Source organism: Apium graveolens, chromosome 3 (assembly GCF_009905375.1).
Source record: "Apium graveolens cultivar Ventura chromosome 3, ASM990537v1, whole genome shotgun sequence".
NCBI classification, from domain to species: Eukaryota; Viridiplantae; Streptophyta; class Magnoliopsida; order Apiales; family Apiaceae; genus Apium; species Apium graveolens.
This window is the reverse complement of record NC_133649.1, coordinates 294,882,829-294,954,917: the sequence shown is the minus strand read 5'-3', so window position 1 is coordinate 294,954,917 and position 72,089 is coordinate 294,882,829. Positions and strand designations below refer to the sequence as shown.

Here is a 72,089-nt window from a genome sequence, read left to right as displayed (position 1 = left end):
TTATAGGTATCCCTTGGAAAGGATTGATGAGGTTCGGAAAGAAAGGAAAGCTAAGTCTACAATTTGTTGGACCCTTGGATATATTAAGACATTTGGGAAGTTAGCATATGAGCTAGCCCTAACCCCGAACATGTAGCAGGTCGTAACGTGTTTCATGTATCAATGTTAAGGAAGTGTAATTCAGATGCCAGATAAATAGAGGCATATGAGCGCATAGATATGCAACCCGACGTAACCTATATGGAGCAACCAGAAAGGGTTAGAGATCGAAAAGGGACAAGTGCTTAGGTGAAGGGTTATCAAACTAGTCAGAGTTTGATGGTAGAACCACAATGTGGGAAAATTGACTTGAGAGTTAGAAAGTGCAATACTAAGAAAGTATCCCTATTCATTTCTATCTGATTCCGGGACGGAATCCTTTTAAGGAGGGGAGACTGTAATAACCCCAATTTTTGGAAAATTTTTGAAACCCTTATGAATAGTGTTTTTGCTGAATGAGAAAACTTTTCATGCCACACTATGTAGGGGTTCTGATATGGATATTCTGAGATTTTATTAGTACTTTATATGGGATATAAGTGTATGTAAAGATCGTCAGAATCCAAATCCGAACACTTTGATTTTTCCCGGAAATCTACTAGATACGGAGAGAATTGAGTATAAGGTAACAGGATAAAAAGGATTTAAATTAAAGGATTATAGGAGAGGATCATAAAAGGAATATAATATATTGAGAAAGGTTAAGGGAACCTAAGTAATAAGATCCCGGGTATGATCCCTCAAACGATAAACGAAAACGAAAGTTAAGCGAACCGTATAACAGATCAGCGGTCATTAGGCAAACAATTAGGAAGTTAAGCAAAGGGATTAGAGGAAGTGATGTCACCCAACCAATGAGAAGAGGACAAGGAAGGGAGGATGACATAGCAATGTGATGTAAGCATGACATAGGGAAGGAGGAGGTGTGGTTGGTTTATAACCACACAAATATAAGGTTATTAAGGTAATTAACCAAAAACAAAACAAAAAAACAACCAAGCTAAGCCAAACAAATCAAAAAACACAAAATCATTTCATTCTCATCATCTTGCTCTCGGCTTTTCATCTTTTTCAAGGGCAAGAATTTCAAAAATCAAGTTCCAAGCATTGTTAAATCACAAGGTAATTATCTAAGCTTCCTTGTACATAGATATGGATATGCTATAAGTTTAAGCTCCTAATTCCTTCACAATCTCTTCCAATAAATCAAGGAAGAAGATGGTGAATAGTAACCTTCAAGAAATAACTTTAGTTTTCTTGAAATTTTATGAAAGATTAAGGTTATACAAGCAAGGATCAAGGTTCTTTTAGGCATTCAAAGCTCTTGGGTTGTGTTAGGAAGCTTCAAGGAGGTATAAACAACTTTCACCTTTAACTTATAGTTTGAACTTTGAGTTTTGATGAGTTTATGGATGGATTAATGTATATATAGAAATATCCATGTATGTATAGCAAGATCCATGTATGTTAGATAGTTTGGTTGGATTTGTGGTGATTTTGGATATGAATCTTGGTTAATGGTTAATGAATCTTAAGTTATGGTTAGTAGATCATGTTTGCGGTTGAATAAGTTGGAAAACCTTGAGATTATGGACTGACTTTGCCTTGATATAAGTTGTGTTTGATGTATTGATGATGGTTGGGTGGTTTGTACTGAATTGGTAAAGAATTGGAGTGGTATAAATATTGGTAATCGCGTAAACATAGCTGTCGTAACGTCCGATTTTCTTTAGACTGTTTTGTGCATAACATTAGGACCCGAGGACCCCCTGCTAGATTATGACCACTGCCATGTTTAGATAGCTCATGTTACGAGCTTCGTTTTGATATGTAGTTCGTTCGATTCCGATGCACGGTTTAGGAGAAACGACCGTTTCAAGTAACGGCGTTTCGCGAATGAAACTTTTCCCCTCGCCTTACTTTGAAACATAGGTTAAAGACCAAAAAGGGTTAATTAATGTATGAAACATTTATGGTAAGTATGTTAGGCAGTTGGTAAGACACTCGCGAAGGAATCGCATTAAAACTCGTAAAGGTTAATTTATTAAAAATGGTGGAGCCGAGGGTATTCGAGTGACTTAAGCGAATCAGTGAGCGCAAAACGAGCGTTAGAGTCTAAGTTAGTTAAAGTATAGATTTACAAGTGACTTTGGTTTAATTCCAACTTACTTGTTGCTTATAGGTTACCAGACTCGTCCCGAGCCATTCGTAACCCCCAGTCGCTCAGGCAAGTTTTCTACCCGTTATACTGTTGCTGTGATGTAAATATATGTATATGCATTATCTTGTGATATTGCATGATTGTTATTAGCAAATTTTGCGATATATTGGAGCATGCTAATATGGTATATATGCATGTCTGTTTCGTAATCTGGTTATCTATCTGTTGATTTCAATGCTTATAGTTGCATAATACCTATGCTAGAAATAAGCAAGTAGTTGCGTATACCCTTAGTATAGGGGATAAAAGGTGAACATATTTCTAAACCGGGAGTCGATGTTCCCGAGTATATTATATATATATATATATATATATTTATTTATATATATATATATGGATATAGTTTTTAAAACTATTAATCGAATAAGGTTTATTCGATAACTTTAACTTTATTTTATTATTGAATATTATTTTGAATATTCATTCGAGGACTTATGACTCCTTTTACTTTATTAATGAATATTATTTTGAATATTATTCGAAGGCGTATGACTCCTTTTATTTATTTATCTGAATATTATTTGAATATTCATTCGAAGGCTTATGACTCAGTTTATATTATTTAATGAATATTATTTGAATATTCATTTGAGGATCTATGACTCCGATTATTTGCTGAAATATATTCTTTATTTTATTAAAGAATAAGGTGTTAATAATCAAACATATTTTCGATTATTCAAATAAAGATAATACTTTCATATAAGTATATCTTTGGTTATTTAATACTCGTTTCAAGTATAAGTTTTAAAACTTCTAGTTCAATTATTTTTATAAAAGATTATTCTTTATGGGAATATTATTTAAATAATAATATTCAGTCATTTTCTAAATATTCTGGGGACTGATTTACTTCATTAAATCAGCTTTACTCCAAACGCTCTTTAAAGTGTTTTCGAGTCTTCAAAATGATTTTTAAAAGTTAGAGCGGATCCCAAAACTCATTTTTATATTTAAGATCTTCCTTTTAAAGGGGATTTAAATACTCGTTCAAAACCTGGGGAATCCGGCTCTGTGGTGTATTTTATATTCGCAACAAGGTTGCAGTTTTGGTAAATGAATTGATTACTTACCCAACGTTTGGGAAGTAAGTCCATCTATTGAGTCGGCATAAGCAACATGGGCTCAGTGGGCGTCCATGATAGTGTAAGTGGCTCAGTGGGAGTCCATCAAATGCATAAGTGGCTGAGTGGCAGTCCAGCATAAGGTCCTAATTATAACCAGGGTGATGACCAGTGGGGAATCCGTCCATCTACTAGTAGAAAAGGTTACTTATGGGTATCTTTGCCTGATCAGCAAGATATCTGGTTTATGCCAAAGGTTTTCTTTTCCTTCCAAATTCATTGGATATTGCAACTCTGTTCATACTTTACATAACAGAGGTTCCAGGAAATGTTTTAGAGATATATATATGTGGATATATATATATCGGGACTAAATAAAGTATCTCATAACTTTTTCATTCAATAATATTTCAAAGATTGAATCTATTCAAATCTTGTCTTGTAGTCTCATCTATGTGATGAACTTTTGAAACTGATTATAACTTGAACGGTGGTAGTTCAAGTAGTATTGGGAAAGATATAAGTATATTGGGGTATTTGGTAACCTCATCTTTTAAACCTATATCTAATTAATAATTGTCGTAGGAATGACAAAGATTTTCAGAAAAACGTTGAAACAAGGTTAGATATATGAGATCACCTTGCAACGATATTTTTTTATACAGTTATACACTGGGACTTTGTGTATATTATGCATGGAAGAGGACTTCCAATATTTTGAAAAGTATATATGTATATATACTGAATATTTTGCGACTTCATCGCATTAAGATATCAAACTTGGTTCATTTCTTTTGACCAAGACTTTCATGAGTAATATGAGTAGGCTCATATATTGTAAATCATTATACATATTATTTTGGTGGGCTTGCTGCTCACCCTTGCTTTATTTCTTCATCACACAACAACAGTTAGGAAAGATGGCCAGACTCCAGCAGACCCAGCGCAAGCGCGTAGGGAAGCGTCCCGCGTCTTCCCGTTGATGTTGTAGCTGCTATAGCTGCAGAGGTAGATCTATTGTAGATCAGACCATCTACTTTTGAGAATCAATTATGTATAATTATAACTTGTGGCAGATAATGGCAATTAACTGTAAATTTATCAAGTAATCATTTTGGGTTGTAATAACTTTTAAATTGTGGATTCAAAGACTTGTACTTATTTCAATTTCATCTCTGAGACTATAACGGGTTGTGGTGTGTGTTAGTATGGGGTCACAGCATGAGGTTATTTATTATTAATTAAGTGAAGTGATATTGTGGAAAGAAAGACCGTGACAACCCGGATCCCCGACCCCGGATCTGGGGGTGTTACAATGGCTCTGTTAGAGCTATAAGAGCTAAAAGAACAACTGGATGAGTTACTTGATAAGGGTTTTATTAGACCCAGTGTTTCGCCTTGGGGAGCACCAGTTCTATTTGTGAAGAAGAGGATGGTTCGATGAGACACTGTATTAATTATCGAGAGTTGAACCAAATCACGGTGAAGAATAGATATCCATTACCGAGGATCGAGGACTTATTTGATCAGCTTCAAGGAGCAAAATACTTTTCGAAGATTGATCTACGGTTAGGTTACCATCAACTAAGAGTGAAGGCAAGTGATATTCCGAAGACAACATTCAGGACTCGTTACAGACACTACGAGTTTCTTGTTATGTCTTTTGGATTGACAAATGCACCTGCAGTTTTCATGGACCTAATGAACAGGGTATTCAAGGATTTTCTGGACAAGTTTGTGATTGTGTTTATTGATGATATATTGGTGTATTCAAAGTCAATGGAGGAACATGAGGAGCATCTTCGAGTTGTGTTGGAAACACTACGGAATAACAAATTGTATGTAAAATACAAGAAGTGTGAATTTTGGCTTGATCAAGTTGCATTTTTGGGACATATTGTATCAGCAGATGGAATCAAGGTGGATCCAGCCAAGGTTGAAGCTATTACCAATTGGTCAAAACCTAGCACTGCGACGGAAGTGAGGAGTTTCTTGGGACTCGCGGGCTACTATCGCCGATTTGTAGAAGGCTTTTTGACAATTGCGATGTCATTGACACAGTTGACTCGAAAAAGCAATAAGTTCATATGGACCGATGAGTGTGAGACTAGTTTTCAAGAATTGAAGAAGAGACTTGTGACATCACTAGTATTGACACTACCATCAGGATTGGGAGGCTATGTGATTTATAGCGATGCTTCGAAGAAGAGACTTGGATGTGTATTGATGCAACATGAAAATGTGATTGCCTACGCTTCAAGACAATTAAAGCCTCACGAGGTGAATTATCTGACACGTGACTTAAAGCTTGCAGCCGCCATTTTTACATTGAAGATATGGAGACACTATTTGTATGTTGATAAGTGTGAGATCTTTACTGACCATAAGAGTTTGAAGTACATATTCACGCGTAAAGAGCTTAATATGAGGCAAAGACGATGGATTGAATTATTGAAAGACTATGATGTGAGCATTCAGTATCATCCTGAAAAGGCTAATAAGGTTGCAGATGCTTTAAGCAGGAAGGATTTTTGGAATTTGGCCACGTTGGTGACACAACAACCTCCTCTTCAACATAAGATTGAGAAATTTGATTTGGAGTTTTATCATCGGGATACAGTTGGTATGGTAGCAAGTTTGCATGTCGAGCCTAGTCTTATCACTAGGATTAAGGCAGCTCAAGATGGAGATGGAGAATTGTGGTCTTTTGTCCAGAATATTGATCCTGAAAAGCAACCAGGATTTCATTTTGATGATCATGGCATTCTATGGATGTATAATCGTCTATGTGTGCCTGCTAACAAGGAACTCAGGGAGGAATTGATGGAAGAGGCTCATAGATCACCGTTTTTTATTCAACCAGGTGATACAAAGATGTATCAAGATTTAAAGGAACACTTTTGATGGAGTGGTATGAAACGAGATATTGCCGATTTTGTTTCAAATTGTTTGACTTGTCAACAGGTGAAGATTGAGCACCAGAGGCCAAGTGGCTTATTACAACTATTAGAGTTACCTACTTAGAAGTGGGAGAATATTTGCATGGATTTTGTCATAGGACTGCCTAAGACTTTTAAGAAACATGATGCGATATGGGTGATTGTAGACAGACTCACTAAATCTGCTCACTTTTTGGCAATCCGTGAGAACATGAACTTGGAGAGCTTAGCGCTATTATACAGGAATGAGATTGTTAGACTACACGAAATTCCAGTTTCGATCGTGTCCAACACAGATCCCAGGTTCACTTCAAGATTTTGGAAAGGATTTCAAAAGGCATGGGGCACCAAGTTGAACTATAGCACAGCTTTTCATCCACAGTTGGATGGGCAGTCAGAGAGGACAATTCAGACCTTGGAGGACATATTGCGAGCATGTGCATTAGAGTGGTATGGAAATTGGGATGACTATTTGCCTTTGGTTGAATATGCTTATAATAACAGTTGGCAGAGCATCATTGGTATGGCTCCTTTTGAGGCACTCTATGGGCGCAAGTGCAGAACACCTATTTGTTGGAATAAAGTAGGAGAGAAGCTTTTAGAGGGTCCCGATCTAGTCCAAGTCACTACAGATAAGGTGGCAGTTGCTCGAGAAAGACTTGAACAAGCTCGATCTAGACAGAAGAGTTATGTTGATAAGGGTAGACGAGAATATGAATCTAAAGCAGGAGACAAGGTCTTCCTTAAGGTATCTCCTCAGAGAGGCATTCAGCGATTCGGTCAGAAGGGCAAGCTAAGTCTGAGGTATATAGGACCTTTTGAGATTCTTGAGAGGGTTGGAGCTGTGGCATATAGAGTCGCTTTACCGCCATAATTGTCACGGGTGCACAATGTGTTTCATGCATCGGTTCTGAGGAAGTATGTATATCATCCTAATCATGTTGTTCAGTATCCCTTAGATGCATTTCGTGAAGATTTATCTTGTGAATAAGAAGCTGAAGCTATATTGGCGAGGGAGGAGAGAGTGTTGTGCAAGAACACGATCCCTTTTGTTAAAGTTCTATGGAAAAATCATGATGTTCGAGAAGCTACTTGGGAAACTGAGGATTCAATTCGCGCAAGATATCCGTACATCTTCAAATCAGGTACTTCACTAGAATTTTGAGGACGAAATTATTTTAAGGAGGGAAGAATATAATACCCCATATTTTATTTGTTACATTGTTGGTGCAATAATTTAGTAAATATTTGATTAATTATTTTTAGAATTCAAAATTATGGAGAATGTTTTATTTAGATAATTGGTTGTTAAAAATTTGAATTTGTAAGCTATCTTTTAGTTGTCTAAAATTTGAAGTCAAACTACTAAGTACGTGATAAGATATTTTTAAACAGCTAATGGGGAGATAATGTGGAAAAATATGGAGAAAATTATGGACAATAGTTTCATAATTTGTTAGAGCTTCTTATTATATAAACAGAGTCATGCTGTTAGTGCTATCACACAAAATTTATCACAGAGTGACAGCTGAAAGCCAACATAAATGAAAACTATTAATAGTAGAATTATATAACTTACTAGCAAGAGAAGTGGTGGTGCATAGGAAAGAAAGTTTTGGCGTACAACCCCTGACAAGGTCAGAAAAGAATTAACTGGTTGGAGTGTCACGGTTAAGTACTGGGTTGTCAAAGATTTAGAGGAGGAGAAAGAGATTCACATGGAAGCTAGGTTAAGCCTTACCAAAAGTTTCAAAGAATTGTACACCTTGTGGAGGTTTAGTTAAAAATTTAATCACCACATAATTTAATGACTATTATTTATGTTGTATACTAATATTAGTCATTTTTATTTTCAGGTTTATAACTATTTGTACACATTTTTTTACATACTTATATCAGGCTCTAAATTCAGGTAAGTTTTATCAAATTATTATATTATTTGTTCATGTGTTTAAATATTGTGTTAGGTTATTATTTAATGCATGTTTAATTGATTTAATTGATTAATTGTTATTTGTACTGACTACAAGATATTTAATTTGTAGTAATCTAATTAGTTAAGTTCCTTGTTGTTTTTGTTTTTAATTTTTATGTCATTGAGTTGGTTTAAGAAATTATATGATTCTCAGGTTTTTACATTTTATTAGTTGGGTGATATGGTACATTTTAATATTGTTAGTGTCTGACTAGTTTTGTTAATTATTATTTACTAGTTATGTGTGTGAGTTGTTTATAATAATTATCATGTTATATTGTGTTAGTTTGTTAATAGGTAAAAATATTTGTAAAATAAAATCTATTTTCATAAGATTTAGTTTATTGAGATTTATTAAAATTGACAAAATATGTATTTGTGGGACTAATGATATATAAAGTATTTTATTTTACATGACATATGTAGTCAAAATATTTTGTTAATTAAATTAAGTAATTAATAATTGATTGTTTGTTTATCTAAAATTATAAATTGTTTACATTTGTTAATCATATTATGTTATTATGTTTTTCTCATAAGATATTTGTTACCTTGGTCTCATTGTTTTTAACCAATCTCTTCTATATATAATAGCACAACAAGGGATAATATTTTGAGATTAAAAAGTCTCATTGAAAAGACTAAACTAACCCTGTTTTTAATATTTAAATAAAAGTTATGTTTTGTGAGAATCGAACTCGACCTCGTACAAAAATACCATACTGTTGTGCTTTTTATCATACACATAATATGTAAGTGTGCTAAAGAGATATTTTATTTTACTTTAAATATACCTACTTGAATTCTGCAAAAAGAAATGATAGTTACTTGAATATTTGTACAATTAATTTTAAAGAACTGAATTCCAGATATAAAGTTAGGCATAATACATAAATGGATTATTATTTTATTTATTATTATTTTTTAGTTTGAAAATATATCTCATATATTTTTAACAATTTTTATTATAAAAAGTAATTAAAATGTATATATACAATTTTTAAAGAAAATATTGAAAATAGAATCGCCTATATATAAATAATCTAGATTGGTATTAAATATTTAGATAAGTTTGAATATAATGAGTCAATGAATTTTAGTTTATTTTGAATTTGAAATCAGAATTTGGTCCATTGTTCAAAAAATACTCGAAATTTGACGACATGACTAGCCGAACAATATTGTCACATTCTACGTTTAGTAAATTTAAATTACAAGTTCGACGAGAATATCTTACCAATAATGTGAAATTTTTTGATATCTTATATTAATATATAAATTAATGTGTTTGATGTATTTACAGGATCAAGTCAATTGATTATTTAAAATTACTAACTTCACTGATAGCGCAATAGTGTTTTGGGACTTGTCCCGATTTTAAAAATATTTGAAATTTGATATGAGATCTCACGAGATTTGTTAAAACTACGATGATATATTAAATCGATTTATTTTTCATTTTTCACTTTAAAAAAACTAGTATTTTAAAAAGAATTATTTTAGATAAACAATATTTATTGATCAAGATAATATTGTACAAATATTTTGAATTATTTTAATATTTTGAATTATTCAAATAAAAGTTATATCTATACTATATTGTAGCATTTGATTCAATACATTTTATACTATTTAAAAAATATATATATATTGTTCAATAATTTGAAGGAATTAACCAATTCAACTAATATTTATAAAAATTTATCGAATTGAAAAATATTTAATTTTAGGAAAATAGTATACAATATTATCAAATTATTATATGAAGAAATATTAGAGTTGTAATGAAAGAAACTTAAAAATAGTTTAAATAACAATATAATTACAATTTTTCCTTCAAATTCTTAAAAAAAATCATGAACATCAATAATAAGTCTTACAATATATAATTTATTTTTATGTTACATGATTGATACTCGGTCGCGTAAAAAACAGATATGGATTGTTTGTTAGTGATAATGTGAATACCATATATAAATTATTGTAATTTATTTATTACATAATTTTAATTTTTGAATAATTATAAATACATGTTATTTAAGTAATCAATTGATTCATTAGATATTAATAATGATTATACATGTACATAAATCAGATATTTAGCATATAAATAATTGAAACCATCGTAATTTTTTAAGAAATGTAATATACGATAATTCACGTGCTAACATAGACACATGTAGCTTAATCTTATTTTGTTAAGAGTAATGTAAAAAAACTAACATTTTTCCAAACATACATACGTTAAATTTCAAAAACTAACATTTTTCATTCAAACCGACTTTTATATTAACAGACTTGTAAATTTTATATTATTCTATATTATGATTACAAGTAATTCTGAATTCAGTTATTCATTTTTTATCTTTTTAAATTGAGTAAGTTAACTGTAAGTTAGTAGAGAACTCAGTAATAATATAGACCAGTTATATAGTTTATTTAAATGAAATTAAAAAATTTTGGTAAACTCTATATTCAACATATATGTTAGTTTTTAATTTTTTATTTGTAAACATACCAATGACATTCTACATATTAAGTTTATTTGTTTCATTTTAAATGTACGCTGACTACCCGTTTCCTTGGAACTTCTTAAAATTCTGTGTTTGGTTGTGTAATTTTTTGATTTTGCTAAGTAACTCAAAGTTCCATGGTAATTCTAGTTCCTACAAAACACTGTAACCTAGTTACTTAGCTGATACGTGATTTTTCTGAGTTACGTAGTTGTTGCATATTCATAATTTTTATAACTTGTTTATATATCAATTACCAAAACTCTTATTTTATAAAATAAATAAAAATTATATATTATGATTAAGTGTTTTAATAAATTAATTTCAATTTAAAATTTATTCATCTTATCATATTTTATATATGTAAGTATAAATTTAAATTATTTTTAGTTTTAATTTAACATTATATATTATTTTATATTAATAATTTCATTATATATCTTTGTTTGTCTTTAAATTATTATATATATCGTATCTTATTTATTATCTTATTTTAAGTTTAGTTGCTACATAAAAATTCATATTCTTTTATTTTACTATTATTATTTATAATTAAATTAATTTGTCATTCAATAAGTAAATTAGTTTTATTATTTTAAATGAATAATAATCAATAATATAGTTTTAGACACTAAGTCACATTAAAAAAATAAAGTAACCATGAATCACGTATTTACAACCAAACACGGGTTTCTACTTTTCATAGTAACTAATACACTGTAACTAGATTACATGAAATTTCAAGTTACCGCGTAAGTATAAAACCTGTGAAACAAACGAACAAACCAGGCCTAAATACAATTATACAACACAAACAAAAATACATATATTTTTCTTAATAAGCTATATTGGAAACGTTATGTACTTTAGTAATGTTTTGTATGAAAATGATACACAGATAAATACGTTAGACATTATACAAAATTTATAAATAAGAATATAACTAAAAATATTATAATTGCATGCATAAAAAACTCTAGAAAATAACCCGTGCCTCGCACGAGTTATTATGCTAGTATGTTATTAATTATAGTCCCAATACTTGGGCGTAACAATTTAAAATTTGTAAGTAATGTTGTAGTATTAATGTGCAGAAGTGAATTTGATAAATCTTGTCAGTATAGTATAATAAACAGAGGGTATGCTATATTTATTTTTATCATTTTCTTAAATTTTTGTTATAATTTAATATGTTAAATGAATGTATAATTTAAGTTTGTCTACTTTTATAAAGTTATATACTTAAAAATTTCTACATTACTTTTATAAATTAATAAAATATCTTTTATATTTTATGAACCCGCTTGTATATTATTCAGATTATTTGTTAGTTATCATTTGTATTAGTTGTGGTTACTGTATAAAATATTATAATTTTGTTAGCTTACTTTTTGGGTTTTAGAGTTTGGCGTTTATAAGTTATATTTGTGTTGATATTACAGATCGGCTTGGAGGTTGATTTGGAGTTATGTAGTGAGTTAATATTTTAGACTCATTTCAGGTACGAGTATCCTCCATTCTCTCTTCATTTAAAATATATTTTCTTTCTCTCTACTTATTATCCTATCATATTTTTATTTTGTTAAGTTGTACATCTTGTATATGTACACTTGTTAATTTTTGTTTAGCCATCTTTGATTCCTCTTGGTGTTTAACTACTTTTGATCCATGTTGCCTACCATTTTATTTGATTTGTCACATGCAGCTTTTATTTTCAATACCATTGGCAACACTTTGTAATCATTTGTTATGGGCTCTTAAACTTATCTGTGTGGGTAAATTACAGACGAGACACATGAAGTTTTTCCAGTCTTTAGTGCTCTCGGCACTAACTCATATCACTATTGTGAGTATACGAGCATGTCTATGGGATATCGGGCATGATTAAGATCATGATCATTTTGTTTGTTTGGGAAATGTTTTATACATTTAATTTTATTTTTTTGTGGATAACCGGAGAATGAACTGTTTGCACTGTGTTTTGCTTGGTGTTTACTAGCGAGCAGAGATTTTATAAGATGCCCTTATTAGTATCCACCTTACTTTCTCAGCCATTTCTTTGATTTTATATTTCTTTAATTTATTTTTATTTTTTTTATTAAAACTTTAAAAATTAAATTTAAAATAGAAAAACAAAAGAGAGTCCTGAACCTCGAGGTCAGACAATCCAAGGAGAAGAAGAGTCCGTTTACCACCACCACCACCCCGATATATACATACAACTACTCTGTACTATACATACAAACAATCCCCAGGATGTTCAGTTTGAAGATACACACAGTAGACAATCCTCAACCTTTGTACACAACTCCAAACTCATCTTCCCAACATAATCCCATCAATGAACTTAAAGGGGTGGCCCATCTCTTTCGTAATCTTCAATCTTTGTCTTCTTCATCTTCTTCTGTAGGCCCCACTTACTCTCTCTCTAACCCCTCTGTTCGTAGCACTCTTGTTTTTGTTGTTGCTGTTCCTACTTATGTTTCTCCTGATGATTTCTTGGTTTTTTGTGATCATCATGTTAATTACTTCTCTCAACTCATCTTTCTCAGGTACCCCTCATCTCTCTCTCTCTCTCTCTCTCTCTCTCTCTCTCCCTCCCTCCCTCTCTCCCAATCTCTCTCTCTCTCCCTCTCTCCCCCAATCTCTCTCCCTCTCCCAATCTCTCCCTCTCTCTCATTTCTCTCTCTCTCTCTCTCTCTCCCTCTCCCTCTCTCATTTCTTATATGAATGTGTTAATGTATAAGTGTGCATTTGTATGTGTAGGAATGATGGGATGGAAGATCGTTATAGTGTGGTAATTAGGCTTATTGATCAAGTGAGTTCTGATGGCTTTTATTGTTTTTATAATGGCAAGCGATTTCAACAATCACAGGTACTGGTTAATAGTACTGTTCTTGTAGTCATGTTTTGCAGTTTTTTGTTATTTGATTTTGATCATTTAGTTCTAATTTAATTTTTAGGGGGAAATTTGTCACATATACTTTATGCAATCAGTTGAGTACACCGAGTTTGCTGAGATTGCGAGTACACCTCCTCCGGGTTATGCTGAATTGCCCACTTGTCCTATTTGTCTAGGTATTTGTTTTTCCTCTACTGCACCTTGATTTTTATGCTCACATGATGCCTCTTTTTTAAAAAAAATGTAAAAATAAAATCTAACATGGACGATTTTCATGTTGCAAGTATTGATGGTTTTGTGTGATTATTGTTTTCGTGTTTATAGAGAGATTGGATCAAGACACAAGTGCAATCCAGACCACTCTTTGTGATCACTCGTTTCGCTGCTCTTGTGTCTCTAAATGGACCTACTTGTCCTGCCAGGTTACTTCAGTTCATTTTATCTTCTTGTTTACATTTCACACTTTCTTCCTAAAAATATATCCTAATGGCTAATGGTAGTGCAAACTAAAAAGTAATTACTTAGTGCATCTTTCAATAAAAGATGCACAAATAGAATTCGTAACGCTGTTTTGCTTCTTACCAAACCAAATCTATCAGTGCATAATGGATCCTGCTTTGGAGATAAAGAGATGAACAAGGACTCAACCTCTAGTCAGTGTTTTGGTGATCTCAACTTTTAAGAATTTTTCCTGATATATATTGAGGATTATAAATATTCCTGATTATATTATATATGTTGTCTTAAAAATGATTTGGAAGTAGTTACTAAAAAGAAGAAAGACAGTGTGTGTAGTAGGATAGTTGTCTCTTTGGATGCTGAAGCTAACATAGGGTAAAAAGACATTAAAAGACAGTATAAAGAAGTTTGCCAGGGACTGTCTATCAGCCACAAACTCCCAACTACGTAGGCATGCAATGTGTCTACCCCTTCTGTTAATCCTAACTACACATCTACACTTAATGCGAAAAACACTGCTATCTGATTTGAGGCTCCTTACCTCCCCATATCCCCCCATCCGACATGACTGTCCATCCCGAGATATAGTAGCTTACTCTAGTCTTGTGCCCCAGATAATTCCTTATAGAGTTCATGTTGTTGGAGAGGTCTAAGATCACCCTGTCCAGCAGCAGCTGCTCTTCCATCCCCCCCCCCCCCCGACGAACCTACTGTCTCCGCCATCCTCACTGGTGCCATCTTTTTTCTCTATTATTTATTATGGAATAGTTAGTGGGATTCCTTTTTCAATTTCTAGCATTGTAGCCTAGTTGATACTTGATACCCTTCTTCTCTTTAGAGGTTGAGGGTTCAAGTAGAGCTGGAAATTCGTATCGTGTCGTGTACTTTTGCGTTTCGTGTACTGAAGGACAAACATATATCCGACACGTTTGGCATTCGTGTATTGAAGGGTAAACACATACCCGTAACGCATCGTTTCATGTGCATTTCGTGTATAAAAATAAGTAAATGAATAAATATATAAAAATATTATATTTTTGGATATAATTTATATATATTAAATATGTATATATATTTATATATCTACATATAATGGTATATTTTGGATATATTTTTATAAATATATGTGAATTATATGTATATATACATATAATATTACAAAAATGTGAATCTATATAAATGAATATATAAATATCTTATATATATATATTTAAATATTTATTAATAAATTTATTTATTTCGTGTACTTTTGTGTTGTGTCGTGTATCCTAGGGTGAACACATATCCGTAACCATTTAATTCCGTGTTCCATCGTGTCCTATACTTTCATGTTCGTATATCGAAAGGCTGAACACATATCCATTTATATCGTGTCGTTCTCGTGTCGTTTGACGTGTCGTATACCAAATTGCTAGCTCTAGGTTCAAGTATCATTTGAGGGTGTGTGAATTAGTTTTTGCAGTTGACCTTAGCTTTGATGTGCAGAATATAATTGGTCCCTTAGCAGCACGCTTTTCTTGTATCCAATTATTTCTTTTCCAACTTTTTGACTATCATCCAGAAGTTTCTCAAAAGTGTTTTTTCTGTAACAACCTGATTTCTTGGTTAGATTTCTTGAGTTTTAGACTCCACATTTCATATAGATTCAGAATTGTGCTCCAATATTAAAGCTTTTGGAAAGGAAACAATTGTCCAAAATGTTCGGGAAGCTTCATTTTTGCCCACATGGAGAGGCATGAGTGTGTCAAATCTCAAATTTCTGCAGAAGCGCAAATGACCAAATATTTTTAAAAAAAAACTGAATATTGGGTGCAAATGACCAGTTTAAAAAAAAAAAATTGTCTTTTGCATGTTTAGAGTTGTGATTTTTTCATGCTACTATATGGGCCTCTGCTATTGAGAGTAGTGTTTCATTTGAGTGGAAGCTCTGTCTAATTAACCAAAATTTTAAATTTTATGTCAAAATGTCTTGTGTATAACTTAATGATACATATTTTAACCATTTATTAGACCCACACAAAATGGCTCGACAGATTAAGGCGATGCCAAAAGTCCCAAAATAAAACCAAATAAATCAGAAGCTATATTACAAGCCTAGTAAAACTGTCCTGTTCTAATCAGTATAATTTTTGAAATAGCACGGAGGCCCTTTGTTAGTAAGAGATATGTGCTTTGCAAGTTTCAACAATTTTTTTACTGTATTCAACACTCTAAAGGTTTTGAGCACATATCGGTCCAATTACTTGGAAGGGTAAAAATGGCTTTCAGTAATGAATCTCATGCAGGAGTTCCTTAATGTTTTTCCTTTACCAACCTGGTTGTCTTGTTAGATTTAAAAAAAACTGTTTGTCTTTTTAATGTTTAGAGTTGTGATATTTCCTTGCTACTTTATGGGGCTCTGCTATGATAGTAGAGATCCACAAAAAGCCCATCGGGCCGGGCTTTATCCGGGCTTTAAAAAACCCGATTTTTTTAAAACGGATCGGGCCGGGCTTTTTTAAAAATCGGGTCGGTCCGGGTCGGGCTTCCTAAGAAATATAAGACCCGTTTTAGGCCCGCGGGCCGGGCCGGACCGGGCTTTATCCGGGCTTTTTATTTATATATTAAAAAATATTTTAATATTTTATAACTCGAATTATGAGTAGTTAAATACCGGAGAAAATAATATCTTCATATATCAGATAGAGTAGTTTAGACACCGAAATAAATAATATTTTTTAATATAATATATAAATAATCATATATACTTTAATTGTTTATAATATTATGATATATTATTTTAAAAATCATAAAAAGTATTGTATATTTTCAAATTTATGTAAAAAAATCGGTTTTTTAATCGGGCTTTTCAAAAAGCCCGGGCTTTTATCCGGGCTTTTTTCGATCTGGGCTTTTATCAATCCGGGCTTTTCGGGCTTCGGGCCGGACCGGTTTTTCGAGAAAAAAGGAGGCCCATTTAAGGCCCGCGGGTCGGGCCGAACCGGGCCGGGCTTTTTTCCGGATCGGGCTTTTCGGGCTTTTTTCCGGATCGGATCGGATTTCGGGCTTCGGATTTTTTGAACATCTCTATATGATTGTATGTAGGGTGTTATTATGTTAAATTAGAGTGAATGCTGAAAAGTCGGGAAAAAAATCAATTTGTGTTTTTTTAAATAAAAAAACTTGTCAGTATATATAACTTTATTCCCGCTCGGTTGATTTTGTGAACTTGTTACTTTTGTTATGTGGTGCCTTGCAAAATCCAAATAGAGTTATGAATGTTGACTATACTGCCCATATGTATTAGGTTTGCCGCCTTTGTCAGCAGGAGGAAGAGAAACCAACATGTGCAGTGTGTGGAACACTAGAAATCCCCTGTGTCTGTCTCATTTGTGGTTTTGTTGGATGTGGAAGGTAAATCAGTATGTTATCCAGTTATTCTCAGTGTAGTAAGAAAATGAACACCTGAATATTTTTGATAAATTTTATCAGAATATTGGGTGACGAAGTGACTTATATTTGCTGTGTATAGGTATGAGAAAGGACATGCTATTATGCATTGGAATGACACCCAACATGGATATTCACTTGAACTAGAGAAGCAGCAGATATGGGATTATGTTGGTGACAAATATGTTCACCGGTTGAATCAGTCAAAAATTGGTAGCAAGCCGGTCATGAGAAGTTATAACAATACATCAGAAGATGGAGGATGTGCTACTTGTGGTTCAAATGAGGAGGAATATTCAGAAATTGGTGGTGCACTTTTTAGCAGCAAAGTTGACGTGGTATATCTTAACTTCTAATATGCTTATATTAAAAGTTCACAAACATGAAATTTAATTGAACATAGGTGCGTATGTATGATGCAGAAAGTCACTCACAGATTGCTGAGAGATTTTGCAGCATCTAGTCCATTACAAAACGGTGTCTACCAACAGTCATTTTGGACTGGTTACTAAACTTCTCATCTATTCATATGTGTATAAATATTGAGCTGTTCTGTTTAATAAAACTAATTGCACTAAAGATAGGCATTTTGGAGCTGCCAATGAGATATGTATAACCAAGAAAATCATATTCAAAAGAGTAATTTGCAGCTTGTATCCTCTAGGAATATGCAATATTGACAATGGTATGTGTAATTTCAATGCTTGTATAATTTCAGAAAAATTAGAGGGAGGGAGGGAGGTGTAAGAATTATAACATAACATTCCTAAAAATATACATTTGTAACTAATATAAATTATCTAAACCAATTTAATTATTATAAACTAATAATTAGTTCGGTTTATGATTTAATAATATTTTTATATATTAAAGGAAATGAGAGCAGCTATTGAAAGGTTAAAGCTATTGAAAGGTTAAAAATAATCATGTTAAGAAAATTTAACAATGCATAAAAAATAAAAAATATTAAACGAAATTATATAGACAGTTTATTTGTTTACTACATCTCTTTCTATAATATTTTTCTGAAATTACATAGATACCCCTGATGTTTAAGACCATTATCTGAAAAATAGGAAAAAATCCTGACAGCGGATGCAAAACTGCGAACTATGATGTTTTTAAATTTTTTTAAACTAAACTGCATGCTTTGAAAGTACAAATACCAATGCCAAGATTGCATATTCCTAGGGGATGCAAACTGCAAATTACTCTATTCGAAATAGCAGCTGGCGATTTGGGAGTCATTAGACAAATATATTATGATCACGTGATTGCCTACACAATCCAATCAGTAGATATAGTATTGCTTGTCTTACACTATTTGACTAATTGGTTCTTGTACTTAATAGATAGTTGATGAGTATAATCATCTTCTTGCAACTCAAATGGAGACCCAAAGACAAGTAAGTTCTTCCTGCCCTAGGTAATGCACAATCTGGACGAAGTTTTTTGAACCTTCTTTATGTTAATATTTCTGCAACCTTGTAAATTTTTATCAGCACTATGAATCTCTACTTAATGAAGCAAAAGTCAGAAGAGAGACTTCTATATCGAAAAGAAAAGAAGAAGCTGATTCTAAGATACGGGAACAACAACAAGAAATAGAGCAGACAGTCAAAGAAACCAAAGTTGTTGCTAGTGTAAGTTTCTCTGAGATTTTAGGCGCCGGAAATTGAATATTTGTAAGTTCTTTGATTTTAATAGCTTTCGTTTTAATATGAGTTTTTGTGGTGTTAGATTAATGAAGAACTTTTGAAAGAGCAAGATAATCTGAGGAAAAAATTGATGGATATCGAAGAGAGGTAGAAGTTTTTCTTTGCATGGGTATCAATTTTTCTATGTAATTATCTCATGGTTAAATGGATGTCAATCTTCTTTCAAGAATGGCGTATTAAATCTTTGTAGAACAATGTCTGTGTCGGGTCTTGGTTGCCTCCTGCTTTACCTTTTTCTATACTTTTTGTTTTACAGTGAAATATTAATACAAAAAATGAAGGATGAGAAGATTCTTGATATCGAAGAACAGGTACGATTCCGACTCCAGGCTTATCTTTACAAATAATCTATTTGTAGTTACATGATACACACAAGAACTTTTAACAATGGATCCAGATAAGAGACCTGAAAATTTACATCGAAGCTCAAAGAACACTTGCTAGCATGGGAGACTCGGATGGCATCAGGGGTGCAACCCTTCTTCCGGTTCAATCCAACCAATCAACTGGAAACAACCCTAAGAGACGAGCAAAGTCAGGTCGAAGACGCAATTAGATTGCATCTCATTTATCCTGGCGTTGAGCAAATACTGGGGGAGGCAGTACCAAATATCATTCATTGCTATCAAACATGGATAAATCCTTCTCTTCCTTTAATCATGCAATTTAAACACAAGTAGATGGTTTTATTTTGAATTAAGTAGATTGTTTTTATTGATACTTGGAATCTTGTAAATTGTACAACCACAAATCTTCGAGGGCTCTGGCTGCTTTTTCCAGCAAACAGTCCATGACTGGGGAAAACCTAATATTTCAGTATACTCTAATTGAATTTTAATTGACAATTACTAGGCATATATCTTTACTGTAATTATATTTTTTTAATCTAAGGCTAGGAAGGTATTGCCAACAAATGATAGTTGCAGTGTTTGAACTCTTGTCCTATTGCTGGAGGTTAAGAGTCAATTCTTGATGTATGCTTATATAACTACAGTTACATTTTTGTCAGATTGTACAGATGAGTGAGACAGATACATTTAACATGTATATAAATATTATGTTAAAAATATATTAAAAAAATAGAGTGCTGAACTTTGTAAATATATTGAAGTAGTTTAAATTGTAATATTATTAAAATCATATGTGAAATATGTGAAAAAAATATATTAAAAAAATGAAAGAAAGAACATAGTGCAAAATTTTATAAATAGAGTGTAGTATTTAACATTATAAAATGTAGTACTTTAAATCTGAATAAAAAATATAATGCAACTTGTAAAATCAAATATTATGTTAAAAATATATTAGAAAAAATATAGTGCAGAACTTAGTGTAGATTTTTTTATAAATAAAATGTAGTACTTTAAAATCTAAATAAAATATATATAATTTAACATACAAAACACATATATGTGAAAAATATATTTAAAAATAGAGTTTTAATGCATAGCTTAGTCTAATAAAAATTATAATGTAATATATTTGATGTGAAGTAAATGACAAAAAAAGTATTTATACATAAATAAAAACTTAGTACTTTTAATCCTAAATAAAAAAATATAATGCAATTTTCAGAATAAAATATTATGTGAAAAAAATTATTAAAAAAATATAATGCAAAACAAATCGTAGAACTTTATGAATAGAGTGTAGTACTTAAAATTATAACATGTAGAACTTTTAAACCTAAATAAAAAAATATAATGCAACTTGCAGAATAAAATATTATGTGAAATATTTAAAAAAAATAGAGTGCGGAACATATTGTAGATTTTTTATATATAAAGTGTAGTACTTTAAATTCTAAATAATAATATAATTTAAAATAAACAAATAATATTTAAAAATTATATTCAAAAATAGAGTTCTAATGCATAACTTAGCCTAATAAAAGTTATAGTGTCATATATTTGATGTAGAGTAAATGACAAAAAAAAAAGTTTTAATGCATAAATAAAAAGTTTTTTATCTATAAAAAAAATTATATTGAGTAAGGAAAAATAAACTACATGATCTATGTAAAGTAATACAGTTAGTTTTAGGTTTTATTTTATACACCTGTAATGTAATGTAATACTGAGTCATCCATTTCATCTAATCTAACGGCCTATAAACAGGACTCCAAGTCTCCAAATAAAACACGGACTCCACTGAACTTTTGTCATACATACAAATATGGCACCACAGATCAAGGCGATGCTGTAAAAATAAAACCAAATAAATTAGGAGTTTACGGAAAAAACCAAATAAATCAAAAACTACAATATGAGCCCAGTAAAACGGCCCGGGGACAATTTTAGCACATTTAAACGAAAAGTTTTGTTTTATGGCACATCCACTCAAAATATTCCAAAAACGGCACAGAATGCCACTACTTTTGGGTTCATCCCAGAGCCCTAGAAGAAGTGGCGTTCTGGGGTTTATTATTTTTTTTTCTTTTTTTCCTTTTCCTCCCGGTTTTCCACTTGTGTGTAATATTAAATTGTAAAAAATGTATTTTGGTTTAAATTTTTTTGTTGGTGAGTCATGCAAACCTATTTTTAGTGTATATTTTTTATTTTAATAAAAAGGTTGTAAATATATGACTTTTGTAACTTCGAAAAGGGTGTCATGTCAGTCGAGTGTGCATTTGTTATGTGAGGGCATGCTTTGTAACGCTCATATTTAATTCCCAAAAAATTATTCTGGTTTAATTATTTTTCTGTTGACTAGTGATGTAAACCTTTTTGTAGTATGTAATTTTTATTTAAATTTTAAATTTTTTTTGTATGGTTTTAGTTGCTTGGAAAAGTGTATCATGGGGAAATATATTTTTTTACGAGACCTCATAATCAAGAATTTTAGAAGTGTAGTGGTACATAATTTATAAAAGTGTTCTTTGTTTGACGTAGACGTACATTTAGTGTGTTGTGAGCATTAAAAGTAAAAGTAATTTCAATAAAGATAGAAAACGTAGCAATTTGTATCGTCTGAAAATTGAACTGCAAGTGTGTGAAATAGTTCATCCATAAATTAAAAATGGAACTATGAAATGGGAAGGACATTCATGAAACTGTTGAAAGTAGTAATACACATGAAAAAGAAGGAAAATATTTAAGTCAAATTTGTTCATCATATATGTAATCATCAGAAATGTAATCCTCATTTTGTAATAGTCTGTGTTGTTCTGCTTCCGTAAGCTCTCTACCAGAAGCACGAACTGAATCTTGTGCTAGTTCAAACATATAATAACGACTCCTACGCAACAACATTCGGAGTTGAACTTCGCTGCTCTTCAACGTCTACACCCATATATCATCACCATTTATGGTTGCAAAATGAACCTTGACATTGATACAGGAGAGACCTGGCTTACCGATGCACCTTCAACCAGGTTTTATATTAATCGTCAGAGTGCGGAAGATAAGTGAGTTACGATGTAGATTTAGAGTTAACAATATACCTCTTGTGTGGACACGAAGTATTGGTGACCCATGATCATGGTGATGTTGAACCTCGATCGCAGCATGTTGACAAGAATTATTGTGTTCTAATTTGATGGCATTATTTTTCTTTTTGGATTTATGCATTCTAGTTCTATATTAGTTGTATCTTTCTTTATTATAATGTTATTATCATTAATAGTTGCGTGCTCATTTCAGTTTTGTTTCGAATTACTGTTTTGTATTAGTAAACAGTTGAAACCACATGCAAGCATTTTCAATAATTTGAGATAAACACTGAAAAAGTTCAAGTGGAAGGACACATGAAAACAGTAATGACAAGTCAAATCATATAAATGAAATACAGAGGAAAAGATAAGTCTTTGATAAAAGTTTTCACTATTTCAGATGAAATGAAATAAAGTCATTGCATGTACTTGTATTGATGTCACTTTACAGCAGCTAATGAATCTATAATTTTGAAAATAATGCAGGTGAGAGCAACAATGACAAGTCACAATTAAGTTTTAAAATATGAACTGTAATTGTATAGTATGTTTAGCACGTGAACTGTCATTCAAAGTAGCTTCACAGTTGTGATAACATATAAAAATAATTTATTCTCTACCAAATCACTTATAAATAGAGAGTTACAACCTCATGAAGTCACACTCGTCAAAAGTAATTATGTCTTCACTCCCAAATTTGGATAATTATTTTTGTGAAAAAATAGATGTTGTAGTGCATTACTGGAAGGGTATTGACGCAGGCAGGCGGTTTATCAAATATCCCGACGGTGTTTGCATTTACAAACGTTGGATCGAATAGCCGCTTGAACCCCGTGCAGCAGTTCTCATTGAAATTCTTATGGAAGAAATTACCACAGAGAATGTAGACCACTATGCAGAAATTCGTGAGTTGCAGCGTGAAAATGAGGAGTCAACGAGGGAATTGCAGAGAATGAAGGCGTTTATCGAGTCCCATACCTGGAACATCAATGAAGATGATGATGACTCCGATGATACAGATGAATGATCCGGTTCATATATTGTTGGTTCTTAATATTTGTATTGTTGCATCATACTCATTTATATTTATGTATCGTGTTATTATTGTGTATCGAAGTAGGCACAGTTTTTCAACTGTGTGTTATTATGTAACTGATGTTATGTGATGGAATTTGTCTTTCAAGTTAAGTATCCATTATCAACAAATGAGTTCAGATCAAATATAAGGCCTCATCAAAAAAAATATATTCCCCCATGATACACTATTTCAAGCAAATAAAACCATACAAAAAAAATAAAAATAAAAATTACATACTATAAATATGTTTACATCACTAGTCAACAAAAAAAGAATTAAACCAGAATAATTTTTTGGGAATTAAATATGAGCGTTGCAAAACATGCCCTCACGTAACATATACACACTCGACTGGAATGACACCCTTTTCGAAGTTACAAAAGTCATATATTTACAATCTTTTTATTAAAATAAAAAATATACACTAAAAATAGGTTTACATGACTCACCAACAAAAAAAAAATTAAACCAAAATATATTTTTTTAATTTAATATTAGAGTTCAAAAAATGACCTCCATAGAATTTTTTAAACTTGAAAAATATTACACACAAGTCAAAACCAGGAGGAAAAGAAAAAAAATAAACCCCAGCACGCCACTTCTTCTGGATCTCTGGAGGTGAACCCCAAAAGAAGTGGCGTTCTGTGCCATTTTTGGAAGTTTTTGAGTGGTTGTGCCATAAAACTGAACTTTTCTTTCAAAAGTGCTAAAATTGTCCCGGAGCCTAGTAAAACTGTACACTGTAATAATTTCCAAAAATTAAAAATGTCTTAGTAGTTAGTCGCCGTCTACTTTTTACCCATGTATTGTTTTTTACGAAAAGCTGGGAAATCTATATTTATACTATATATCGATACTATATATATCAATACTATATTATAATAATCGGAATGGGATATAATTTGGTTCAACGATTATTCCCTATTTTTGATTATTACAAAAATAAATTAATAATGTTATATATTCACTAAACTACTAAATTGTTAAACTACTAAATATAGTCTACTTATCCTACTAAACTACAACCACAACTTATCCTATTATTAAAATATAAATAAATAGTGTTATATATCCGTTAAACTACTAAATTGTTAAACTAATAGATATAATTTACTTATTTTACTAAATTACGAGCACAAATTATCTTATTATTTTTATTATAAATTTATAATTATTATATATTTATATAAATATTTTAAAAATATAATATGATCGGATAAATAAAAAATTTAAATATTAACGGAACACGTGCATCGCACAAGATTTAAGCTAATATACTATAATAACCGGAATGGAGTATAATTTGGTTCAACGGTTATCCCCTAATTTTGGTTATTAAAAAAATAAATAGATAGTGTTATACATCCGCTAAACTACTAAACATAGTCTACTTATCCTGCTAAACTACGATCACAGCTCTTCCTATTATTAAAAATTAAATAAATAGTATTATATATCTGTTAAACTGCTAGATTATTAAACTAAAAATTATGATCATAGGTTATCCTATAACTTTTATTATAAATTAATAATTATTTTATATTTATATAAATATTTTAAAATTATAATATAACAGAATAAATAAAAAATTCAAATATTAACGGGAACCCGTGTATCGCACGAGATTTAAGTTAGTTTTATTAAATCATTAAATACATCTCAGTACAATCTTTAACGACATTAGGAATAGTCCACCTATTGAGACTACGACTTAGGAGAGCATATGATTCCCTAGCAAGATGATGGACAAACATATTTGCATATAGTTTTACAAATAACAACTCCACCTTGTTTAATCGATGCAACAAATCTCGACACTCGAGAACAATTGCGCCAAAATGAGATCTGATTGGAGTCTTGGACAGAAACAAGACAGTAGGAACCATGGGCCATTGCATTCTGTCAATCCAACTCAAAGCTTCTTTAATCGCCTTTGCCTCTGCCAAGACGGGTGAGACAAGCTCATGCACAAGCACTGATTTAGCTTCAATAAGAACACCTTTGGAGTCTCGAGCAACCATACCAAAACCAACTTCTTCTCGAGTTTCAAAAATTGCTGCGTCAACTGATACCTTAACCGTGTTTGGTTGGGGCTTTACCCAGCTAGAAGCTCCATCTCCAGCTGCTTGAGGTTGAAGACGGACAACATAAAATTTATTCTGAGCTACTGTCCATTGTGTAAGGTACTGCATCGCTGCTGCTACAACTTTGTTAACAGTCGAATACTTCTTGTTATCTTCCTCTCCACCTTAAGATTTTAGTGCGACTGGTTATTTAACATGCTCTGATACCATGTTAAGTAACCAATCCGTCTAAAATCTTAAGGTTTCTGTGTGACTATTTACTTAACATGATATCAGAGCTCGGTTTAGGGAGGGATTCGGGTTCGAGTCCTCCCACCCCTATTCATTTAATTTAAATATTTGTTTTTGGTATTAGTTGTATTTGTCGTTATCAATCGTAGCGAAAAGTATTGTACAATTGCGATGGAGTGTTAAAGAGTATAAGATCATTTTCGGGACTTACTCTGTCACCTTAAGATTTTAATGTGACCGGTTACTTAACCGTTTTGCTAGATTTGTAAGAAAAAATATCGGACCAATTATTTGTAAATGAAAGCACAAGGTTTAACAAACTCGGTCTTTGGAAATAAAAGCACTAGGTCTTTGTAAATGAAAGCACTAGCTTTAACAAACACAGAAATGAACTCAAAAAACTACAAACAACATAAATCCATTTTGAGCTTAGTGACATTTAGACTGATACCAAAACCATTTACACAGCGTGAATACATGGTCATCAGAAAATAGAAAGCTACATTATTATCTCCCTTGACAAGAGCAACTGCTTACAGAATCTTGGTAAGGTAAAGAAGAGCCGTCCTCAATAGGCAATGAAGGCGGGTTCCGGGAGGTATGAAAGCCGCTCCATTCTCACCTGCAACAATGCACAAAGCCAAGGCACTTTGAACAAGTTAATTATGCCAGACGACAGTCTCGGCCTTTTAAAGAAAAACATAAAAGATTCACACCTTTATTCAAGAAGATGTGCAATGATAAATTGCATCAGTGAAACAAAACACCAAAATGCTTCTGATTCATCTGGCATAATAAACAGAATTGGGGACAGAAGAACATGCATGCCCTACGAGAGACAGGAGTACATGTTTAGCAAATAACACAGTTGCAAAACATTATCGCCTCAATAGCACAATCCAAAAAAGGAAGGAAAGAGTGACAGTAATACCTATTGTAATGGTTGATTCAAGACTTTGGTGCTACTTTAACATGTACTTGATACAAAACTAGCAGCTAGAGATCTGTTTCACAGCATCAAACTCAACCATTAGACAGTTGTATTGCTCAAATGATATAGGAGACTACTACCTTAAATACTTAAATATGCCCTTATGCAGTCCATAATGATATAGGAAACTACTACCTGACAATAACCAAGATCAAAATTGTAGAATGAATATGTTACAAGTATATCGCGAAGACCATTCACATTCAGATTGTCATCCTCTCATAGAATAATACTCTGTAGGGGAACATGAAGAAATACAAAATAATTTCTTGAATAGAGTACATTTTTCTGCTCCTCACTCAAATCACTTTCAAATTTGAAGTCAGCTTTCAGAGGTTAAAATTATTGGTATTACTTGCACTTACTGAATCATGGCTGTTGGGCTTAATATCAATAAGTATGTGTTTTGAATAAGGCCTGAAGTTTAGCAAAATACCTGCCACTGCTTCTTAATGGTCTCCTACTCTTGAGTTTTCTTGACTGTCATCATATACTCCCTTTCCGCATAAGTGGAAGCATGTCCATTATATCCCAGCAATAATGTCCAGACCTGCAAACATAAAATAAGAACCTTGAGATAATGTAGTTAGGCTCAATGTACCTCACCCCCAAAACGAAATATCATAACACACACACACACACACAGTTGTACAGATACCTGCAAAATTATAACATAAACCTCTTTCCGCAGAGAACTCTCCCCCTGCAAATACTCAGTTCAAGAACATACAAAATGATATTGGTCTTACATATGTTCAATTTGCATCTATGAATAATGCACATAGGTGAAATACGGAGATACGACTGCAAAAAATATTACAACAAAACAAATAGTACAGCTGCAGTTCGATTATTACAATCCCATGTAACACACTTCATGGGACAATCAAGCAGGCAAATGTCAATAACGGAGATACGACTGCAAAAAATATTACAAACAAAACAAATTGCAGTTCGATTATTACAATCCCATCAGGCACACTTCATGGGACAATCAAGTTTAAGGTATCATAAAGTCAAACAAAGATGGAGACTTTTTAAACAAAAAAAAAACAAACATCCAGTGATAAGTCATCACTCATCATCATCCCCTCTGTAGGGTGAACTTGATTTGCACACGAACGCTGAACACAAAGCTCATTTCATTTTCATCTGCAGACCAGCTGTCAGACAAAACAAAGAACGTCGTCAACTCTCCTCATCTTGTACCATTGCGGAATCAGTAGGGTGGCAACCTAGGCTGAAGCCCCGGGCTAAGCAAAAACTTTTAAGAGATTTTTTTTGTGAAATCTTATTTTTTTTTGTTAAAAAACAGTAGAAGTTCTTTGTTAGTTAAGTTGCATCAAAATAATAGCGATATTTATTTTAGCCCGGACTGTTTTGCGATCCTGTTCCGGGTACCAACATACGTACATGTAAAAAATGTTTAAAATCTTTACTTACATCCTTCCATTCCCATCAGCAGCACCACCAACAGTAATAGAACTCATAGCAGGGCTCTGAACGCTGCGAAATTAAACATAAATATTTCAAACTTAAACATAATTAATAATATCATGAAAAAAATTAAGACATGCTAATAAAACACTGCATGTAAGGTAATTATGATAAACTAACTACCCTTCAATCGCATTGCTGTCTTCTCTAGCCATTTTTGAGTATGCAAGATTTGTTGTAATGAGTTTGGTTTACAAGTGCTCTATTTATATTTTATATTACAATGGTCACGCAACGCTGAGTTGCGCGTTGTTATCGAAGTCTTGTACAACAAAGTCTTGTTGACGCTGAGTTGCGAGTTGTTATCGAAGTCTTGTACAACAAAGTCTTGTACAACAAATAATCAAATGTTCACACTTACATCCTTCCATTCCCATTCCCATCAGCAGCACCACCAACTAGGGGTGCACGGATCGGGTTGGGCGGGTTGGGAGAATTTAGCAACCCAACCCAATTAGTTCGGGTTTTCAAAATTTCAACCCAACCCAAACCGTTTAAATTTATAACCCAAACCAATTTGTATACTTCGGTTTGGTTCGGTTTGGATCGGTTTGATCGGTTATTAAATATACAAAATTAATATAAAAAATTATAATAAAATATAAGGTTTAAAACACTTGAAAATAGTTCAAAACAATATTACAATCCTCTATATTGAATAGTCTTAAACATCTAATTTTCGACATCAAAAGTACTAATAATATTACTTACGCTTTAAATATTGGAATGAATCATTAATGCAAAAAATATAACACTAATCAAACATCTATTGTTGTTACGAAATGAACTATGAACACGGAGGTTATAAGTTACATTTAGAGTTAGAGATATATGGATCTATGTAAATGGCCTAAACATAATTTTGGATTAACTTATTAGCATGTATATATATATTTTAATCGGGTTGGGTTGGATTGGTTTAAAATTATCGAAAACCATATCCAACCCAATTAAATCGGGTTGACATTTTTTCAACCCAACTATATATCGGGTTGAAAAAAATCGGTTTGATTCGGCCGAAATAGGGTCGGTTCGGTTTGGATTGGTCGGGTTGGCCAAACTGTGTACACCCCTACCACCAACAGCAGCACCCCCACTAGCCTTATTATAATCCCGGATTTCTAACATTAAAAAAATTATCATGTGCCGGCAATTACAATGCTACTAACCGGAGAAGAGCCTGTGTCGGTTCGGATAAAACCGGAATTGCAATCATATATATTCAATTTTCAACCTAACGAGTAGTACTAACAAGTAACAACCTTAAAAATTAAAATTGTTTATTTTCTTGTCCTAGTTGAAAAATAATACTATCTCCGTCTCTCTCATTTCTTTACAGTTTTCTTTACATGCTTGACATGCATTTTAAGGCAACTGTAAAGTATATTTCCTTAATTTATTTTTAAAATTTTCTTTTTTTATAAAAGTTTGAACATTATATTTTAATTTAGAAGAAAAAAAAATTTTAAAAAATTATGCAACTACATTTAATAAGAGCATTAAAGTGCGTGCCGAATCCCCGTCCCCCAATGTAAAGAATTGAGGGGGACGGAGGGAGTAATATTTTTCTTCCATCTCTTTGACTCATTTCTAACGACCTATGTTTTAAATTCACTCCACTCGTAAACGACTTCTACAAAGTTGGTGGCATGCATACTTTTATTATTATATTTTAAAAAGGAAGGAAATGTTATTAAATTCATTTAAAATTTTTAAAAAAAAAGTGTGTTCAAGGTAGACAACGTTAGTCAAGCCCAATTAAAAATAGAGAAGCAGTTTACCTTCGTTATTCTCTAGAAAAATGAGAATGGTAGATTGTCTCGTGAAACGATGACAAAAATATTTTTTACTAAGATAAAAGAAAAGTGGCACCACTTATAAGTTTGAAGAAAAGCTATTAGGGGTGAGCAAACTAAAACCGAAAAACCGAAATCGAGCTGAAAAATTGAAAAACCGTACCGAAAAAAATCGAAACCGATAAAAATCGAAAAAACCATAACCGAACGAACCGATATAACGGTTAGGTTACGGTTTCGGTTTCACCCTCAAAACCGAACCGAAAAACCGAACCGCTTTTAATATTTATTAATTTATTAGAATTATTTATGTATGATATATTATTAAATATTCATAATAAATTATTTACTATACATAATCTTAGTAGTCGAAATAAACCAGTACATTGCTTGCTGCTTGCTATATTGACTCTTCTCTTGCCATGTCCTTATTCATTTATATGTTTATTCTCTCACTATCAACAGCCTTTCCAGAATGTTGTTCAGTTTCATTATATATTATGTAATTAATTTAATTTCTTAATTTCTAGACTATAAAGTTGATGGACTAAATACAATGGTAAAATGACGATAATTCTTTCTTATAATTATAATAAAATTTTAGTTTTTGAAATTAAAAATCGAAAAAAACCGAAATCAACGTACGGTTAATCGAACCGAAAAAACCGTTCCGCACGGTTCGGTTACGGTTATTAGGTAGAAACCGAACCAAACCGACATATATGATTTGGTAACGGTTTTCGGTAAAAACCGAACTGAACCAATCTGTGCACACCCCTAAAAGGTATCGTGTGAGATGGCATTTAAATCCAATCTGATCCGATATAAATTTAAATTTAAATTTAATTTAATTAGTTCGGGTCGATTGGAAGTAGGGCCGGGTTACCCTACCCATTCACATCCTTACTTTCTACTAATTTATTACGTTTAAATACCCTAAAATCATTGTTCCAATCAAATCATCTCTTCATTATTAATTCTAGAAATTATAATATTTTATTTCATATTTGTTTTAAAATAAAAAATTATAATGTTGGATTATAATTTTTAAAATTTTATTTCATATTTGTTTTGATTTATTAGAGATGATCATGAGATTGAATTATAACTCTTTAATTTTTAAGTCTCATATTTTTTTATGTAGATAAAATTAAAAAATAAGTCCTAAACAACATGATTTGTCTTATCCCGTATCCCAACAAAACAAACTAGAAATGAGATAATTTAGCTAATCGCAAATTTTAAAATGCTTACTTAACTCGATCTTTCTCATAACCGGTGGAAAGCCCCAAATTCTTACTAGTTTGATTTGTTTTTTTTTATAATAATTTTCTTCTTATAGGAAGAATATCTATCATTTTGATTAGGTTTGGTTTGTTTTTCTATATCTACATCATCAGGCCTTTCAGTTGGCTTTTTTCTTCGATTCAAACAGGACTTATTGGAGTCGAGAGTTAAACGACGTTCTGGTTCCGACTGTCAGATTTAAGTTTTTTTAATTTCAGTTATTTTGGTTTGTTTTTATTCGATTTTTTGCTTGTATTTTCATATTGTTTCCTTACTTGATTAGAGGTTTATTTTTCGCTTTTTCATTGTAAGCGGGATCTTTATTTGGTGATCAAATTTTGTATAAAACTTAAGCGATAACTCAAACAATAACTCCAACAGGACATGATGAAAAGGATACCAGACATGATGAAAAGAATACCAGTAATTTAACGAGAATGCATAAATTGGATACTTGTATTTGTATATACATTATCTTCAAAATATCGTTTAACCGTTTATTCATAAGAACAGACTCTACAATTTACTGTATGTTCGACCGCATCATTGATATAGATGTCGTATGTCTTTTTATTATTGAATTAACACCTTTGTTATTTAAAAAAAAAAGAAATAAAATAATTTAAAGAATTATAATCTTTAATTTAATCTTAAATAAATTTTAATATCACAAACATAGGATTAGAAAATATAAAAGAATATAGTAATATCCTATCGTTAATACCATGGAACAAATATGACCCAAAGGTTTAGATTTAAGACAAAATATCGGACCAATTACTTGTAATTAGAAGAACAAGGTTTAACAGACCTTAAAATAAACTCAAAAAACTACTCAAAAAACTACAAACAGAAATCCATTTTGAGCTTAGTGGCATTTAGATGATACCAAAAACCAATTTACAAAGCGTGAATACATAGTCATAAGAAAATAGAAAGCTACATTATTATCTCCCTTGACAAGAGCAACTGCTTACAGAACATCATCATCTTGGTAAGGTAAAAATGAACCGTCCTCAATAGGTAATGAAGGTGGAGTCCCGGGAGGGATGGAAGCCGCTCCATTTTCACCTGCTACAATGCACAAAGCCTCTGCATCTCGCAGGATTGGATCAAGCTCTATTTGACTACTTAGTTCATTAATAAATTTCAACAATGTATCGAAATCCATTTGTTCTCCCATTATCTTGCTTCGATATTTCTTTAGAATTGCCACACACACATACAAGTGCAGATGCTCACTCAAATAATGTGTCCACAAAACTTCCCATAGTCGCAGTATTTGCTCATATTCAAATTCTCTGCAAACATAATAATAATATTGGAGTTGGTACATATTTTAAGAATTTAAAAGAAAAATAAAAGGATTGTGTTCTACTATAAAGAATCTAGAAACACAAATGTGATGCCAGACGACAGTCTCAACATTTAAGAAAAACATAAAACAATTTGCGAGGCAGCCCTCTTCAAAGGCGTGGAAAACATAAAAGCCACCTGCGGAAATCGACTTCCCAACTACTGACTGGCTAAAACACATATTTATTATTCCTCTTGCTAATAACAAAGAGGGACCTAGTTCTGATCAGAAGGAAGCTTAGGTTAAACACAATAATTTCCTGTTCAGTTAAGGCCTTTTATTACAAATTAAAAGTCTAACATTCTTAATGCTAAACCTCCAACACTTTTTCATAAAAGATATTTAACCTATAACTAATTTTATCTAGTGTAAGCTTAGATATTTTCTTCAAGCAAAACCAAACACACCTAGCTTATCCTGTTCGGGATAGTTTCTCAAGTGAAAACATAACATTAGTGCTGAGAACTGAACCCAGATTTTCAATTTTTATATACAAATTAAAGCCAACAGACACTCGTTGAAACTGAAATATGAGAGATGAAGTGACCTACAAAAAACCATATAAAACTGTAATGATAATCTCACTTGCCTTTTAAATTGTATAAGGACCCAACGGAAACAGAAGAAATAGTTCAAGCAGTCCTTTTGCTTGAAGTAGTTGTGCAAAGGGCTGTCTAACAATTCAACAAGCTGCCACCATAAACACAATTACATTAGCATTTCTTTTATACCTCTTTTGAAATCATTAAGACTTTACCAATATGTTAAATCTAAAAAACATTTACAGATAACACATCAAAACATTCTCACCATTATCCAAGAAGTTTTACAAAGGCAATGATATAAACTTCGATGGATTTCAGTATGGAAGTCGAGTATATTTGCAACAGCTTGTGTTATTTAGAAGGTAATTATTTTTTAAGTAATTTTTGTCCGCCGTTATCTGTAAAGCTAGCTTACAATTCTTCGATGAGAAAAATATAGAAATACATTATTTCAGGTGTCTATTGGGCTGAGTTGAGATATGAAACTATTGAATCATCTCTCAATTATTATTTATCTTGATATCCAAAGTTTTTCCTCTATATCACTAGATATTTCGCCTAAGCTTGCAATGAATCATATATGCTAAAATGTTAAAGATAAAAGGGATAAATTCATAATATAAGAATAAAGCAATCAGTAAAATTTGAAACAATTATGACCAAAAGATAGATGAGGAAAGACCTTTGACAAAGCAAATAATTGAGAATGCATGCCATTTTGATCGCGATTAAAATTGGGCCCAAGTCTTTCCATCAGTGAAACAAAACACCAAAATGCTTCTGATTCATCTTGCATAATAAACAGAATTGGGGATAGAAGATCACTCATGCCCTACAAGAATGATTATCAAGTTACATAAAAAATTAGTAACAACAACTTCATACGTGTATAACAAAGGACACAATTGCAAAACATTATCGCCTGAATAGCACAATACTGATATCTTTCAAAAGAGGAAGGAAAGAGTGACAGTAATACTTATTGAAATGGTTGAATCCCACAACTTATGGCTTAAAGATTTTTATGCTACTGTAAGATGTACATGTTACAAAAATAGCAGCTATAAAGAAAAAAAGCATATACATCGAACTGTTTCAGAGCATCAAACTCAACCATTACACAGTTGTAGTGCTCAAGTGTAAGATGGTGCAAGTATCAAACATGTTTCATCACATGAATCAGGAAGTACATAATTAATGCATTAATGTGTTAAAAGATTTACAAAATTTCCGCTCTATCTTATATCATCATTTCATTAAAATTGTTCCATTTCCTTATAAAGGGTTACAGTTTAGACTGGCTCAATTGGTCATTTTTGGATTTCAAAAGCATTTGAGTTGGGAAATTGGCCATTTTTGCATATTTCTTCCTTAGGAAGAAAGAGATGGAGAAGATGGCCACAACAGTCAACAACAGTATATAGAATTTGGAAGTTTTGTTTCAGGGAGCATCAATCAGGTTAGACACATCACTATACACTTAAATCCTTTTTAATATAGCATATCCAGTCTATAATGATATAAAGTACTACCTGACAATAACCAAGATCAAAATTGTAGAATGAATATGTCAGAAGTATATCACGTAGAACATTCACATTTGGATTGTCATCCCCTTCGTAGAACGATAGCGACCTGTCGGTTCTTACCTTGAAGCAATACACAAACATAACCATGTCACAAACAGAAATTCAAGTACAAAAAAAACAAATTTAATGAACTTCATTTTAATCGATAAGGCCTATCTTTAGGTACCACATCTTTATCGATAAGACCTTTCCTTTCTCTGAATTTGGTAAATCTTTTTGCCTGCTCTGCAGAGATGCTCTGTAGGGGAACATGAAAAAATAAAATATAATTCCTTGAATCTTGACTTTGATGGTCCTTACATGATCAGAAAGTCATTTCACAATAACAGAAAGTAATATAGGACAGGATGTTACAGTCAGAATATATTCATTTATTGTCACAAGTTCTGCAAATCGAACATTCCAAAATAATTAATTTCATGTGCCCATTAAATACAATGGTCAGTTCCCACATTGAAAGAGGTCCGAGCACTATTTACCAAAATTCTTTGCAATATCATGAGCTCTCTATTTTATGAACATATAGCCGACATCATAGGAAAAAATATCACGGACTCGGACTAAGAACCCATGGTCATTTCTGTGTTACAAATGGTTGATTTCAGGCCAACTCACAAACAAACCACTTTAAAAATGTCAAAAAGGCAACCACAAAAGGAAGAATCAACTCGTTACCAATAAGTTGTCAATACATTGTCCTACTATCCATTCTGAGTATAAGATGTAGGCAATGTAACTACATGTCCTGGTAGCTCTCCCTCTATTTGCTATTTAACAAGCACAAAACTAGCTAACTCCCAAGAAACGGTCCTTAATTCAATCATTGCTACTCTAAACCGGATGGATTTATCTAATTCCAACCTTGGTTTCTATTATTTATTGAAAACATTACTCATTCCATTAAATTAGCCTGCATAATGTTCATCAGCACAAAAAAACTGTATCTTCAATTAAGCTTTCAGTCTCAATGAAGACGCGCATAAACACTTCAATATGATGTATGAGGTCAAGATTTACTATGATGAAGAAATCTTAAGATCTTAATTTAAAAAGAAGAGTCACAAAACGAAGGCTTATATAAATGTTTGTGTTCAAAGACAATCCCTTGGCAGGTGTAGATTTAGTGCTCTTCACGAACATCACTTTCAAAATCAAAGTCAGCTTTCAGCGGTTAAAGAACATGTTTCTAAGTGTTAAATTTCCATATACTAAAAGATATGAGACCATATGTTGAAGCCAAATCATACTTTCGAATTTTAATAAGGATGAAAGAGAAACTTAATGCTATCAGATTACCCTCGTCCCTCAACAAGTACACATATGAAAAGAAACTGTACATGTGATGTGGAAGGAAGTAAAAAGGAAACCCTATATTTGCTAGTGAATGTTTAATTAAATTTAATCTTAGTTTTAAGTTAATAGTGTGTATCCTATTTATTATAATGTGACTTTGTACTATGCACTTGCACTTGGTAGTAAGGCAGATGGTAGACGGATGTTGTAGTTAAAGTTATTATTATTAGTTGCACTTAGTGTACCCTAGCTGTCGGGCTTAATATCACTAATTCGATCCCTTACAAAAATATGCTTGTTTCATAAATTCTGATATGATATCAATATTAATTGAGCTTCTTCCTTCTGCAGTTGGAAATCGATTGAAATCTATTGGAGTAAAGATTGTTATTCGCTTCAATCTCCCAATATTGTTACTTTGGGTTTTGTGCAGTAATTCCATCCACGCTATCTTTTTATTGTTTTTTCATAGTCACTTCTTTATTAAATCTGTCCTACATCAACATGCATGACCATTGATTCTGTATTTTTATTTTTGCTTATGGGTAAATAAATTTAAACACACGCATAATGCCCATGAATTCACGGAGCATGAACAAAAGCTGATCACCGAAGGCCTAAAGTTTAGCTAAATACCTGCCACTGCTTCTTAATGGTCTCATACTCTGTTTTCTTGACTGCCATCATATACTCCCTTTCCACATAAGTGGAATCATGTCCATAATAACCCAACAATAATGTCCAGACCTGCATACATAAAATTAGAACCTTGAGAAAATATAATTGGGCTCGATATACCTCACCCACAAAAGGAAATATTATAACACAATACACACACTGTTGACTATTGTATATATAGACTGCAAGTATCACAGACAAACCTCTTTCCGTAGTGGATGCTCCACTCCCCCATAAAAAATTCTCTTTCTTAACGATTTTTCATCTAGTACCCGTCCTTCAGGATCCAAGAAACACTCCCACTGCAAATACTCAGTTCAGGAAATAGTGAAAAAAGGTTACACCAATGACTAACAAAAAGGTGCAAAGAAAATATTTCAAGAACATTTTGATGTGAGGAACACAACTTTGAACAAACAATACGATCTTGGTGTTTAATCATCAACATTTTTATTGTTATCCATAGGAAAACTACTTAATGTTATTCCTATTCTAGATAATAGTGGGAATTCCAGAATACTGATCAATTAATATGTAAGCATAATAGATTCAGGTCTTATTACATGATCTCCACATATTACGGAGACAATCAGTCCCCAATAATCTAGAGTACTTCACCTATTTTGATCAATTTTTCTGCAAGGGACTGGAGTTGCAGTACTTGAGAAATCTAAAGTTTTGTATATGTACAAAGAATTAGAGATAAACCACAGAGAAGTAAAGAGCTTTGAGTTAGATTTAGGTAGAATCGGATAGATATAGTTTGAGATCAGAAAGAAGTTGAGACAAGCTAGGGATTTCAATAAGAGGTTCGCAATCAACTACTTAAAGAGAAAGGTAAAAAAGATAGAGAGATGAGAGATACCAGTAGAACTAGCCCGTTTCATTTTTTAGCCTCCAGTAAATGATGTATATTATTACATCTTGACTGATTTACTTTTATTAACTAGGTAGTACTCTACTGTTAGATCCAGGGATAACAAAATAACTAATTAAGATCTATTACGCCTCCCAACTATTTTCTTCTCTTCCATGCTAAAAGAAAAATAACAATTTTCCTGTTCGATGATTATCATTTTTCAAATTGATTGTTTGAAATTCAGTTATATCCTGTATGTTCATTTCAATTAATATTTTTAATTCCACAATTTGAATTATTTAGGGGTAGTGATTATTATGCAGTTCAATCACCAAGATTGTTAAACATTAATGTCTGATTGTTTTTGTTAGTTGTCCTACATCGGTTTGTAGATCCCATGAATAGATATAAGAAAGTCAATCCTCAGGAAAAAATTAAGTACTTGAATGGATCACCTTTCTGAATCAGTTTAATTTAAACATATAATATAGGTATACTTCACATGCATTTCACTTAATAGAGATGAAACGAGTCCAGGACAATGTGGTCATAACGGGGACCTTGCAGAGTGTTCACCAAACTGAATCTTAATATAGTTGAAGGCAAAGAAAACTGATGCAGGACAGGTATTAAAAACATGATAGATATTCGTGGATCAACCACAGAAAATCCACACCCAAGGTGATCCAACCGAAGAAAAATCACTACCCCTAGGATTTCTCAACCGCGGAAGAGAGGTTTGTTAGGATCGCAACCCATAACAAGAGAGAAGCAATTCTCAATTTAATAATCAATCGATTCTATTCTATAATGAAAGATTACATGAGATTATAAAGATAACGATTACTTGGAAGCCAAGTAATTTCCTGAAACCTAGAATACTTATACTTATATATAAACTACCATAACTAATTAAAGGAAACAAATCCTTTATTTTTTTTTCTACTACTATAATCTATAATCTAGAATGTTCCTAATAGATTATATAATTATTAATTACAAAACACACTTATATCTAAATAATAATATAAAATAAAAAACAAGCTAATATTCTAATTCTCTGTTTGGCATCAAAAACCTTTAAAAAATCTCTGAAGAATTTAAAATAACAAACCATAATGCCTATAGCAAAAAAGACATGCAAGATAAACTTACTTGCTTTACACACATGATTCATAATTCTGAGCAATTAAATACAACATCATATTTGCCCAAAAATGAACTAAAAACATAGACCTTACCTCTTCAGGACCCATGGGGGGTTGCCGTGGTTTTCCCCACACTAGTGTTAATTTGTCAACCTGCACTTAAGCAAAAGGTCAGTCGAACCTACAAAATAAAAAAAGTATAGCTACGACACTGGATAAAACACTGTGTAGAGTTCTGTAGATTTTGTTTGTCTAATAGAATTGCGATTTTGTAAATAACAGTCGTTCAAAAAGTGGTCTGGAAGTGGAAGCTACAAAAAAATGGTAGCTGCTTTACTTAGCTCAAGCTTAAATTGGTACACATAGGAACAAGAACATTGTAAATTAAAGAAAGTGAAGAAAACATCTAGTTTACACAGCACCACAGATTTTAAATTTCTATATTTAGACAAGGCCCACGCAGCGCCTTTCCTATGTTGGGATGATCCTGTTAGTACCAACCATATGATACTCCAAAAACCAGAATGGGAAGTACTTCATGTTGATGAGCATTTTACTCTGTCCAATAAAACAGGAGCCCCTGGGATGGGAAAGACCACATTCAAAATTGGAAAGCACAGGGAAGCCTAGTTTGTTAGAGTGGAGATAAGTACAGAAGCATGGTGGCTACTTCTTAGTTCTGATCCAGTACTAGACTACTAGCCTAGCTTAAAGGGTCTAATCCCATATTGCTTGGATAAAGGATTAAATAGCTCTTCCTGCCTGAATATAGGTTTTAGGGATGAGCGCTTTAGAAATCATAGCACAGGCAATAATAAGTGGAAATATATGAAGCAGATTTAGCTACAGATAAACTATCTTAGACTTAGTCATACTAATGAAGATATCACCAGATGTGATACAGATCTACATAAAAGCTGTCAGGACGTTAATATATATGTATAACTGTACTAATCAACAAAATACATATTACATAGATTATACAAATCAAATTTTAGTGTTGAGATCTGATATTCTCACTACTTTTTCTGTCACAGGTCACAGTATAGCTCCCTTAAAAGAACATCTTGCAAAGTAAAGGAAAAAAGAGTTTACCTCCAAAGGATCTGGGACAACAGGAATTTCAGCAGGAACCTTGACATCATCTGCAGTTGTAGCATGAGAGTAATTATGTGAAGACTGGTTATGGTTCCTCTTCTCACTAATACCAAAGCCATCGCTATTTTCGCGAAAGAGCTGTGAAGTTGTTTCCCTAGCAAATCTTGTCACAAGAGAGAATTTTTCTAACACTTGAATTGAAAGATCCCGAGCAGGATCATTGTTCTTCTGCCTCTGCCGACCACTTTGGTAAATACTACTCAAACTGCCATCAAAAGTACTTTCACTGGTTTTCTCGTGGTTTCTACTTGAGGGGGATGAACTTGTCGAATTAGATTGTGATTGTCCACTTGCAATGGAAACAGCCCTCGGAAGCTCTAATGAAGACAACGTTCTCTAAACAAATATCACAATATGAATTAAGGACTGTTTGGCTTACCTTAAAAGGTTTGTTGTTACTTAAAGTTGTATTTGATATAATTCTTACAAATTATTATCTGTTTGGATACTTCAATTAATAAAATATAGCTTACAGACTGTACAAGAATAACAATTCAGAGATATGCTATAAGTTACATGTGAGGAGTTAAATATTAATTTTTGCAAGTCAAATTACAAATTTTATTTGAATCACTAGAACAAATACATAGTTTCTTCTTTTCGAGAATCAACTTACAAGTCAATTCTAAAAGATAGGTAAAAATTTAACAAACAAAAGAGTATTACTTTAAAGCTCAAACTTATTTCAAGTAACAATTTACTTGGGATCTAAAACAAACAACCCCGATATCAAGGCCAAACATTAGGGTGGTAAATACATTTTAGAGAGAAGGAAACATCTTTTAAGCAACGAAAAACATAGTTTTGAGCATCTACAAGAACGTTTACGAAGTTTTTTTTGGCTAAACGAATATGTACAATGTTCAAGAGCAGCTAGATAAATTAAAAATTATATTGACAAATAGAAGCATAAGCAATCTACTTCAACAGCTTCAAAAATGAGATTAGATAAATTTCCAACAAATATCACTGGGAAAATTATTTGGTAGTTGATTACAAGGCACATTAAATTATTTGATACTCCATAAAACAAAAGACGACATAGTTGATTGGTATATCTCTATGTATGTATACAATACGTTGTAGGTCAAAAAGGGTTTTGGTCAGTACAAGCCATAAAATTTGCTGAGGTTTAAAAATAAATAAAAAATGAGTCAAATTAGATGCGCACCTGGAGAGGGTCTTGAAAATCATTGACAAGAAATACATTTGCATCTTCTGCTGACCTAGAAACAAGAAATTGACAACTATTAAGCATGCATTTTTAATAAGATTTTTGCAAAACTTCACCTGTTAATTACAATCAAATGTGGACTTCTTATTAATAGATGTAGACTAGCAGTATGTATTACTGAACCAATAAACTTTATTTATTTTAGCCCATATGTCTTGGGTCTTTGTCTATAAGGATTTGTCTCCTCTTTATACATGTGATTTTGAATTATAACCTTCTTTTTTTCACATGTGATTTTATATATTCACCTTATCTACAATACTAGTTAAAATCAATGCCTGCAGTTGGAAACCTCAAAAGGTAGTGTTTGTTCCACGGTTAAATCACCCATAATTGTTACTCTATCTACTCGTAACTGCCGTCCCACATCAAATGGCATATGGGGTACAATTCAAGTTGTCCATCCTTTCTAGCATCAATATCAAATGTCAAACCACCATGACATGATGATTTAGTCATACACAAACATACTACTGGCGTCACAAATATACTACTCTTACTTCCTTTCCCCTTGTATCTACCTATACTACTCTAACTTCCTTTCTCCTTGCATCTTCCAATAGTAGCTTTAAAATATATTTTACATTCCAGAGGTACCCGGATGGTGTAGAGTGGATACTTTCAATATGATTACATTACATGGAGTGACTGCTTAAACACAATTTTTATTAAACCTTTAGTTTAGGAAGGGGTGAAAGGCAACTTGAAGAAAAATTATTACTACTATTGACTTATGATTGAAATCAAAACTTAAAAGTTAATATAGTAGTGGATCCATGAAAAATTAAGATACATTCGCTTTTGACTTTAGTTTATCTTACTCCGTCTAATTCTTTTACATTATCTAAACATTAACCTACTACTTGTGGTTAATCAAACTTGTACCTTACAAGAGAAACATGTTGCTTTACAGTACCCAAAAATTCACGGACTCCGCCATTGTAAAAATAGAGGGGAGGAAATGCAAGACCTGCAAACAACAAAAAAGGAAGTTATTTCATTAACCATGAAAAAAATAACATATATGCTAAAGTAGACACAACTGATAGTCAGACCAAGATAAATGTCATACTCCAAACTCTGAGCGGGATATACTGGGTGTATTTTTGGTTTAGTTGGTTGCTTGGTTACCAAAATACATGTCATATCTCCTATAATCAGATCATTTGCATGAAGAAAGAGACTTGTAATGAGTATATTACCTAATAACAGTTCCTAAGGAGGCATCAAGATGTTTATGCCTTGGACAACTTGCTATAAAATTAGTATTTAAAAAAATTGCATAGGATTTCTGTCAAAAAAAAAGTTCATGGAGAAAAAAAAATTTAGGAGAACTACATATGAATGTTTAAATAAAAATGATTACGGGAGGGAAGATGACTTTTAGTATCTACTAATTTCATAGTAAAACAAAATGGCATTCACAAACAAATAGAGCATGTAGCAGCAACACAATTAGTTTTCGAGTATAATTATAAGATTGATGTCATAAGTCACAACTCTTAAAAAAATGCAGTAGACATCATTTAGTAGCTACCAAAGCTTATTGGCAATCACAACTCTTAAAAAAATGCAGTAGACATCATTTAGTAGCTACCAAAGCTTATTGGCAATATAATTATCATAATAATAATCAAAAAATCATTCTGTAGAATTGCACCTGATGATAAAACAACAATAATGTATTGCCAGCCAAGAGTAGGTGTGTGCCTCCGAATCGATCTGATCTCCGTAAAAGGCACCGCCCTTATTGTATACAGGTTCTTGTCTGCATTACATTATATCACACACTTATTCACTAATCCATGGCCCTAGATACATTATATTCAACAGTTCAGCATTATCAGAGTCTAACCTCTCTCAGAAATCTTAGCATTTGAGCTATGCCCTTTATACGGAAACCACGACTTGCAAAATTTGGAATTGTTAGTTCCTTATCACATTACATGAAGCAAATAAGAGAGAGAGGGAGAGAGGTAGAGAGAGAGAGAGAGAGAGAGAGAGAGAGAGAGAGAGAGAGAGAGAGAGAGTAATATACCACATTACATGAAGCAAATACGAGAGGGAGGGAGACGGAGAGAGAGAGAGAGAGAGAGAGAGTAATATACCACATTACATGAAGCAAATACGAGAGAGAGGGAGAGGGAGAGAGGGAAGCAAATACGAGAGAGAGGGAGGGGGGAGAGGGAGGGGGAGAGAGAGAGAGAGAGAGACCACATTACATGAAGCAAATACGAGATATATATATATAAAGAGAGAGAGAGAGAGAGTAATATACCACATTACATGAAGCAAATACGAGAGAGAGGGAGAGGGAGGGAGAGGGAGAGGGAGAGAGAGAGAGACCACATTACATGAAGCAAATACGAGATATATATATACAGAGAGAGAGAGAGAGTAATATACCACATTACATGAAGCAAATACGAGAGGGAGAGAGAGAGAGTAATATACCACATTACATGAAGCAAATACGAGAGTGTCACGATTTAGGCCGAGTGATACTAATGGGCCTGATATTATTGTTGGGCCATGCGTAGAAATGGGTTATAAGTTCTGGCCCATAGTGTTTAGAACAGTATTATGCTTATATATTGTACTCTTCCATTCATTTGAGAACAGGAAATGAAATGAATTGAATGTTTAGTTTTTATCTTTACTTTCTGCAATTTTTCTTCATGCTCTTACTTTGTTTTCTTAGTTTAATTTTAACAAAAAACTCAAAAAATAGTCAAGATCATGACAAATGGTATCAGAGCTAGCGGTTTCTCGGACATAACAAGCACGGTTACTGTTTGTTATCCAGCCAGTTCTTATATTTCAAATCCATTTCAGAACCCTAATTTCTATCGGTCGTACACATCATTTCCAACACCTCCGCCGCCTCAGTACACACCACCTCCGACGTCTCATCTTTTTCACTATGTCGAACCACCACCAAATCTATCATATAACACAACTTACGCAGCTTACATTCCTCCAGCTCAGACGCTAATTTGTGATGTTACAAAAGATTATTTACAACACTTGGATGATAAATTCACCCAGTTGGATAACAAACTCGCTGAAATCGGAATGTTAATCGAGAAGAAAAGGAGATATATTGATCTACCAATTTTGTTGGAAGGAAGCGTTGAAGCTTGTCAGGAGCCAAATTTCAGCCTCACGCATAATATTTGGCACAAGATGGAAGACAAATTTGCGGAAATAATTGAAACACTTGAGAATATGGGGAAGAGTTGTGCAAATTCTTCAAAGCTGTTTAATAAAAACATATTGGGAAGAGAGGTTGAAGCTGATTTGTCCAAGCTAGTTAAGGAAGATGTGTTGGATAATGTTGATGATTATGAAGAAAGCAACCTACAGAAGCAGTCAAAGGAGACGTGCTAAAATGAGTTGAAATTACTACCTGCAATACCAGCACACAAGGTGTTCGATCATTACTCTGAGAGAGTATTTTCCCGAAAAGCTCCAGTGTTGATTCCCCGAGGTACAAATCCAATTATTTACTCTCCCACACTCTATTGGAATGTTTTGAAAATAGATTATGACAGGATTGTGGCTTATAAGCTCCATGAGAACGAATATGGTAAAGTTTTTGAAAATTTTGGTATTAAATTTAAAAGCGATGTAAATGCAACACAAGTGTTTGATGAATTGTTTGGTAATGAAATGATCAATTGGAAGATGAATTTATTTGGGTTGGTTAATAGTTCGTGTAACATGAGAGGATGTAACATGTTTGGAAATATGCTTCAGAGGAAATCAGTGGCTCAGGATAGTAGACATGGAATTAGTACTTACCGCAAGCAAATTGTCAAAGGGGGGATTAATGATAATTTCCCCGAGAAATATATATGTGATTTGCATCAGAATTTTGTTGTAACTAGGAGGAAAGTTCATGTTAAGAAGTGCTTTCAGTGTTGGGACAAAGTTGGTGAACTAAAATGTTATAAGCTTCATGAGAATGAGCGTGGTAAGGTTGAGGTTCTAGGTAAAAGTAGTAAAAACCTATGTGATTTGAAGTTGCTCGACGAAGGTAATGGTTTGGTGAATGTTGACGAGGTAAGTGTGATATGGAGCTATTCTTTAGAGTGTGATAACAATTTATGGGAACTGATTAAGGTGTTCTCTGGAGTAAAAGTCAGGAATAGAATTGTTAGTTGTCTAGCGATATCATGTTCTATCGACTATGATTGTGGAGGAAAATGTTGTAATAATTATGTTGTTTTTGGTCAGTTAACTCGTCCAATAATTTTGGAATGGTACTTGATAAATCTAATTCATGATCAAAATCTCGATGATGAAGTGTCTTTTGAATTCTCAGAACTTTTGTTTGCTTATTATCAAACCCAGTTATTACATAAGAACGTCGAGGGGACTTTATTGAGTATCAATTTAATTGTCAAAGATGGCTTCAATGATAGTACTGAGTCACTTGCTAGAGGAAATAAGAGTAACTCTCTTGCTGACCGAGTCAGGATTATTAAACAGCTCTTTCATGAGGCTAAACCTGAAGATAAAGGTGATGTAGAGGAAATCGACGAGGACAGAGAAAAGAAAAATTCTAAAGAAAAGAAGACCATTGAGGTTTTTCATGAATGGCAGGTTATTAACAAGCAGAAGCATATCTGGTTGCGTAAGCCTAAAGAAATCTCGAAGAATGAGTATGTACTCTTCTACAAGCGCTTAACAAATAGTTGGGAAGAATATTTTGTAGTCGAGCATTTTTCTATGGAGAGTCTTGAATCCCAACTCAAAACATCTCTGCAACTATATGTAAAGCTTTGTTTTTTGGAGCATGATCGTATAGTGAAGATTCAAGCATATAAAAAGGTAAAGCCTGATATAGCCGAGAAGTGTGCAAGGATACTGCTTGATCAAATACCTGAAGTGAATGTAGCTATCTCGGAACTTATGATCATTAGGGAACTCAGGACGACTGTGACAATTTTGATGATCAATTTGGTAATGATGGATTATTTAGAGAAGGAACTTATGGAAGCACTGCATGTTGGGACTGATTTTAAGGTAATTGGGCTAAGCGACCTTGGGTTTTACTATTCTCTTGTTGTGGGTAAAGTTTTTGTATGCACTAGACTTGCCGATGATGAGCATTGCATGTGGGAGTCAGCAATAAGGCATGTAATTGCAGCTTTACGAAACATTAATAGAGTGCAAATTAAGAGTAAATCTTGTAGTGTGTTCTACGATGATGCTATTATCGCGGATACTGGCCAAGCTATATCAATTTGTGGAACATTTAAATGTGCTTTGCGACTTGATGTGGAACACCATATTTTGGAGCCTGCATGTTTGAAAATTAAAGTACCAGAACAAGCTGTTGATGAGAAGTTGCAACTAAAGTTTGGTGTTAGTAGTGCACAAAAGAATCTTTATACAAAGCCTCCCAAGCTGGTGTTTACTAACAATGTCTTCTCAGAGAAAGCGAGTATTAATATGTTCCATTATCCATCTAATGATGACACTGCAGAGGTTAATTGTTCTCAAGTCTTGCTGGATGAAGTTGGCTCTTCTAAAGACGATATATTTTCTCTTGATTGGGCACTGGCACATGATGTCATTGTAAAGAAAAAGGTTAGTGCGGGCAATAAATTGGTTCAGCCAGTAAGCGATATCGCGATGAATTCTCTCAAAAATCCCGAGGACAATATATTTGAATGGGCTGGTCTTGAAATTTACATGTTTTTGACTCCAGCAACTTTTAGTCACCCTTTTATATTCTCTCCTACACGGATGGGTGAGGATAAATATATACCGGCTGAATTGGCTACAAATGTTGAAGTTATAGGTGCACCGAAAACCAAGAAACTTGAGGCAACCAGAGAATGGTACATGTGCATCAGCTATATTGTACAAGCATTGGTGAAAGATAAGCACAAGATTTATTCACATTACATCCTTGAGGACAAGGATGTTTTGAAGGAGTGGAAAATGTCACGATTTAGGCCGAGTGATACTAATGGGCTTGATATTATTGTTGGGCCATGCGTAGAAATGGGTTATAAGTTCTGGTCCATAGTGTTTAGAACAGTATTATGCTTATATACTGTACTCTTCCATTCATTTGAGAACAGGAAATGAAATGAATTGAATGTTTAGTTTTTATCTTTACTTTCAGCAATTTTCCTTCATGCTCTTACTTTGTTTTCTTAGTTTAATTTTAACAAAAAACTCAAAAAAATAGTCAAGATCATGACAGAGAGAGGGAGAGGGAGAGGGAGAGGGAGAGATACCACATTACATGAAGCAAATACGAGATATATATATATATATATATATATATAGAGAGAGAGAGAGAGAGAGAGAGAGAGAGAGAGAGAGAGAGAGAGAGAGGAGCAGGGGGAGAGAGAGTACCATAAACAGAGAAGATCCTTGTTTAATCAACTTCAATCTTCCACTGATCCTCTCCGACGCATACTGTGTGGGATGAATCGTAACATTATCCTTCAAATAAACCAATTCAGCACCTTCTGGATCACTCGCTGAACTATGTTTACTACTATCACTTCGAGTCATGCTCGCCGAACCCTAAAACTCAAAATCACCCTCAATTACTCCCACAAATTTCCGATCCACGACATTCAATCATTAAAATACCAATATCTAATCGATTTTCACAATATAAATGAATCAATTGAGTAATTGTAGTTAAGCTATACACAGAAACATGTATGTATATATGTATGTAATTGATGCTTACTTGTTGCAGAGAAGCAGCGTAATCAGCATCATCGGATAAATCGTGCAAATCGGTTTCGTGCATCTTCTCCGGTGAATTTGAATCGGCGACGGTTAGATATTTGGGATGCCGTTATGAGTTGCAGTGATTTGTATCTATCTGTGTGTATATGTTTATATTTACGATGTCAATCAAAAAAATTATTTTAATTTATGCTTAAGAATATTTTATTTTTGTGTGATAATAATTTAATTTTTTTTATAAAAGTTTTCTATTTATTTTAATCCTATATAATATATTATTGAAAATTCGATAAATTTTCAAATTACTTGTATTTATTTACAAATATCAGAAAAATAAATATAATATAGACGAGTATTCCCCTGTGTTGGATTTAATTGATTAGTACATTATATTAGTACTAATCATTGTACAAAGAAAAGATAGTATTCAATTGTGGAATATGATTAATAATTGTGGCCAACTTTTTTTGATTAAAAAAAAGTAATATCAGATTCACAAAAAATTGTACAAAAAATTGTTACAAAATGACATGTCACGGGTAGTGCTGTACAGGTAATAATCGCACCCTCCTTGCGGATAATTGCAAAATGCAGATCGAATGCGAATTTAAATTACAGAAACCGCATATTCGTGGATTGATTGCGAATTTAATTTTTAAATAATCACAAAAGTCGAACCACAACCGCAAAACGCTATATATATAATATAATATATAATATATAATAATATATAATATATAATATATATCATCAAACGCATAAATAACCATATATAAGAATTAAAAGATAAAGAGTTTGGGGTTTTGGGATATAATATATATTATCAAACACTGAAACAACCATATATAATTTGTATTAACCACTTGTACTCTTTTAGTACATTTTATTTTTACAAATTTCTAAGATTTGATAAGTATATTTATAATGAACTATTTTTATTTGTCATTTATCATACAAGTCGATAGTTGAACCGCAAGTCGATCTGCACCAACTGCAACCGCGTGGTTGAAAAAGTCACGATTGATTTAAGAAAACCGCTATATGTGATTTGGTGAGATTTTGACCTCTCAACCGCACCAAACATAACCGCATACACCCCTAGTCACGGGTGATTTGACGATATGTAATGATTTTATTGGTGATTTTGATATAAATACAGATGTCTATTTTCATTTAATTAATAAAATTTTGATATGTGTCATTTTGTAACAAAATTGTGCGCTCATTACTTGAGAGACTTCTGATTTTTTAGACAGTTTTTATGCCTGATCACATTCTGCACTCTTGTTCCCAGCATTCCTTTTCTTTTTCATATCTTATATATATAGTACCGATTTAGTTATTTTGTTGTTTGTATAATTATATATGGATTAAATTTTGTAGCTAGGCATACATGGTTTTTACAACTGCATATCCTAATTCATTGTTGAAATATTTCAATTCAGTACTTTCAGTGAACCTATATATAGTTGCTTAAGGTCTCTTTCTCCTTAAGATGTTTTCATTTTCGTACAATTCCTAGTTGAATAAACTCAAAAGAACACGATCTTGAAGTTGCTAATCCACACACAAGTCATTGCATTTACAAGTAGTAATTGATTTAAGTACTCACATTGTTTCAACCTTAATTTGCTATATATATTACTTTACATAGCAGTTTCGGAACTAATTCAGATATCTGGTTGCACTGGGAAAATATGAAAAGTTACATGAACTTAGGTTTGATGTTGAGTAACCTCGAAAACCCCTTTATGGGTCGAAGAGTGGAACGGTTCGAACCTTAGTCCCCTCGCCAGCCTAAACTCCGATACCAAGTTGAGTAATCAGCTCATCTAAAATCTTAAAGTGCTAGAGGAAGGTCCCTATAGGATCATATAGTTAACATTCGAGTCAAGTATATTTTATTTTGGCACACTAAAATAGTGATCATTGGCCTTATTATTGCCCAACATAGTATGTGCATTGACATCAGGACATGAAATCTGTAGGTTTCATCTGATGAACCTGTATCTGGGACGAACTGATAAAGCTGATATGTGATGATTATGGGTTCAAGTTCAACTGTTGGTCTGATGAAGATGCATTTTGCATGTGAACCGAGATTATTATTATTATTGAATGATCTTTGCATTCAGGGTGCCCTTTCGGGTCTTGCTGGAGGCTCTACAACTATTTTCAGAAATGTAATATTTCGATATTGCTTTTCTAGTTATTTCACAAAACCTGCCGGTCCTATAAAAAGGGAATTTTCTCCACTACTAGGAGTTAAAAAACTCACATGTAGGTGAAAAACTCACATATTTTTTCCTCAAGGTAAATATGGTCTCATGCGTTCACACCAAAAACCCTACTTTACACTACGGTGCAAAAAGATCCTATTTTACATTACCGAATAAATAAACAAAACTTAAAAGTATTGACACTAAACTGTAATAATTTCAGTGATATTGCAAGCAGAGGAAAGAACATCAAGATTCTGAAACAATGCAGATGGAAGGTTAATCTCAGCACTATTTGATGAACTTAACCTTGTTGCATCATCCTCTTTGGAATCTAAGGTTTCAAACACCCAAAATAGTACAATAAAATTGAATTAATTGTCTTCAGACAATGTATTAGTTCCGCTTCTTGATCCTTTGGTTCCGAGAGAAGAATAAGATCCAGCTATAGACTAGATTCCGGTAACATTTCATTTTAAGTGCTGTTGCTTGCTAGCATTCCAAGGAGAACTTCTCATGCTCCTAGTTTGGTTATAATTATATTGGTGAGGTCCATCAGGTTTCTTCTTGCGCCTGCCTTGTTGAGATAGTCGAGTGTGATATGACAGTATAGCAAGATCATTGAGGCCTTGTAACGGAGTAAGAACCTTGACAACTTCATCCATGGAAGGACGTGATTTCGGATCTCTGCTTAAGCAGTTGTAAGCTAGCTGAGATACTTTTTGCACTCCTTTTACAGAGTAATTCATTTCCAACCGAGGATCAACTAGTTGATAAAACTTGCGTTTATCAGCTAAATAAGGCCGAGCCCATGCCACAAGATTTTGTTCTCCACTAGGCCGTTTCTTGTCCATTGACCTCCTACCGGTTAATATCTCCAATAGCACAACCCCAAAGCTAAACACATCACTCTTAGAAGTCAAATGTCCTGACAAATATTATGATTATCAGCTTTCTGGCTAATTACATATGTCAAATGAAAGTGAATACTATGTTGTCTATCACTACTTGTGACAGATGACAAGCAACAGAAACAGATATGTAAGAAAACATTTTGCTAAGCTCAAACAAGCTGAACAAATATTTGCACAGACCTGTCATCACATACTCTGGAGCAGCATAACCATATGTCCCAACAACCCGCGTGGAGACATGAGTTTTATCCCCCTGCGGACCTGCTTTTGCTAGACCAAAGTCTGAAAGCTTTGCATTATATTCCTACAGGAAGAAGTTATTGTCAGGGGAATGCATTACTTCAGGAAGAGTAATACTGATAAGTTACTACATACCGAATCAAGCAAAATGTTGGATGTCTTAAAATCTCTGTAGATGACAGGTTCAGAGCCTGCGTGTAGAAATGCTAAACCTTTCGCTGCCCCTAGTGCTATTTTAATCCTGTTGGACCATGGAAGAGGTACGGTTCCTTCAAGAATTTAAATTATTAGGATATGTTTGATAAATATTTATCACAACAGTCAACATTGATGTAATGCTAGTTGTAATATTGCATCCATGTTCCATGAATCATAACATGCATTATGCAACACTCACTTCTAAAAAGGTGATTCTCAAGGCTTCCGCGAGTCATGAATTCATAAACAAGTAGCCTCTGGTCATCTTCAATACAGTAACCAATTAGCTTGACAAGGTTATGATGATGAAGCTGCCCGAGAAAGTCTACTTCAGCCTGAAAAAAACAATGTCATATGTTATGTATACCATTTATATCATAACAACAATCTTCTTTGACATTAACCTTCTAACCACAACCAGATAATCTACTAACCACCCATTCTCTATGGCCTTGAAGACCATCCGGCTTTAGACTCTTAACTGCAACCGTGATTCCAGATCCAGGTTTCGCTGGAGCTGTGCCATTTTCTTCAATCCATCCTTTAAATACGAAACCAAAACCACCCTCACCGAGTATACTATCTGGTCTAAAATTCCCAGTAGCTGATTTTAGCTCCTGGAAAGTAAACTGAAGCAACTGGCGCATCATTTTGCTTTCTGAATTAGGAATGTCCAAAGAGTTTTGAGCATCATTTGGAGCACACATTTCTCGATTACTGGCATTAAGGTACCGCGTCTCTGTAACTGCATTTACATAATCTTGGTAGCTTAATATTCAGAAACAGCAGTTGAACCTCGATGAAGTAATAATCAATAAAGTAATAACCTAGCTAAAATAATATTTTTCTCCAGTCCATGGACACAATGTATATTTACTCCGGATAAAGTAATAAACTCGCTAAAGTAATATTTTTTCTTGCTCCCAACCATATTATTTTAAAGAGGTTTAACTGAGTTTACATAGTCAATTTTTAAATTAAGTTTCATGGTATTACCATAAACAGAAGTAGCCTAGTTAACCAAATCTATCACAGTACTTGAATTACAGAGGTGCAGAGGACAACAAATACTTGTTGCATTAAATAATAAAGACAAGAAAAAAACAAAAGAAAGATTCCAAATCCGAATATAAACAAATTTGATCTTTCAAGAAAACTACAAATTGCAGACATGGACAAATTGTGTATTTCAAAAAATATCAAGAAACAACATCAAACAGAGAAAAAAAAAGCATATTAAAAAGATAACTTTATCTGCATCAAGAACATGGCTAAAAGATGATAACTTTGTGTAAAACACAGACCTCTACCATACATGAATGTTGATATCAGATTAATTATGATGTCTCGTCCACGACGAAAATTATACGTAGAAATGAAGTACCTGCATCATAAACAAGACTAGGTCGAGGAATAGAGTTGGGAGAGGTTCTGAAATCAGAGGATTTACAGTTGCCACTACTAACACTGCGCCGCAGAATTGCCCAGCAACCACACTTGTTCTCCATACTCGCGTAATCAGTTCGATTTCCTACCAAACAGCGATTAATCGCCGACTTTTGGAACACTGACTATAAAGTATAACAACTGGTATTTTAAAATACCAAGATTCTTGACTATCTTCTTGATTTCCCCTTCATTGTAGTTTTAAATAATGTAATAACAAGTTAACAAGCCTGTTGAAAGAAACAACAGAGATGGAATCATGGACATGGATGAGTGAAAAAGAAACAGAGAATTAGAAAAAAGAGAGAAAATTTGATGGTTGTGGGATTATAGTAGGCACCATCTATGATAATAATCATAACAAATGTTCAGCATTATGATAACAGTGTGTACAAAAAGAATTTTTTCACCACCTTTTTTGTGGGCACTAGACAGCAATTAGGCACCCCACTCCTCCTTTGTTAACGGTTAAAGTGAATTTACCAAAAGATCCTGCTTGATGTGACACCAACTCACTTTTTTTCCAAGCATTTGACACCAATTTTCTGATATAGGGCTCTTACATTTTACATACATTTTGCTTTATTTTCTTTCTTCGATAGCTAATGAGCTTACGCGCATATCTACTAATCATGGAGGTACATATAAACTAATATTTTAGAGAACTAGCACAACATATCATCGTCATGACTCATTACTTAGCGAATTTTCACTTATAATTGAACCTAAAACCTCGAGATGGTAATTCCGTAAAATACAAAGTGTTAACTAGCTGGTACTCCGCGTACTCTTCCTATTTTCCTTAAAAAAGGAAAATGTTAAATTTAGAGTGACTTTTTAATTTCAAGAGCAAAAGGCATGCGTAAAGACTAAAATGCCCTCTCTAGCTGGATGTACATCAATAATCCTAGTAAAAATTAATTTGAGAGTAATTCAGTTTTTTCAGAGTTCTTTTGCTCTGAAAATTAAAGCTTTGCTCTGAATTTAACATTTTTCTACGAAAAATGTATTTTGGTAAAATGAGATTAATAAATACTATTATAAATTAGGATTATCTCATTCATTTGCACACCATACTCATATAGTAATATAAATTCCAAATTACGTATCAATGACATTTTAAAATTTAATAACTATTATTTACCGTACCAAAACGACAACTAACCAAATATTTCTCTCATATTTAAATTTTAATAATTAAGACGTAAAGAGGAATTGAAAATTAGAGTAAAACAAACCAATAGTTGGCAGCATCATTGTGTCGTCAAAGGTAATGGGAGAGATGGTCAATAGCATATTTGAGTGCACCCCAATCCCATCAATCTTTATATGCCGTAAGTATCGTTGGATTTAGAAACCAAATATTCCGGGTCAACTTGGCTAAGATACACCAGCCGCTATATTTTATTACGGAGCAGCCGTAACTATTTCAGCGGTAGGTGAGCTCCATTGCATTGCTTCATAACGACAGCTGTATCATATTCAACGATAGCTGGGAACCGCTCCCAAATGGGAATTGATTGTGTTTAAATGGAATGTAATGCATGAATATTATAGAGTAGAGTAGAAGATATGAAAGGATACCAGACTGACTAGTGACTATTGTATGTATGTATTCTCTTCTTGGCTATGGTAAATGAGATTCTGATCCTTTTCTACGCGTAATCTTACTACTTGGCCATGAATTGTTGGGAATCCGCCTTTATACCAAGCTTAGTGGGAATGTGTGATATATGATCATGTCTCACGCAAGATATTTTTACCTACAACTATCTCGCAAATTGTTATTGGTAGAATCTGGTAATAGGTATCGGGAAATAAGTGTTTATCCTAAATTTAAATTTTATATTTTTTAAAGAGAATTTATGCAATTATCGTTATAAGATTCAAAATTATAAGAATATTTTTTCTCAAAATTTGTCCGGCGTCCTCCTATAATTAAATTCTTGAATCCGTCCCTTTCTGGACGTAACGGTATCTTTTTGTTGCTTTCGGTATTAAATATCCTAACTTTGTTAAAGATAACAGGTTATGTATTCAAAATGGTTCCAAAAATATTTTAAAATGACACATGATTATTTGTGAAATTTAATATATGTACGAGGGGTCTATAACTTTATATCATTAACGAGGGAACAATTAATAATATATCGACAATTAAACATTTTGAAACAATTTTACGACTTTTCGGAGCCTATCATGTCTCGAGATAATGTGAGCATGTTTAACCTCACAGTGAACCTAAACATTACTATTGGATCCGGGTAGTGAGATATTGCTTGATTTTTACTCTCTTTTCTTCTTTTACGTAAAAAAAACTAATTTTATTATACACCAAAAGTACCGGTGATAACTTGTAAGTCATATGTCTTAGGTCTATTTGTATATTCGAGGATTTAACTCAACTCAGTTAAGAATGTAATAAGTAAATAGTGGATCTACCGTCAAAGAGATCTCGCAAAGTAATATATGTCAAAGGATTCAGAAACAGGGTTCATCTACAGACTTGAGGAATTTATTCACTGGAAGAAATTCAAGAAATTGATCATGCCTCAGTGATATAAATCAAGATTGTGGATTTAATCAAGTGACAGAGATCTCGTCAGGGTATCAATTAATTACAAGGATTTAATCTGAAGAAAATCAATTATCAAAGTCAAGACATGAAGAAACGTCACGGAAGTTAGTCACTCATGAACCAGACAGTACATCGAGTGTCAACATTGAAGTGGTGGAATTGATTCATAATTCTCAGTGATTTTCAGAAGATTTTCAGAAGAATGGTTGCTGCTCAGGATTAGTATTAATTCTCTATTAATTAATTAAGTCATATAATTTAATTAAGAAAATAAATTATATCTGCAAAGATTAATTTATTTGATTAATTGAATTAATTGATTAATTAATTCTGAATTAATATTAAGAATTTTTAGAATTTAAATTGGTTTAAAAATCTGTTTTAATTCAACAAGACAACTGATTGTATTAGTATGACAATCGGTATGACAATCAATAGTCATACAGAAAGTCATGCTAATTCAAAAGGATTGTCTTACTAGAATTATTATAGGATTTAAATCTATTTATTTTCAGCAAAAACAATCTGTTTGAACTACTATGACAATCGGTATGACAATTGATTGTCATACCGAAAGTCTTGCTAGTTCATTCTGATTGTCTTGCTAGTTCTAAACAATAGTCCTACCGAAAGTTCTACTGGAATTTGATAGTCCTACCGATAGTCTTACTGAGCCAAAGAGATTGTCATTCTAGTTCATTTCAGTTCGGCTGTTGATTAAAAAGAAGCAGACAAGCAGCAGTTCATATTATTCAATTAACAATACAGAACCTTTGAGAACAAAAGAAAAAGAAGCAGAACAATATTTCATCTTCTCTGCAAAACTTCAAGATCAATTTCTAGTTTGTAAAGTTAAATCCAATCAACTAGAAATCTTTATCTTGTTCTTGTGTAACAATCTAGCGGATCAAAATCCCTGAAACTTAATCTCAAATCGCGTTTAGCATTTGATTCTAATTATTGCAAAAATAGAAAAAGTTCATGTTGAATTTATTCTAAATTTGTGATAATTAATTAGAGATTAATTTCTTGTAATCGATACAGTTGTTGTAACACCTTTCAAGTTTAATAATATTCTTATTTAACTTGAATTTTGTTTCACATTTTTTATTCCGCATTTAATTCGATTATTCGGTACCGTTTGTATTCAACCCTCCCTTCTACAAACGCATTGGGACCTAACAATAACTCCGGTGAGCGGGGCGGCTCCTTCCGGCGCCGTGCTTGGACCTTCCTTCTGAGAGCGAGGTGTAGTTATTGTTGGGCGCCTACAAAATAACACCGGAGGGGGGCTTTGTCACCGCGGCGCCTCCGGTGTAAGAATAAGTGTTTGACTGGGGAAGATGAAGATAGAGAGAAAAAAGGTGGTTGTGTGTGTATAGGCTGTTTATATGAGAGTGTGTGTAATGAGATGTGTCTAACCCCTAAACTCTTCATCTTTGGGGGTATATATAGCCCAAAGGTAGGGTTTAGGGGTTGATACCTCTAGATCAGGGTCGTTGGTTGCTGGAGGCGGAAGACGCCTGACTTGGGTGGATTGCATACACGTGTTTAGGCGAGGACCACCTTCAGGGGTGTCCTAACGGTACTCTGACACGCATCGTGTCCGTCTGATATGTTAGTTGTTGACAGTTGTCATCGTCACGTGCCCACGTATCCTTCCTTGGCGGGTTGTGGAGTGTGCATGTGCTTACTGAGACCCCCCTCGAGTCTGCCCTATCTGGGTGATCCTGGTTTCGGATTGGATCCTGGTGGGAGATGACCCAGGTCCTAGGTTGGCCCTGAGCCTGGGTCTTTCCACTTGATTGTACTGGACGAGGGGGGTCTTGGTCCATCAATTGAGCATGTTACCCCTTAGATCCAGGTTGGGCCCTATCCAGGTTGCTTATACCCTATCAACCGGAGATTATGTGATAATTTTGACTAATTATCTCATTAAATCAAATTGTATTGAGGAACCAGGAATGACGAAAAGAATAAACCAGAATATATGTTTTTGCTCAAATGAGAACCCCTACTAATGTGAGAACTGAGATATAATCTAAGTCACTCATTTTTTTTCACTATATTCAAACACAACCATACATTTTAATTTGATACTTCATCTCTTTCAACCACCCCTCTGCATATTCGTACCACCCATCACCATCACTACCCACCACCACCACGCCCGTCATCGCTCCGCCCACCACCACTGGTAAGTCCGGATCTCAAATATGCTCTCTCTTTCTCTCTCTCCTTACTTTTCTCCACTCTCTAATATACATATACATACAACATATACACACACCCATCTTCATCATCCCCCATACCTCTGTCTTTCTAATCGTTTTCCTGCAACCCCTCGCTCAGCCGCCCCTGTATAATACCGCACAGTCGTCGATGTCGGAATCTACAGTGAGATTTTTATCGAACCGGATTATGTTCCATTTTTTATCAATTTTTCAGCGATTAGCGTAGATTCATTTTCGGCTTCTTCCCCTGATATTTTTCTTTTCATAAATTTGGTGTTTTCCCTCAATTTTTATTGATTTATGTTCAATTTCAGGTGATTTTGGGTTGTAGTAAATGATTCGTCAAATACTGAGATTTGTATATGGTGGTGGTGATGCGATGGGTTATAGTTTAGATGTAGTGTTTTATAATTAAATATGGTGATTATTATTATAATGTTGTTGATCAGAGTTGATAAATTAAGCTGGTGGTTGGATCTGGTAGGCAAAAATAGTGGTTGGATGTGGTGATTTTCATTTTCTGACGGTGATTTTTGGGTTTTCGATGGTGCTTTTTGATTTTCCGGTGGTGATATTTTATTTGACGGTGGTGATTTTATGTTTGATGGTGGTGATTTTCTGGTGGTTGCCGGAGGCGGTGGTGGCCGGAAATGGAGGTCGTTGGTGGTTGGTGGTGGCAGGTGGTGGAATCAGAAAGAAGATGGTGATAAAATATTTAAATATAAAATTAATGTGTGGTGAGAGATTAATATATGATATAAAAATGAGTGGTTATGATTGGATCTCATATCTCACAATAACAAGGTTCTCATTTGAGCGCGACCCCCATAATATATATATATATATATATATATCATGTTATCTTGATAATATAATTAACATTTTGCAATTCTTTATTTTAATATTACAAATTAATTTGTATATTTTTCTTACACGTTGTTCATGTCTTTTCTGGGCCAGAGGGCCTCGAGTCACCTATTTCATCATGCAGTTAAAAAATGGGCCGTTTTGGATTAGATTGGGTACCACGCAGATCTTTTAGATGGACAAGCAAACTAGCTTACAAAGTAAACTGGATAACTCGGCTGAAAGGCCCAATTCAAGTGATTGTTCAATGCTGGTGAAATAATATATATTTATTGTAAGGGAAATTATCAATTATATTAACTTTCTAATTTTTTTTTGCGATTTTACTATATTCTGAATAATTTTGCAAAAATACAGTGTAATCAAAGTAAACCAAATATTCAACTTAAATCAAGTTTTTTTGTTACATTTAAAATTGCATGAAGTTGCACAAACTCGTTGAGATTGCATCGAGTTGCAGAAAAACGTATTTTTTAAAACACAAATTGAAAATAATATTTTGCAAATAAAAATATAATTTTGCAATTTTTTTTAAAGAGTGCTAGTGTTTTTTTAAAATATTTTTAAATTTGGATATTTTTAAGAAAAGTTCCTAACATTTTTTAAAATTATACATAAATTTTTACTAATTTTACTTGGTCTTACTACTTTACCCTCTTTTATCTCTTTTTCGCTCTTTTAAAATTCCGTATCAGACCCCAATTTTAATATTCAAATGAAATGGAGGGAGTTTTCTTAAAATATCTTACCAGAAAACTGAACCTGAGCATGAAATAACAAAGTTACTTGAGGTCAGTGTTACAGATTTCGGAAATCGGAACTATTCAGTCGAGGTACCGATTTACGATTTATCGGATGATTTTTAAAAAATTGGATGATTAATCGGCGATTTATCGCACAAATATTTTTAAAAATCGGCCGATTTTTATAACAGAGCTTGAGGTTCGATTAAAATCTCGTACAGAACGAGAGGGTTTATTTTAAAAAAATGAAGAGGTGGGACCTGGGGGTGATACGAACACTGAACAGGCTGTTGGATGTGGGTCAAGAACAGTGAGAGTGGTTAGTACACTTACAGTTGCAGCATATTATTTGCTTCCTGTTTTTTCTTTCTTCCTTCGTATTGCTGATTTCTGGTAGGCACATGTACATGGGGTCCGTAGACTCTACGTGATTCCAAGGTTATAAAAATCGGGAATCGGTTTGACTCAGTTTTATTTCGAAAACTACTCAGAATGAGTATTTGGGTTGCTAATCGAGTATCATTATTTTATTATTTTATCTCTTGTATATTAAATTTATTTAATTCTAATATTTGTGTAGGTATATTAAACTTATATATATTTATTTGTTAAATTATATAGAGTTATACGTAGTATTAATAAAAAATAAAATTATCTAATTATAATAATAATTTAATATCATATTGGAAATAATAGAGTTCAAGTAGAATTTGCTTGTTTGATATTTTTGATAAAATAATAAAAAATAAATTTTAATAAAATTTCATGTATCATTCTAATAAATATCAAATTTTTATAAAAAAAAATAATTGTATATAATTTCACATTTTATCTCTTTTGGGAGAGTTTTGAAAAAAATTGAGAAAGTCAAACTCGGACTTGACCAAAGTGCTGGGAGTCAAAACCGATTTATGATTATGCCTCCTGAGACTCCTGAGACAGAGTCTGTCGTTTAAATGCGGTTTACCTTGGTTCACGTGTTTTGCATGCTATTGCGTGAGCCCCGTAGGGTTTACCCAGTACGCACCCGAAGGGTAACCGCTGCGAGTTATCTACGATAAAAAAAACGATTTTTGACAGATTCTTAATAAAATCGGTTTTGTTTCATTTATTCTTCTCTCCTTAATATTACTTGCACAAAATTTGTACTTAAAATAATATGAAAGTGATAAAGTTTTTGTTAAATATATAAATGTGAAAATAAATTATAAGTTTTATGAAGTATATGATAAATTTTGAATATATATTTTATTATATTATTATTATATCACCCGCTCAGGAATCCCATCATCCAAACGAACACTCTCAATTTTTTTGCCATCTTTTTGGCTAAATAGATTTTTTACGGTTCGTAATGACCCGATACCAACATCTCAATTTTTTTGCCATCTTTTTGGCTAAATAGATTCTTTGCGGTTCGCAATGACCGGATACCACCATCTCAATATTTTTACCATCTTTTTAGCTAAATAGATTCTTTACGGTTCGTAATGAACTTTACCAACCGATACCAACATATATGTGCAGTAAAAGAAAAGGAATCTATAATGAATTTCCCAATCATCGATCTATTTACACAAGTACACATATTTAGTTAACTAAACACGATACGTCCTGCTCCGGCCCACTGCATGCGCACTTGCAAAAGGAAATGTAAGCTGCAGGTGATGGTAAAATGGTGTACGTGAAACCAAGACAAGCAAATGTAAATTTGTAAGTAAGATACATGTATGTAAATGCTCTGATCTCTCCCTTCATGGCCCTCATACTCAGGCTAAAGCATGCAACTAGTACATAGACAAAAACTAAGCCAGTTGTACAAGCTTCACCTGCATCTATCTTTCTATCTCATGTGGTCCAAGCTATGTCTTCTTCCATACCCCCTTCCTTCCCCCTTCTCTAGCTACTCCTTCCCCAAACCTTCAATCATTCACATGCGAAGATAAATACTCACGCACTCGTGACTCTAGTGTCTTCGGTTTTAAGATTATTGCTCTCTGTCTCTCCCTCGGCCTTGCTTTTTCAACCCACCCACCTTACCGTAATGAGATGATTTTCACTACAAGAAACATGGGTTTTTCCGACCTCCTTGCATATGACAAACATTACTACATTAAGAATTTAATATGGTTTTCACTACAAAAAATATGGGCTTTTTCGACCTCCTCACGGATGACTTTTATTTGTCATTTGGTGAGCCCTTCCACGTCAGTTGGGGCCTTTCTTGTTTTACTGACATGAGACTAAGTTTTTTGTCGGTCAACATGAATTGTGACCGGAAAAAACAAACGAACAGACTAAACACGATTAATGTTTATCGGTCGTTATTATTAATCAATAGATACCGATTTTTACATTAGCATTACCGATCTTAAATAAATCTCATTAAACGAACAGACTAAACACGATTAATGTTTATCGGTCGTTATTATTAATCAATAGATACCGATTTTTATCTTATAATGATCGGCTTACGATCAATAAAGTCCTTATTTGTTTCCGTAGTGTTGTTACTTTTAATGAGATTTATTGAAGATCGGTAATGCTAATGTACATTTAAAACCTTAAATTGGTAGGAGAAGATTCGAATATAATCTTATATTCTTTAACAATACTGACACGTGAATTAAGTTTTTTGTCCGTTAACATGAATTGTGACCAGAAAAAGTAAACGATCATAGTATACACAATTAATGTTTGTCGGTCGTTATTAATCAATAGCTACCTATTATTTTCGTATAATGACCGATCTTACAATCAATAAAGACTCTGTTTCTTTAATGTTTGTATTAACTTTTAATGAGATTTATGTTAAGAATTTAAGATGGGTAATGCTAATGTACATTGGTGGTGAATTACATACAAAGTATACAACCAATTACACCTATTACTATATCATAGTACAAAAATAAAGAAACACAGAGTACAGAAAAATATCTGTCTTAACATTTTTCTGTTTCTTTACTGCAACACGTTTTGAGACAAACATGACTAACATATAGTACAGTTTGCACAGGAGAATTTTCAGCCCAGATGGGAATGTAAATAAAGGGAAAAGAGAGGTATCATTTATCTTTACTATATACCTTCTTGATTAACAGTAAACAAAATCTTACGGTTAATATATATTAGATTAGAAGAGTGCCAATTCCTAATAATAGTGTGTTATTTAAGTCATATTTAACACACCGCTTTAGAATTTTTAGATCATTATTTCAAGAGCCTAGTTTAAAAAAAAAATTACCTTTCCGCGGATATTTTTTGCGGAAGGTTAATTTTATTTTTTAAATATGTACCCTTGAAATATAAATCTGACGCTCTTGAGTAGTATATTAGATAAAGTTTAACTGACACCTGATTATCGGGGAACATGACCCTTATTAGAATACTGATATCAAATCCTGAAAATGGCATTATTTATTTTTCTAACATTTTAAAAATTTAGATGAGTTGGTTTTTAACATGGTATCAGAGCAGGTAGTAAGATGCATAAAGACCGGATCAGACCGAGATTTACAAAATCCAGATTTTTGAAACCGGGCCGGGCATGGTTTTTTTTTTAAATCGGCCGAACTGGGTCAGATTTCGTTCAAAATAACCAGATCCGTTTAGACCAGCGGATCAGCTAAATTACCAGAGTCCGGATTTTCCTTATATATTTCACCTCCGGCATGGCTTAGAAATCATGCCATCGAGTTAATTCGAACATATCAAAGATAAAATTGCCTTATAGATCGTGTGTATTTGTATGTTGCAGAAAAAAGATTCCCTGCTTCGATCCAGCTTTATTTGATCAATAATTGATAGTTCAAGTTATTGCTTTGGGTTTCTTACTTTTTAACCTGATCTCATACATACGTTTCCTCGAAAAGGTTAAGTTTTGTCTGAGCTTGATAGATCGGGAATCTATTTACCGTTTTACATCGCACCGTCTCATTTCTCAATTCTTTGACATGTTTCTTCTAGTACGGTGGATCCAGAATTTGACTTCTCTCGAGCTACCAAGTACTTAAAAGAGTATGTTATAAGTCGGTGATTCAAATTTAAATTTAAATTTTTTATCACCTTGACTAGGCTTTCAATTTTTTTTTTCATATTTAAGTGCTATAAAGTAGAATTTCAACCATTTAATTTTTAATTTATAACGTAAATATAAATAAAAATAAATTTCAGTCAAATTATGAAAGATTTAGTAGATTATACAGGCACTTGACCTTTTTTAGTGGGGGCGCTTATAAATATACAAATTTATATCTTAATATTTTATTGAAAAACCGCTAATTTTATTTTTGTGGATGAACGTGTTCTTGTTGACCCCTTACACGAATACGTCATTGAATTAGTAAATTCGAGTTTATAAATGTACATCACTGAAGTTAAACTGAAATTAGTATAAATTTAATCTGTCTCGTCCAATTATTTACATTGAATCGAGAAACTGAGTTTAAGAAAAAATTTAAATTATTAGTAAAAAGTTAAAAAAAAAAGTAAAATGGTGGATGTACTTAATTTTTGTATTATAAAGGTTTACTATCTTAGGAAAATTTTTGAATGTAAATAAATGACACAGACGTCTCAAAAAGAAACCGTTGAGAAATTAGTGGGACGTAGGGAATATTAATTTTGTCATTAATTGGTTTATGAGAAATATCGATGCTACTTCAAATCTCCATCTCTAATATCTCTGAAATCTTACTATATATATCCTAAAAAATCTCGGGGGTGAGCGAGAATCGAACCAAGAATCTGGGACAACAAGGGATAAGCCCTTAACCACTTGAGTTATCTCATCGCGCTCATCTCTGAAATACTTAGTCACAAACATCGGTTTACTTGAACAAGTACATGTGTAAATATTGGAAAATCGGAAGTCAGCCCGATACAGAGTAGTCAAAAGCTGGAAAATCGGTCGATTACTCTGATTTTAAAAATGTGATCGAATAGAACCGATTTTTGAGTTTTAGAATGTTGGTTGCACAAAGGTTGATTGACCTAAATTTCTATGAAGACAAATTTACATAATTATTAAAATTTCTATATCTAATCTTAGTGAAAAACAAAAATTTCAAATTCTAGACAGAAAATCATGTTTTGCGTAAAATAATCCTGCATGCTTAATAAACTCAACCTCGTAACTCACGATACATATGGACTTCTAAAACGACATGAGACAACAAAAAAAGATAAAAAAATGTAAAAACTGGCAAAATGTTGTTAAATACGCCAATATATACTCCGTGTTTAACACCATTTGTTTTACTTCAAACCAACAGCATCACTGAAAATAAGGAGCCTGACCCTCTTACAGAAGCACTGTTAGAAAGTAATAACCACAAACTTCACAAAAAATAAGATGAAAACTTTACTGTAGTTAGTGTAAAATTTAATTTCATCTTAAAACCAAGCAACAAATCTTACTGCAAAACATGAGCCAAGAAAGTTTGGTCCTCACTGGGGTACTGCTGCTCTGAAGTGATGGCTAATTTTGGTTCGTGTGCGTTTATAAATGCAGTTGAGGTCTTATGTTATTATTAATAAGATTGCTAATTATTCATGTGATATATCAAATTTGTAAAATTTTATGGGGAAAATTAGGATTTTTATCATTTTCTGTAATAAAATATATTCTAGAAAAAAGTTCGCAATTGAATTTAACATGAAAAATTACATGATTATAATTTATAAGGGTCTAGTCACTCATTCGACAGTGATTTATTCGGTAAACGAATGCGGCACTAAAATATATATCTGGATATTCATACAATTTAATAATTGAGAAGTATTGATTTAAATTTTGAATAGTATTCATAATAATTCAATATATAAAATATTAATTTTTTAAATATTTTTTCGAGCCGAGCCGAACTCTATCCGAATATGTCAAAAACTCGGTTCAAACTCGTTTTCTTAACCAACACAATTTTGTGTTCGAGCTCGATATCAAGTCCTTGAAAAATCGAGACGAACAGAGCTCTTAATAAGCTGAATTTGAGTTTGTTCGCGAATAGTTGAGTTGGAGGTACATTATTAAAAAAAACCAAACGGTGGGAGTTGGTGTTTGTTAGGTACATTACATAATTAGCTACTGTGCATATTTGGTGTGTAAATTAATCATGCAAAAAGAGTGGCTAGGCTAAGAGCCTAGTATCTGAATCTAGGCATGACAGCCAAAGGCACACAGTGTAATGTACAACTGTTTTGTTTGTTGCCACATGACAACTTCAATTCTCTTCACCAATTTGATGGGGGCAAGGTGAAATCAATTCAATCAAAATATTATGCTATTTATATGTAGAGGTGGCCAAACGAGCGGTTCGAACGAACCGTGCCGAATTTTAGGCGGGCCGATTCAGCTAATATAGGACTCGTGAACGGCACGCTTAACTAGACGAGCTGTGCCGGGCTCGTGTCGATTCAAGAAATGAGAGCCCGTGAACGGCTCGCGGTTTAGACGAGTTATAGAATTGTACTAGTTGCATGCTGCGATTTATTAAAACAGGAGCCCGGGCCGTGCCGAGTTGGCGAGCCGAGGCGAGCTGCATCATTATTTTATATTTACCAATTTCCATTTCCTGTCCATCAGCCACCAATTCAATATAATAATATTTATAATTAATTATTTTAATAAAAAGCACAATAAATCATGTGATGATTTACACTGTTGCTGTCTTGCTGATATTCAAGGAGTGATGATTTAATTTAGTTAGTTGATTACTAACACGGGCCAGGCGGTTCACAGGCCGAATAACGATTAAGTCAGACTCTTATTCGTTTACGAATTACACTGGCTGGTTCGCGTGCCGTGCCGGTCCGTTCGCAGTTTTAACAATCCTGATTCGTGTTCGGTTCGCCTCTACAGGCGGTTAATGCCGAATAATTAACCGGCACGCAACGCGCCGAGTCAAGCGAGTTTTAGGTGAGCCGGTTCACGTGCGTGCCGAGCCAAACCGGCCGTCTGGCCACCTCTATTTATATGAGATAAAATTTTCTTATTTAATTTATTTTATTGTAGACATAAATTATTGTTATGTAAATTAAGATGTTAGATGGGCATCCGTAATTCATTTTTCAAACTAACTTTATCAGGTTCGAACAAATTATTATTTCCGCTTTCATCATCCACTCTTCGACTTGGACCCAAAATGACACGTGACACCTTAAGCTTTTTTTCTAAGATTTCATATTATTAAAAAGTATAAAATTATATTGTGACCTTACTCTACTATTTTAAGATTTTAGTGCATCTGCTTACTTCACATGATATCAGAGCTCGGTTTAGGCAATTCGGGTTCGAATTCCCGTTACTTAACACAGAACTTACAAGTTGGTTGCTCTTCATAATGAAGCTCCTTTAGTTTCCCCTAAGGAACTAATTTCTTGTGTAAACTGTGTGTGTAATTTTTGGAGTAAAATAATGTTGTAGTTATACTCCCTCTATCCCATTTAATTTCTAGACGTTACTTTTCAGTACGCTTTTTAATACTCATTTAAAACAGAATTCCACAATATTTTTTTAATTTTTTTTCTGAATAAAAGTTTCATGTTTAAACTTTTATTCAAAAAAAATAATTTGAAGAAAACATTATCAAACTACTCCCTCCGTCCCGTTCGATTCTATACATTTACATAAACCTCGAAATACGTGCAAATAGTAAACATATAGAATCGAACGGGACGGAGGCAAAATTAGCCTTCTAAATTACTACTCCCTCCGTCCCGTTCGATTCTATACGTTTACAATTTGGTGGTACCGCTAGCTATAGCCTATTAGTAAGGCATGGTCAGAGCTACTTGTACGAACCGTAGCTGCAATTCTGCAGGGAAGGATCTTTTGGTTTTAGTTCATTATTAGTAGTAGTAGTAGTTAGTTCAGAGTAAAAAAAAACCGGTGCTGTTAAAAGGAAATAAATGGCTCGGTTATTAATACATAGGCAACTGCAATGTATTTGAATTTGGTTTCAATTTGGATGTATTTGATGAAATTATTTTGTTTGTTGTAACAGGTTTTTGTTTCCCGAGAGATCCTCTTTCTTAAACACAATAATTTTCTTATTGGTGAAAAATTTATATCCTTTTGATTAGGTTTGATTTATTTGTCTGGATCTACATTATCGGTGTTTTGGACCGGCTTTTTCTTCGATTCAAATGGAGCTTATTGGAGTGAGAATTTACGACCGACCTTGTGATTCTGATTGTAAAGATCTAAGTTTTTTTTTAAAATTTTCATTTATTTCTGTTTGTTATATTTAGATTTTTAACTTGTATTTTCAGGTTGTTTTCTTTTCTCGGTAAAAGATTTGTTTTTTGCTTCTTAATTATAAGCGGGGGTGTTCATTCAGTGATGAAATTTTGTATGGAATCACAATTCTGGTAGATAGCTCAAACAATAGCTTATTCAACGAGAATGCATGAAGTGAGTACTTGTATTTGTATATACATCATCTTCAAAATATCAGTTAATTTTCTCTTCATGAGAACCGTCGATTACAATATACTGTTTATTTGACTCGATTATTGGTATAGATGTCGTATGGCTTTTTATCAGTGAATTAACATATTTGTTCTTAAAAAAAATTATACTAATATTTATTAGATTCGGTAATTCAATGATTATATAATTTAATTGTTGGGAATTTATGTAGATTTTATACATTTATTTATGATTATAACTGAAAATAAGTTAATTACCACAAAATCTTAGGATACAATATATCATTTAAAATTACTAAGAGCAACTTCGATACTCGTTGACTAAAATAATTGACTAAATAGTGTAAAATATTGATTATTTAAAATTTATCGAACTTATAAAAGATATATTTTAAAACTAGTATGTTATCATTATTTTAAGATGTTATAAATGAACTATTTTATTTTGATATGGTAACAAATTATGTGACATTTGGCTACATATTTCACATTCAACAAATATGGCTAAAATCAAGAGTTTGACTAAATTTTTAACTAAGAGCATTTGCAATGGTGTTTGATAAAACTGTTAGTTAAAAAAATATAAAATAATGATTATCTAAAATTTGTTGAGCTTTTCAACTGGGTTACCTATAATTGTTGGTTATATTTTAAAAATTATATATTATTATTATTTTAAATTGTTATAAATAAAATATATAATTTTAATATGATATTAAATGATGTGGAGTTTTGTTATAAGTCTCATGAAATATAACCAATATTATGATATTGACTAAAATTTTAGCTAACATTAATGTCTCATTGAACTGGAGTGTAACTTTTTTTTACATCACATTATATTTCTATTTTTTTATTTATGACATGTTACATAAATTTTTAGATAAGAATTTTCTCACATTGGAGATGTTTGGTGTGTCCCTGTGGAGTGCATTCTTTTTTTATAAAATCCCAATAATGTTATTTATAATATTTCATCTAGATTTTTAGCCAAGAATTTTTTTAGCATTGTAGATGCTCTAAAATTAACTAATTTAAAAAATTACCTAAAGTTAAGTCAGTTTTTAATACAAAATCATGATTATTTGTGTAAAATGCAGGAAGTTAATTTAATTATTACAAAAATATCATTCAACTTTTATATATATTTTATAGACGAAACTGTATAATCACTTTAGATAATTGTGTCTTAAGTTAACTTTAGAAACTTCTTTCTCAATATATTATCATATATTTACTAATTAGTGTCCAAAAACAAGTAAAAATGGTATCACCTGCTATTAAGCATATATTTTCAATCTTGTCTTGATTAATTACTCTGCATGTGCGTGAGTGAAACTGCAAGACCTGGCTTCTCTGCTAGATGTAATCCAATCAGGCAAACAAATGATTAACCACAACTCTGCAATCATACAACTCTACGTATTCACAGTATAATATGACATATGTATTTTAAATAATTTTAATATGTAAAAAGAGGTGTTTGTATATTTTCTACTGAATCAGGTAAGAAGTTGTTTTCAGCCTGACGTTTGGGGAGAAAGAGATATATACAGTGGTAAATTACACCTGATAGAGAAATAAATAATTAAATAAATAATCAAGACTGAAAACCCCAAATAAGAATACTCCAAATCAGGTATGTGTAAAGTGTAATATATTCAGAAACTAATTTATTATACTAATAACAGTTGTCACCAAACAACCAAGCAAAGTACAGATCCAATATTAGTCAGAAATTGAATCAGATAAATGAAAGCAAAATCAACAGCAACTTAGGTAACAGCTTATCTCTTGTTTGGTTCTGAGTTCGATTCTGAATTCTTGCTCATCTCGATATTTGTTATAACAGATATTGAAAAGCCTGATTATTGAAAATGAAAAGAATTAACAAGAACAAACTGGTGAGAATATTACAGATCTGAAAACTGTGTGAAACATAACCTAGAAACAAAATTTAAACAGATCAAGTAAATTATAAACCAGACATGCAGCAGATAATTGGTTTGAATCTGTTAAAGAAAATAGATGTATGTTGATTCTCTCTGTGTCTTCCCACAGCTATATTGAACTGCTGTAAAGGCCATCAAATTGTAGATCCAGATGAATTTATTTAAGATGAGGAGAAGCAGTTCAAGAAAGCTGTGGAAGAACACTTAGACAACCATTTCAGGACCTAGTTGCTTCAGTAATTCTACTCCATATCTCTAACCCTAATACATGTTATAAAATACAGGGTTGTGTGCACAAATTCATGTGCATACAATATGTAAATTTGGAGGGACTGTATGTAGGTTTAAGTGGAAGGAGGGATGATGAAGGGGGAGAGTACGTATTTATAGAATTAAAAGGAGAATAGAGGGTCTTTTACCACCAATCCCAAGAAGAATATTGGGCCAAGTTGTAGTATAGTATAATAGTGTAGTAGTAGTCCTCTTGAACTGAAACCCCACCTTTTCCTACCCTAGCTGGCTGTCTTTGTTTTAAAAGCTGTCTACACTTCTGTTTCATCCCCCGTTCCTCGAATGATCAAAATTTGTTAAGAAATGCTAAAATACTCGAAAGCGTCCATGATTCCATAATATCGAATTGTTATTGTATTATTAGTTACTCTTCTATAAATAAAATGAAACTCTCGTTCATTAAAATGAATCCCACGAAATGAAAAATAACACCTCTCATTTGTAAAAAATAATTGTGATCCTTTCCCGGTCATGTAACATTGCTCTTTTTTTATAATATTTATGTCATGTGACGTCATGTTACCTTGTTTAATGTCCGAATAGGGCTATAAACGAGTCAAGTCCAACACTGTCAGGATGGAGTTTGAAATCGACTAAATAATTTGGGTTCAAGCTCGACCGAGTTAGAAATATGTTCGATCAAAGTTCGATATGTTCGAGTTCAGCTCAAAAACTAGAGTTGACTTCATTAAGTGTCGAGAAAAACTCGAATGCCATATGTCCGACTCGAATTCGACTCAATTCAATATGTAAAATATATATAAAAATTGTGTATTTATATAATAATATATCAAATAAAACATATCAAATAAATAAAAAGATTATAATAACACAAGCTCGATTAGACTCACGAACTGAGTAATATTAAGTTTGAGCTCGGCTCGGTAAATTATTCGAATAGCTGGAGCTCGGCTCAATTTTTATCGAGTTAAATTCAAATATTTTACGAGTCGACACTAGAAGAAAACAAGGTTAAATATAACCGCACAAATACAACTAACATCAAATTCAACCGTTTTCGGTTGAATTTAAGAGTGCGGCTAAATTCAACCGCATGTGGTCGTATTTATATATGGTCGTATTTATATATGGTCAAATTCAACCGTATACGGTTGAGTTTAGCCGTGCTCCTAAATTCAACCGGATTCAGTCGAATTTAGCCTTGCCAAAAAATTGAGGGAATTTTCCCGCTAACGAATTTTGTACAAAATTCAATCGATTTCGGTCGAATTATTTTTAAAAATGGCAGAAAATTTCTGAAAAAATATAGAATAAAATTTACACAAAATTTATATTTTAGTTCTTGCAAAAAAGATTATTATGATAATTAGATATTTATGGTTCAATTAATAATTATAGTTTGAGTTTCAATTTATTTTGTATTTGTTTTAAATTATAATCCAACCATACGGATATGAAAATTGTCAAAAAAAAAAGTTTACGGAAAAATGTAAGTAATTTGAATATTTAAATTTTAACTATTTTAAAAAATTGAATTTAGGGGGTGAGATCCTAACACCAAAGTAGTTCGACCAGTACTTCTTACTAGTGTTTAATCTCATACTAATATTTTGATTTTTTCAAAACTTTTGTGAATGATCCAAGCTTACAGATGTCAAGATCTATATATTTTAGTGATATTATAAAAATTTTAGAAATAAATAAATTTATTTGGTTTGCTAGTTTAACAGTCAACTAGTAGTTTGACCGGTATTTCTTAATAGTGTTTAGTCTCAT

The 72,089-nt window shown here is 32.8% G+C and overlaps 3 protein-coding genes and 1 long non-coding RNA gene across 5 annotated transcripts; 1 reads left to right on the top strand and 3 right to left on the bottom strand.

Moving 5' to 3' along the window:
• Positions 1-12,891: 12,891 nt before the first annotated feature.
• Positions 12,892-20,197, top strand: LOC141713645 (BRAP2 RING ZnF UBP domain-containing protein 1). Of its 2 annotated transcripts, none has more exons than XR_012572004.1 (11): positions 12,892-13,303; positions 13,518-13,626; positions 13,715-13,829; positions 13,978-14,075; positions 17,399-17,505; positions 17,624-17,879; positions 18,894-18,947; positions 19,044-19,184; positions 19,282-19,368; positions 19,516-19,570; positions 19,657-19,719. XR_012572004.1 is itself a non-coding variant. In XM_074517149.1 (11 exons), the coding sequence occupies exons 1-11, from the start codon at positions 13,008-13,010 to the stop codon at positions 19,813-19,815; spliced, it is 1,455 nt and encodes a 484-aa protein (XP_074373250.1). In that variant the 5' UTR covers positions 12,894-13,007; the 3' UTR covers positions 19,816-20,197. The 2 variants fall into 2 exon arrangements, 1 of the variants encoding a protein (XP_074373250.1); XM_074517149.1 differs by having other exon boundaries at positions 12,894-13,303; positions 19,282-19,346; positions 19,657-20,197.
• Positions 20,198-26,520: 6,323 nt separating this feature from the next.
• Positions 26,521-28,852, bottom strand: LOC141713644 (uncharacterized). Its single transcript, XR_012572003.1, has 7 exons — positions 28,694-28,852; positions 28,517-28,579; positions 27,732-28,236; positions 27,510-27,623; positions 27,014-27,086; positions 26,799-26,911; positions 26,521-26,704 (listed from the first exon to the last, which is right to left on the bottom strand). It is a non-coding gene; the product is annotated as an uncharacterized LOC141713644 (long non-coding RNA).
• Positions 28,853-32,421: 3,569 nt separating this feature from the next.
• On the bottom strand, positions 32,422-48,398 carry LOC141713641 (uncharacterized). The gene is made up of 15 exons (XM_074517147.1): positions 48,239-48,398; positions 47,893-48,066; positions 43,370-43,421; positions 43,175-43,282; positions 42,400-42,484; positions 41,452-41,506; positions 40,218-40,616; positions 39,216-39,275; positions 37,319-37,417; positions 37,074-37,184; positions 35,311-35,382; positions 35,088-35,204; positions 34,238-34,387; positions 33,600-33,700; positions 32,422-32,954 (listed from the first exon to the last, which is right to left on the bottom strand). Exons 1-15 carry the CDS (start codon positions 48,299-48,301, stop codon positions 32,627-32,629), a joined length of 1,974 nt encoding a protein of 657 aa, XP_074373248.1. The 5' UTR covers positions 48,302-48,398; the 3' UTR covers positions 32,422-32,626.
• A 2,270-nt stretch (positions 48,399-50,668) lies between these two features.
• On the bottom strand, positions 50,669-53,611 carry LOC141713642 (serine/threonine-protein kinase PBL35-like). The gene is made up of 6 exons (XM_074517148.1): positions 53,196-53,611; positions 52,246-52,556; positions 52,011-52,146; positions 51,749-51,882; positions 51,554-51,677; positions 50,669-51,387 (listed from the first exon to the last, which is right to left on the bottom strand). The coding sequence occupies exons 1-6, from the start codon at positions 53,317-53,319 to the stop codon at positions 50,930-50,932; spliced, it is 1,287 nt and encodes a 428-aa protein (XP_074373249.1). The 5' UTR covers positions 53,320-53,611; the 3' UTR covers positions 50,669-50,929.
• Between the last annotated feature and the right edge of the window lie 18,478 nt (positions 53,612-72,089).

Bases quoted from the DNA above. Each gene is read 5' to 3' on its own strand.
- LOC141713642 (XM_074517148.1), bottom strand. From the start codon at position 53,319: ATGGAGAACAAGTGTGGTTGCTGGGCAATTCTGCGGCGCAGTGTTAGT. The intron at 51,883-52,010 runs GTGAGTGTTGCA...AAATTCTTGAAG, and splicing joins TGAGAATCACCTTTTTAGAA to GAACCGTACCTCTTCCATGG. The intron at 51,678-51,748 runs GTATGTAGTAAC...TTCTTCCTGTAG, and splicing joins CCAACATTTTGCTTGATTCG to GAATATAATGCAAAGCTTTC.
- LOC141713645 (XM_074517149.1), top strand. From the start codon at position 13,008: ATGTTCAGTTTGAAGATACACACAGTAGACAATCCTCAACCTTTGTAC. The intron at 13,627-13,714 runs GTACTGGTTAAT...TTTAATTTTTAG, and splicing joins AGCGATTTCAACAATCACAG to GGGGAAATTTGTCACATATA. The intron at 19,571-19,656 runs GTACGATTCCGA...CAATGGATCCAG, and splicing joins TTCTTGATATCGAAGAACAG to ATAAGAGACCTGAAAATTTA.
- LOC141713641 (XM_074517147.1), bottom strand. From the start codon at position 48,301: ATGCACGAAACCGATTTGCACGATTTATCCGATGATGCTGATTACGCT. The intron at 43,283-43,369 runs GTTAGACTCTGA...AATGTAATGCAG, and splicing joins TGCTAAGATTTCTGAGAGAG to ACAAGAACCTGTATACAATA. The intron at 35,205-35,310 runs GTACCTAAAGAT...TATTGCTTCAAG, and splicing joins GTCTTATCGATAAAGATGTG to GTAAGAACCGACAGGTCGCT.